Genomic DNA, 60,948 nt, shown 5'->3' on the forward strand with positions numbered 1-60,948 from the left:
CTGTGAAATAATACAAACTATCCCCTGCTGTTAAGACTCATTCATCTACTACGGATGTTTACTTCCCGATTATCATTGTTTACCATTACTTCCATATTATGGCTTGTGAAAATAGTGGCGTAATTGGAATTTTCTTAGAGGAACAAAAATTAGGAAGTATTTACCTCCACTCCAATGCGGATGAAGGTCGTGATGACTGATGAAGACATAATGCTTGCACAAACAAAATGAATGAAGTAAAGATATGGGAAAAAAGCGTTCTGAGAGTCAAAACTGCTGGTCTTCTCAAGATGTGTAACATTATGAAATTCCGACTTAATCTAAACTTCCCTTCCTGCTGTCATGCTACATTAGTGCATTTGGCTGTGGTAAGCTGCAAGCTGTTACTAATTGATCTTCTCTCACTCTGCCATTTATTTTCCAATCTATCCTGAAAGACATTTGTCACACTCATCTTTTTTTATATTCAGAAGTCTGTTTCCTCGGGGTTAGAGGTGGAACAACTGAGGAAATTACCAAGAAAACCTGATGCTGATGGGCTAATAACCAGGTCCTTACAGGTAATGACCGGGTCCTCTTGAGTTTCAAATCCCCCCACTGGCATTGTGTTGTGCTTAAGTGCAGTTTGGGGTAGTGAGGGGTGTGACAGTGCATCTTTTCTTTTTGTGTTTATGCAGGAGTGAAACCAAAACAGAGCATGAAGATACAGTCAGCTGAAACACATTCAGAGAGGATTCATTGTGTCCCTGGTCACTTGCTGAAACTGATCCAAGGCTTTGCCAGTAAAAAAAAACAAAAAAACATATGTGTGCTGAATGTCTACCCCCTTGTGGACAAAAGGCATATCGCTCAGCATTGTACAGTTTACCAATAACCAAAAGGAAATTTCAATCTGATGCAGGGCAATATATTTATCAGGACAATGAAAAAAATATAGAAATTGGCAAAGAGGCAGATGTGCAGTTGTTTTAACATGAATCTGATTGACAAAGTATGTATATCCTCTAATCCCTACTTCTGCCCTCACTGTTTTTATGAATACACCAGGTCAGGTTCATTTTCTTCAATTCAAGATAAACCTGTGGTTTGACAGTTCATGCCAAGCAACACTGTAAAGCTTTGAAGTCTGCCAAGTCCAAGCCCTACGGGCCATCTTGTAAGCAGAGCAGCAATGTGCAATGAACCTGCTAACCCTCCGCTGCAAAAAAACTAAAAATATCCCACTTATATCGCTGTCACCACAATGCTGCTATTCCAAGCATAGCAGAAGTGCCACCCCTCTCTCTTTTCACACAAGCACACATACACTTTTTTTAATTCACCTCTGACTCTTTCTTCCCATCAGTCTAACTGAAAGTGAGGTTGGCATATAAACTTCTCAAGGGAAAAGGAGATAGGAAACGAAATTTCTCCAGAACCAATCCTGACCTCTGATAGGTATTTCCAGACCGACAAAGATAAAGTCCTGTAGAAACAAGACTAGCGAGACGTATGCAGTTTAAAACATCATGAGGCTGTTTGTAGGAGCTCAAGTTTTTGGGTGCCTTTGGCAATGTGGTCAAACTCTGATACTGATCTAAGAGCTGTTGCTTACACAGTGACTTACCATGGCACAGTCTTGGCACGGATGTCCCAATAAACCAAAGCATTCTCTTGGCACATTTTTTGCTATGCCAGGATGCATTTGATTTGGGTGCTCATTCTTTAAAACAGATGGACGAATTTTTTCTTCAGTCAGCCAAGTTAAATCTACTATTGTTACTCACATTTCCAAACAGCGAATAATGCACATGCAGACCCAAATAAGTAAAAAGTGAATATTATAATAAGCTAAAGTAAAGAGAATGTGTTGCACACACAAGCTGCTACCATCCGTAAACAATTATTGTAGGGAGCATTTTAAGTGTGCAGTAGATAGAATATTAGAAAATAATATTAAAATAACATATTTTTGGTAATTTTAATCAGATCAGATCCATTACAATCCTCTTAGGACTGATATGAAAGTGGTTGAATTTATCATGCAGACAGGGCGAATAATACTATTTATATTAGTTCACATTCATAGAAAGCTGATGTCTAGTAGTAATTTCTCTGTCAGGAGGATAATAATCAAATTAATTACCGGCTTTGAAGTTTCTTAAGAGAAAAAAAATAGAAAGAATAAATAAAAAAAGAGCTCAAATAAAATCAAACATCCAGGCAGGTGTGACCAGGCATTGAGATCAAACATCATTCCAATGATAATTAATAGCAATCAAGACAAATAAAAATGTGGGTGTAGCTACAATGCAATGCAAAGTAGTAGTAAATCATAAGCGTAACATGTATTGATTGATTAACTTACATTTGTCTGAACCCTAGAGTCTATGTGTGAATGTCTATGTAGCTGTAACTGTGTAGTAATGGCAGTATTGATACCCGTGACAGTGCTGGGAACCCCATCACACCACTGTCCCAGGGGAATCAAGCCCCCGCCAGAGCTCATAGCAACTTTGAAAGCAAAACACATAAATAACAACAAGAATCATTACCCTCACCATTCCCCAGTTTGCAGCAACCACACCAAGCTCGGCAAGGGAGAAGTGGGATCTTGGGATCCTGGAGCAAATCAAAACCAACCCTCTCGTTCCTGGGAAGGTCCCAGGGCCTTTGTTATCTGCTTTCAAACCAGTATGATTCATCAGCAGTGTTATGGATGTTATTGTTGGCTCTGGGAAAGGTTCTTCTCATAGCCCAGAATAACACCTTTTATAATCACTATATCCCCAACCACCTGACATTTATGAGCAGGATTTGTGTTGATCAACTCATAACAGCTTGAGCAGGTGGAGCCCTCTCATTCTCCTTACTGAAGGCGCTATACGTCAGACATAAAGGGAAGAAACCATCCCCCACTACCAAACACACAGAAAGAATGCTACTAGCTGTCAATCATTTTAACTGACCCGACCTCTCATATACCACAAACACAATCATCAGTGATTGTAAGTCGGCAGGTCTATAAAGCCTGGTGTTTACCCTGTCTAGACAGACTGGGGGACTGGCAGCCATGGGCATATGAGTAGAATATTGCACCCAGTTTAACCACAGATGAGAGCTCCACTGTCATTTAACACCATAAATCAGCACCTCGCCCATAAACAGCCTGTTAGAGTCGAGGTGTTGAGAAACCAATTTGAAGAGTAATTTGAAAACAATGTTTGAAAGCATAAGAAGCTTGGCGAAGGAATTCCCTTTTGATCAAACACATTAGCGCACCTGATACCTGAGGCTAAACTGTGCAATAAATTATCGAGACGAAGCTAAAGCATAGTCTATGTTGGTCCCATTCAGTGTGTGTTAGCATGTTGGGCAAAACAGCTTCATGGATAAAGTGAGACGGGGAAGAATTATCTTGGAGCTGAAGGTCAACTGAACACAATCCTGCTCCATACCAGCAAACATTGCACTAGGGTGAGCAGAGCTAAATAAAAAACGGTTATTGGGGAAATAAGAATAGTTCTTGCTGCGGATGAAGCGCTCTCCTCTCCAAAAACAAATATTATTTCCCCCTTTTAACTGTCCAAGCACTGACAGAGGCATACTGTATTCGACATCTCCTCAGTGTTTCCAGCTGAAACCTCACTCAGACCTCAATTTAACATGGCACACAGTGATGCCTGGAAAAAATTATGCCACCACACATATTATCATATTAATTGCCACAGCGTATTTTTGCTCGCCAGGATGAGAAAGAATGTAAAACAAAAAAATCACAAAAATTAAAATGCTGTCTAGCCAGAGGAATTTGTTTACGCAGAAGTGATGAGACAGAGAAAAAAATTGAGAAACAGTCTTAAACAGCAAGAGAAGATTTTTTTAAACACCACATTTTACAAGATGGGCTTTAGAAAAAATAAAAGACAAATTGCAACATCAAGCTTGAACATCTGTTGGAAGATGGATTAACACACACTGAGCTACGTGGGTGCTTTTCAAGAACACCAGACTTCTCATACTAAATATACGGCTGTGACTGTATATTTGGGGTTGTCCAAATGTAGATAAAGGAACTGGCATGAGGAATGACCTTCTGCACAGCTGTGACAAGTCCACTAAACAGTGTGGCTGCTGCTGCTGTGATGTGAACAGATAGCGTCTATCCTGTCTGAAGCACTTCGACTGGAACCACTGCCATATCACTGGAAGGAAGTGGACCTGTTATTGTTATGACCGCAAAGGCTTTGGGTGGTCCTCATTCACACACACACAAATGTGAAGAGAGAGAGACAAGAGACAGCAGGCACACTCAAATGTTACTAACCAAAACACTGATAGAAGCTCTCTCTGAACATCTGCAATTTACTTTGACAGCACACGCGTCACTTCTTTCATCCTCACTTTTCATATACAAAATGAAGACCTGCAAGACCCTTTTCCATGTAAGCAATGCAAACTATTTACATTAAAAACATCTACACAGGCAACTTATGCAGTGATGACTCATATTGTCTAGAAACACACACCAATCCACAGAGAGAGAGATGCATTAGTCACAGGCTTATATAGTTTCCACAGTATTCTGTCAGTGGATGATGCGAGATGGCAGAGATTCATCATGGCCAGAGTATACAACACAGACCTGTCCAAACGACAACATGTTCAACCTCGCCCTATATAAGCAGGGCAGAGCTTATCTCCACACAAAAGACACAAAGCTGGGCACATCAGCACGACAAATCTAAGAAAACACCAAGGTGCTGCTCTTAGCAGGTCTTTGTTCAGTTATTTTTCTCTTTAGGATTTCAACTAATATCAGTAAAATTGGTAGCTTGGTTAAAGGTGTGTGGTGACATTTCAGTGATGCACTTAAAGTTGTCTTACAGTTCACATTGCTCTGTTTAAAATACAATCCATTAGCACCCAGCAGAGAGAAACATTACTGTATCCAGTTGCCAGGAAAGAAACTCTAGACCTGTGAGGACACAGGTCTCACACATGCAGACGTAAAAACACTCAGCCACCCTCAGACAGGCTGAAAGAGACATGCTCATATTCGCTTTAACAAACCAGCAGTCCCATGCCCACGCACACACACAAACACACATGCACATATAGACAAATAGTGGCAATCAGTGGGTGGATGTCGGCCCCCAGACAGATACTGCTCCCAGCATTGGTAACGCAGCTCATAAATCACTGGACACATTGGGGTAATGATCCATTGAGAAGGAGAGGAGCAACTCAGCTGTCAAAAACAGTGCTCCCTTTTAACACCACACCGCAGTATTCACAGCTCTGCTATCATTAAAAGGATTATCACTGTGTGCGGCTTTGACAAAACCTCAACAAACAGAAGCAAGGCACCAATATACCAGATTGGACAAAGGTTGTAATGCTCCTGGTGCTTCAGCGGCAGCTTTGTTGCCCTTTGCAGTACATTAGCTATTAGTTATTCAGAAGGTTAACATTTAACATTGGAACTTTTTGCACTGGTATATGTTATCAAAGTTTGTACTTATGGGTGTTAAAATAAACAAATCAAATCTAATAACAGTTCTTTTTACAACTAACACTTGAAATGAAAAGATAGTATAAATTGTAAACCATACTTTGGTGTTTTGTGGTGTGGTTATTAAAATATCTGGAGTAGTAGTCTGATCTCCTTTCTATCTGATTTTTAGCAGGAGGACAAATATTTGCAATGCAAATATGGTCTGAATGTATGAACCATATCCCCAAATAATGGAAAAGTATCACTGGTTCTCAAAACTTCATTCAATTCTGTTCATCTGCCATCCATTTAGCCTGATATAACACACCATTGAAGGTATTTTGAGTGCTTTTCCTTATTTTTAAAACATTTCTGCAACCACTAACAGACTTAAAGGATTCCAAATGCATCAAAATTCAATTCAGAGAAAATATTTTCTTGCATTATATTCAGCTGGGCCCTGTTGTTAATATTGTGCTCTGTAAACTGTGTGAGACAGACCTTGAGGCTTCAGAGGAAGTAGATCCCGAAACTGATCTGTTCATATTCTGCGGATTTCCTGCAAGTTAATTTCATCAATTATGTATTCAACTGCAAACTGTAGGCTATCTGTTTTTTGCAGCAGAAGAGGGGCACATCATACCTGGTAGCAATTTAGAGATTCAGATTGATTAGCATACAAACAGCACTTTGAGGGCTAATCATAAAATCGGATTCAAGGGTGAAGTTCAACAAGGGCTCAGTTACTCATGACAGCATATCGGTGACTGTTCCAAATACATGTTAACAGTGTTTTTAAAAACATGTATGGCAGCTAAAAACATATAATATTACCTATAAGTAGATCATCATCAGTCTATTTATCTAAACTATTTCACCACAGCACCACTACCATACCACTGCCCCCCAGTGGCTGGACCTGATCACAGACCACTAGTTGTGAGTATACTGGCCTGCTCTCAGGTGGCTCCTCAGCTCACCAGTATCCACTGAATAGAGCACTCAACAGAGCACAGGGGACAGGGGGGGAGCTGACAGTGTGTGAAGCTGCCTGCTGGTAAAATCCAACAAAAGCTTTGTAACAATCCCTGTGGCACATTCTGAGCGACATCAATTTTCTAGTGACTTGCACTGAGCCTTAGAGCAGAGTAAAAATGGAAAAAAAAGCTTGCTTTCCTTAACCAAAATGATTTGCATTCCAAAGTTAGAAGAGCAACATTCACAACCACTGTGCTTTGACAGTTTTCCTGTGTAATGGTCATGATAGGTAAGTTTAGATGGAAAGAAGTCTCTGCTTACTGTGAGATCTCACATTATGTTACTTATCACAGGCAGGAAATTCCAAAATTTCCAAAATGACTCACGTCAGCTTCTACCTAATTATTCTTATATTGCCTGCTCACTCTGACCACTCTCAAGATGTGTCCTCTCTCGTAAGCTCTTTACATAGGATCATTTGTGAATAAGCCATGGTGATCATATAGTGTTTCCCTTTTTACAAATACCGCCAAGCTGAAGGTACTATCACACAGTTTTACATGAAAAAAACAGGCATTTAAAAACATACTTTAATGAGGAAATACTCTCCAGTTGTGTTATAACTGATGTTGCAGCAGCTATGCTAACCACTTTATGATCAGCCATTGTTGTTTTTAACAAACAGTCTCCCCTCTGTGTCGTCTTGCACACAGCTAAACTATGCCTGTAGTTGATTCCGATTGGTCTGCGATTTGACTTACCAGACACAAATGCATTACTTGAAGCCTGAGAAGATGGATTTTCATGGGATATGTGATACAGCAAGATCTCAAGACATCGTGAGAATCCAGCTGCCGTACAAGGCCAATGGTAATAGGCTGTGGACATTAAAAGCATTGCTGCTGTTACAGTACATCAGCAGTGACAGAAACTCACGTCCTGGCTACTTATCTAAATTATCAACATTTTCCATGTTATTGTTGACTATGAGTGGCAGACTTTTGCAGATAGTTTTTGTGTTGTGTCCGGCAGTTGAAGTATCAAACCTCAGACAGCATAATTTCCTCCTCCAGCCTTGATTCATAAGTTCATTATGGTCCAGACACACGATTACTTTCCTGTCACGCTTTTCCCTCCTCATAAATCTCAAGCTTTTCTGGAAGTAGAATATTTAGCAATTTATGGTGAAACAATGATTGTTTGAAACAGACATGATCAACAGTGGAGGAGTGGATTATTAGGATCAGTGGACTCTGAGAAGTCTCTATGGACATATTAACATGTTTTGACATGGAATTAATTATGACTGATGTGAATCCAAAATGACTAGAGCTTCCATCCTTCACAAAGGAGCGAGCTATAAACTTCAGAGACACTTTTAATGCATACAGGGGGAGTATTTATACTAAAAAGATACATTTTTAATGTCCTTTTACCACATTATATGGTTGATAGCAGAAGTGTTTCTCAAGAACCCTTACTATCGCACTGAACCACAGGAGAGATAATGGTCTTCCTCTCCTGGTACCTGGCAATTTTAACTTGATATAATCTGCTGATACTTTCAGACACATATATAATACACAAACTTATGAGCTGGTAAACACAAGATTTGAATTGGTGTATTTGTGGGATTCTTTGTGGAGAAACTCAGTTTTACAGATCTGTTGATTAAATCATCTAATTGATGAGTAAACAAGATAGTATAAGTGTTAGTTGACTAAGAATTTCTTTAGTCGAAGAGAGCCCTAGACATTTGTTACTTGTATTGAGACTTCTTTTTTGGTGATGTATGCATGCAACATATGTGCACATACACCACTTAATAAGGATACATAATGTAAGTTATACATGCAATAATTAATCACTAATTAATACATGCTTAAATAATTATGCACTTACCGTTAGGGTTTCTGTCAGAATTGTATCTTTTTCTGCAGTTGCTCTCTGCTTCTTGGTCACACTCTTCTATAAGAGACAATAATAGAAAAAAACGTGTTTCTTACACACTCCAGAGAAAGGAAATACACACCACTGGCTAACTTTAGCACTCCATAACTCCGATATAAAACAAAAAGACAAGAGAAACAAGGGTACCCACATACATTTGGATAAAAGACAACAACATACAACTGGAGTCAACATTATTACTAATAAATAACCAATTAGAAAATCCCAACAAAGCAAATCCCATAAACCCAATGTCCCTTCCAACTCCATGAGAAAGCTAACCATGAAATGAAAGGATTGCTCCAGTTCAAGTGCTTCTTGGACACACTTCAATAGTGGAATGAAAACCCTGAATATATCTGGCAAGATAAACAATGCAGCAATGCAAATACAACACAAATCAATAAGGAAAATGACAACAGAACAGCCCGGCCCATTTATTGCAGCGGTAGGAAACAGTATGCTGAACACTGGGATCACTGTTAAGTCACAAAAAGGGCCTATGTGTGGACATGCTAAATCCATAGCAATAGCTAATGATCAACTTTAATATAAAAATGATTTCCATGTTCAATTAAATTAATTTAAAAGCAAAATATCAGAACGTTTTGTAATGATTTATGAAGCAATGGCAATCACGCTGAGTCAAAGCAAGATCAAGAGCTCCACAAAGTGTGAGGGTGCCAATAAAAACACAGTGGCTCTCACTGTTAACTCTAAATCTGTGCCGCTCTATCAACCTGGAGAGGGAAGTGTGTTAATAAAAAGGGCTTCAGTCATGGTTTTCATTTATTCATGGCTGTCATCAGGACAATAACATGTCCAGTGGAGAAAGGAACAATATGATAACAGATGCCAGTGTTTTAAAGCTCACTAAAACAGCAAAGTATTTGGTAGAATTCAGATTTACTAAATAGAAAACAGCAGGATTATGAAATTTGGAAACTAGTAAGGAGCGCATTGACACATCTGCTTGTGTGTCAGCTGCTTGCAAGGACTTTTGAATCAGCTTTGGTTGGAGGGACATAAAAAGTATCTCCCCCGATTTGACAAAGAGTTATATATTCGTGGAAATGCTGACGATGACTTCCAACGGGGCTCAGCCCAGCTGGGAAGTGACAATCTGGTTTTCTCTGGTTGAGTTTTAGAAAATGAAATCAAAACTTAAAAACTAATTTCCAATGTAAACCTGAATCCTAGTTGCTTGGCACAGTGATGTGGTCGGTGGAATTGTAATTGGTGCAGTTGTTTTTTAGGGCGGTCTTTATTAAAATGGATTCAATACTGGCTTAACATGAATGTTTTTGGTCATAAAACTAATTGAAGGTTAAAAAGTCAAGGGCAGTGCTTGTATGTCTTTACAGCTACATACCACCGACTAAGAACTGACAACATATCTGTCTTTCCTAAAGAATATCATCTGTTTGCACTTTTCTGAGTGTGATGAGCTTTCGATGAGACGGGTCCCCTTGACGGACAAAGTTGTTATATCTATGCAAAGCAAGGAGGACATTACGCAGTCAACAGGATGCTCATTTTCACGAGCTGACTCTTGAACATCCGATTCTCAAGCTCTCAGACCATCCTGAGGAGAAAGCTATGATGGTAACAACATCCACATATGGAAGACATTGTGGGCAATTACAGTACAGTAGTTGAGACAAGCTACGCAATATGTACACAGGAAAAGCCACAGCGTGCATCTAGGTCTAAAACAGGACAGGGGGTCCATGAATGCTGGTAAACAAGGGTTATGGTAAAACATGCCTCTCTGTGCCATTAGCCAGAACTGATTAGCCTGAGCGACAGTGAAACACACAAAGTAGATCACTAAAAGGCTGAAACTAGGACAAAATAATTAAGTTGTTTTTCAGCAGATTACTGAACTCACAGATTTGTTGCTGAGGACTATAGCTGATGAAGAGCTTTACTGATACCAATGGAACGTGTCAGAGGGGTGAATGGCAAATAACTTCTATTATGTAATGTCTGTGTCATATACAATCAGATTGTCTCCAACAGGTTTGTACATTGAAACAAAGAAACGCTTTTTGTTTACAACAATTGTGGTCTGCCAACTAAATATTCATAGAGGCAAATAAGTCCCCCTCCACAAAATGAGAGCTTTGGATTCAAACCCTCGGGCCACACTGATTGAATCTAAATTCATTATGACAAGACAACTGCACATGCCACATTACAGACACTATGCTTTATAGACTGTGTTCTGAAAGAGCATTATCCTGTTTCACGCACATGGTTTGAATCAAGGTTGAATTTGGCTGCTCAGTGTGTAGTTTTGGAAAGTTTTTATTTTGAAAGGCCCAAGGGGCTTTTTTTTCGGGGTCCATGTACTGCACAATGTTACTTTCCCCGTCCAAACAAAGGGATGTATCCCTGAAACAGACAGAATAGATTGGGTTCAGCACAAACTGGCTGCACATTAGGATGCAGCGCTGCTCTCTAGCGCCATGCCAATGCAAAATAGTGACACTCAAGCCAAAGAGCCACTGCCAAAGCCTGTGCTGCACTTGGTTCTTATCAAATCATTGTGAACATTATTCTTAGGTTACCATGAACCGTGGAAGCAGAAAGATATATCCCTCAAAACTTTTTTTTTCACACCCAAGAAACCAAATATCTTTAGCCTCTTTCAGTCAGCTTGGGCGACGGCGTTCACACGCCTGTCTCGGCTGGCCGGGTCAATGTTGAGCATTGTTATCTGAGAGTGGAGCTGCTCACTGAGCGGAACGTTCAGTGAACAGCTCAGGAATTTCTTCAGGACTGCAATCAAAAATACATGTGATATTCCCAGAGTTCACTATGTAACCTGACGAAATAGTTACAAGCAAAACAAATAAACTTTGCCAACAAATGTTCTTAATTATGGGGGGAAAAAGGATTACAACAAAAAAAGCACTGATTGTGGATTATGGCTTGGGTATGTAATGTTTTTTTGCACCTCTCTCACACGTTCCATCATCCCGTGTAGAATTGGGTTTGAATGATAAACAAAAACAAAATGTCTTACTGGCCCAGGGATCTGACTCAAAACTGTTTTGGAAAAAATAACACTCCCCCATCCAAAGAAAGGATGCCACAAATCAAAATATGGCAATTCAAATTTCTCTCTTTTATAGGAAACTTTTTCTCATTCTCCTCTAATGTTTAGGGACTCCTTCACCACTGCCTCCCTCTGGCTTCCCACCACCACCACCAGGTCAGCTAGCCTGGGAGACAAGCAAAGCAAATTGACAAACAGTTTGTCTTTCATACGATAACACTGCCAGCCATTTCCAGTGGAAAATAGTGGTGGGACAATCTTTGTGTGTTCAAAGACGCCCACAGCTGTTTTCCCCATTCCTCCTGTGCTTTTCCCAACATAGATCATTTGGGCAGATGTACACTCCACCTGGGGTAAAACGGACAACCAGAGCTCCCTTGTGTTTATTATGGATATACGAAACATATCCTGTCTGTAAGAACTATCAGGTGAAGGCTCAATCCACTTGAAAAACCTCATGCCATTAAACACACTCTAATCACTGAGTAATTCACCTTTCCCAGAAGCCAAACACAAATATATACAATGTTAACTGGAAACACACATACTAACAATACCTCTAGTGTGTACGTAGCAGATTTTTACATATATACATGTGTTGATCTAGCTGGAAGCATCTGTTCTGTTCATCCCCATGATCCAAATTTCTTTCATCAGTACCAAGCAAGCCTAAGGATGTGTCCGCCCAAATCCCCATCTTTCCTCAATCTTTACAGCGTGCCCCTCTTTCCTCCCCTAACATCCCTCATATTATCCCACCACCCACCAATCCACCTCTTCATCAGCAGGCTTCTGTGTCCCCTCTACTGATGCATCCTCTGGGACTCTGTGTCTCCTGTCTAAGCCCATTATAGGGGCTCCTGAACCCCCACGCACACCCACAGATACTGCAGCCACGTGTGGGCCTGTGGAGCCTGGGGCCTGGGACATGTGGAAGCAATCGCAGCAGAGAGAGATGAAATGATACATAGAACTAATAGAAAGATGGATCAGTAATGACCAAGATCTAATGTCTAATCAAAATACATTCACTCAGCACAAGCAGTGACTTCTTGGGTATAGGTGTATGTCTCAGAGCGGAGGCCCTGGTCAGTAATGACATGGATCAGGTGTTTTTTATAGCTGAACCATTCCCTGAGCTGCTTTCAGTTAAAGCACAATATGTGAACAGAACCAGCATGCCCACTCTCATGTCTGGCCTACTCTTCAGAATGACTCTTTGCTTGGAGTAGTGTTCAGTTGAGTCAAACGCTCAAATTACGGCTCATTACACTGAGGTTCACAGGGTTGGATTGTGATAGCTTGTTCCATTCTTGTTTTGTTTCCAGGTTTTCAAGTGTTAAGCTCTGCATCTGACAATTCTTTATCTTCGCATTCTTATTTATTAGCAATAAGAGCATTGCACCAAACATTCAGACAGTTCACATAAATACTGGAGCAAGTATGTAATCCATCTGTGAAAAAAACTTCAGGAATGTTTTACTTTGGCCTTCAAACTAAATGCTAGTTATATAAAACATGCTGTTTAAAGTTAAAGGAAATGTTGCATTCTGGGAAATGTGCTGGTTTGATTTCGTTCCAAGAGTTAAATGACAGGATTGTATTTGTAATATGAATAGGACACTGCAGTCACAGGGTGGTTGACTTAGCTTAGCATACAGACTAGAAACAGGAGGAGACAGTTAGCTGGCCTTGTCTTATGATAACTGTATCCATCTACCTCAGTGTACAAAGGACAAATGGAGGTTTCAGGTGAGGTTATGTGCTGGACTAGTTCTTGGCCAGGGGCAGTGCCTTCCTGCAGTCTTGCCATCCCTGTGAGGTTGCCAGCTAACCAAAATCTCCAGGAAGATACTGCACCCAGCTAAGAAATAGCCCACAAGCCCTGAAAGCACATTGACCCCTAAACTTTAATGATGTTTTTATGAATGCATTAAACAAAACACGACAATTAGTTGATTTATGAGCTTAGGTAGGTGGATTTTGTTATTTTTGGATTGGAGCCAAGGAACCCAAGCCTCTATAGTTTGAAAGTAATTTTTATCATAGAATACTTTGCCATTGCTATTTTACTACACTACTACTACAGCCCCATATCCTTTTTAACAATTTGGTATGCATTGGTGAAGACTAAAACTTCCTACTGCTGAAGGAAAAATTAACAGCATACTGTGTGTGTGTGTGTGTGTGTGTGTGTGTGTGTGTGTGTGTGTGTGTGTGTGTGTGTGTGTGTGTGTGTGTGTGTGTGTGTGTGTGTGTATCATGTGAAACCTCTACTAACTAATAAAAGTAAAAAAGAAACATGTTAGAAACAAACAAAAACAACTGTAGCTTTCCTTTCTTGTGTATCAGGTTTTAGTGAGCATAAAATGGTCTGTATTCAGAAAAAGCAGTAGTGCAAGGAAAATACAGAATACAGTTTGAACAGCAAGATATTTTTTCCAGGTTAGAAAGGTAAATTAAACAAGATTATCAATAGATATCATGGAATATTTAGAATGATGTAATCAATACACCATTTACTTAGTGCCCCAGAAATATTTTTTAAAAATGGCAAGACAACCAATGTACTCATAATATGGCCTATGGCCTATAAAGGGTCTTACTGAGCAAAAGTAGTTGGGAGAGCAGAGTACATCATTCTATGCCAATTACTTTCCCTAACTGAAAGTTTCAATTATTTATTTAGTTATTTTGTGTGTTTTTTTAAATAATCTCAACAGTATTTAATCTTTTCAATAGATAAAAATGGCAAAGACTGATGAAAAAGTACCTTGTAACATGATAAGAAAATATTTTGTTCTTCTGTTTTCAGATCAATAAATTATTTATGTTGAATCAGATTCACTACATGAATTGCATTTAGAGGTTTTTTTAGCCTTCATACCCAAACGTTGCCATCTTTGGCTAGAAGGTATCTGCACATAAGTGTGTCCTTAAATGTAAAGAAATGTTTTCACTAGACCAGTGCTCTATCTATAGTGGAAAATGTGGTTTACGTTAGCCAAATACAATGATTAGTCCTCATACTCAAGACCAGGTCTTTACTGCAATGCTAGAGCAGTGCTGGTCCTTGCATGGATTAGAATGATGCTAAGTTTTTGCCTGGGAGATGCAGCTTTTAGCACCTTATCATGTATGTAGCCATTATTAGCACACATAACACTACTTTACAGGGTTCTTGTGTTAGGAACAGTCAGCTGGAAACAGAGTTTACCACAACCAAACAACAAAGTTGTTAGCTACTTATCTTACCGTAGCTGACTGCAGGTGATAAAATCTGCATCTGTCATTTCAGCTGCCAAAATCAATGGCACGTGGCTATAAATGCAAAGCCTGGTTCTGTTTATTTCTGTCTGAAAACAAGGTACCATTGCTTACAAAAATACTAAGAGTTTTTTTTTAAAAAACGACAAACTTCAGGCACAGAAGCCATCATCGTATTCGTTTTCTGCAATATTTGTCAATATGGAAACAAATTATGTAAAATGGCAAAGACACTAATATAGACAATTTATACCTCCCATCAGACACACAAACAGGCAAACAGTACAGTGCACATACACACATTCTTAGGAGTCCAATGTCATGTTTCTGTCAATGTATCTTCAGGTAGCACTCCCTGCTTCGTAAACTAGGAATGTTTCTGAGCCTAAAGACAAAGAGAGCCAGCTCTGTAATCTTCACTCCTCATTCATCTCCCACACACATTTGCCATCATCTCTTCCACAGCAATTGATCCTTACACGCCATAAATAAAAGCTTTGTGACCCAATTTTTTTATAAATGTTTTCAATAATTACAACCTGAGCAAACAATTTCCCACACTCTGATTCCACTACTGGATATATATATCATAACTATATTATAATAGCAGTTTGTTAATCATTGACATTTTTGTGCATGTGTGTAGAGTACTGTTTGTGAGTAGAGAAAAAGACGACAGGATGAGTGATGAGAGATGATGCATGTGGTACAACAGTTAGAAATATTGGTTTGATATATGAGGTTCAATTGGGAGATTCTGTAATAAATTAAATATGATAAAGCCTCTCCAAAGTGACATGATAAATCAACATGATTCTAAATAAATCTCACCTATCCATGTTTGTGATTTAGTTCTGTGCATTCAACGGGTAACAACATCCTACAAATAAGTGAAAACAAGAATAGGTTGTGAGAAATTGATGAAGGGGATATTTTAGAGGTTTGTCAAGTCAAGTAGAAAGAAGAAAGTGCTTCAGTCAATATTTCTTGAAAAAATATCTAAGAAAATAACACACACACGATTACAGGAAATCTTAAACGTGACATTTAAGAATGTGTGTGTGTGTGTGTGTGTGTGTGTGTGTGTGTGTGTGTGTGTGTGTGTGTGTGTGTGTGTGTGTGTGTGTGTGTGTGTGTGTGTGTGTTTGTATTGTAACCAGACTCCTTTACCCACTGATCACGTGATCAAGAAGAGCTGAACCAGATGGTGAAAAGTATTGAGTCTCCCACACAACCACACACACACACAAACCAAAAACCTATGGTATCACTTAAGCCAGACTGCAAAGCTTTAACACATTACCACTCATTTTTGATATTTAATACTATATTCGCTTAATAGTTCACAAATATACAATCCAACTAGATGTCTTCTCTTCACAGATGCAGGTTTACAACAACAGTCTGTGGCCATTATGCACTGGTCCACTCTGTGATGCTACACTGCCTTTTGCCCTCACAACAAACTGGCTGACTCTGATGCTGTGTTAATGTCTGTGAGTTCACTCAGTGCAGGCTCTGGGCTTTTGTTAATCCTTCAAGTTTACATCAGATTTCTCCTCAGGCCTTCTAAGGGCCACTGCCAGCCACACTCACTTCATCATGTTTCTCAGCAGTGACAACACAGCCTTTGGGTGTTTCCTGATTTTGTCTATCACTCTCTAATTGCACTAAACTATTGTGGAGCCAAGACACAGCTGGGTACAACAATATTCACCTCATGTTCCTGGACTGAGTATGGTCAAGCTGAGTGGTGCAGGCAGGGCGGGTCCGTGAAATTAAAAGGTTCTTCAATGCTGATTGCAAAGATATTTGTCAGAGTTGGAAGACAATGGAGCCCCCTTTCTTTTCTTGACTTTCCTCCTCTGCTTCCCTGTCTTCACTTGCATCATAACTAAGGCACAAACCTGAGCCACGTTCCTCCTTATATTACTGCACTATGTTTGGACCTGAAAACCAATGGCTCAACCAGAAAACAGTCTGAGAAGTTTACATCACATCCTCTTCCCTGTGTTTCCTGTGTTTTTTAGCTAAAGCATTGCATGCGGTTTATTTTAGTGTGAAAGATTTAATGAGGATCTGCTTCTAGTTTTCTCTTCTCTTGGTTTTGCCTCAAACTTTCGGGAGGCCATTAAGGAAAATATAGAGTAAGACATAACCTAAAGGGCTGCAGAAAAGGCATGAAGGTGCTGAGAAATGGACAGTATGTGTCGGGCATAAGTCGAATAAACCTGACTGACTGGGAGTTGCATGTAATGATCCTAAACAATTTCATATGAATAAACCATAGCCATCACCTGGTTCAGGAAAGCTGCTATATCTGATGTTGAAACATTCAATGTCAAGAGGGCTACATTAGGTCTTTCCCAGCAGAAAATCGGTAGGGTGTGGAACACATTTTTTTTTTTTTTTAAATAGATAGAAGAAGAAGAACATAGTAATTAGCATGAGCAATGAGAACCACCACAGCTAGGCCGACCAAAACCTTCAACAGAAAATCCAAGGAAAAAGTTATTGCTGATGTTAACTGTGAAATTACCTTTGTAAATTACTAGCCAAAAAAAAAAACATCAGCTTGTGCTATTTATCAAAGATTTTGAAATATACAGGATTTCAAATAAACTTAAACAGATTATTCCTATGAAATCGATCCATAATCTCCACCCATCCAGAGATGCAATAGGAGCTAAAAAACCACCACAAAAAGTTAAAAAAAGTTCATTAAAATGACAGCTCCTATAAAATTATTCCATCATGGCAGTGCTCATGTATACTTAAGCTGTATCAGACAATAGCTCATTACTGCCATGTAGGTGTTCTGTATTTTGAACTCCTCTAAAGAAGTCTTGCCCAGTTGAGAACAAGGATTATGGGTTTGTAGCATTGAACTCAATTGTGGTGAAATGTTTTGAAAAATATATTGTGACTTTAATGAAAACTGAGGTAAACTCAGAGTTGGACCCTTGGCAGTTTGCTTATAGAAAACGAAGATGCACTTATGATGCAGTGAGTAGTATCACCAACTTAGACCTTAGACACTTGGAAGACAGTAGGACATATGCAGGTTTACTTTTCATTGATTTAATACGCTTCAGCCCTATTTATTACTGGATAAAATGAAACAGATGAATGTTAATTATTGTATTATCAAATGCAATATTTCTTTCATAACTAACAGAGTCCCACATGTAAAGATAAATAAAGCAATATCCGAGCCTAAATCTATTAGCACATGTGCCCCCAAAGGGTGTGTCAGCTCCACAGTTATCTTCATATTTAATACAAATAGGTGTGTAAGCAAAACTCCCCAAAATTACATTGGGAAATTTTCCGATGACATAGTCGTTCTTGGCTTACTACACAAAGATTAAGACACATCACTTTACCACTCTAAATTCAAACACTCTGTGGACTGTTGTGATGCTCACCACCTTATTGTGAGTGTGAAGGAAACTGAGGTAATGAGGTATAGGGTGACTGTGGCGTAGTGGAGAGCAGGGTAGTTCTCCAATAAGCTTTGGATAAAAGTGTCTGCTAAATGACTGTAATGTAATGATATTTGACCCAAAGTCATCGGAGACCATAGTCCAGTAAACATTCACAATAAATCAGGTGTCTTCATATAAATATCTTGGTATCTACATTGACATCTTGCTAGCATGTGTAGGTTAAAAACTTTTGTTCTAGGCTACAACAGAGGATGTATGTTTTGAAAAAGCTTACCATGGTGTCAATATAAAACTCATGATTCTGTTTCATCAAATTGATTTTAGAGAGTGTAATTTGATATGACAAATATGGTATGGTAACCTGTCAGTACAGTTAAAGTCTAAGCTCACACATCTTACTCAAACTGCCATGAACACCAAAGGGAAAAAAGAACATCACTATCTTCAGTCCTTATATAAAAAATCTGTGTTCAGGGAGGCACAGAACATTTTGAACAATACAACACATATTCTGAACCCAGATTTCCAAGTGTTACCTTCCGTCAGACGGTTCAGAATGCCAAACTGCAGGTTATATCTGTACAAAAAATAATGAATTCTATTCTTCATGAAAATATTAAATAGCAACAAGTAGTATTATGTGATATGATTTTATTGGACTAATATATTGTGACTTATTAGCTATGTCGATCACACCTAGTTTTATTATTCATAACTATTGTCATATTCAATCATGTTTATGCATGAGTGTATGCATGATCTGTGTTCTATGTGTGTATGTGGATTGTGATGCTGGCTAGTGTATTGTGTGATGTAGGGGCTTGGAGTCCAAGACAAATTTCTGCATGACATACTTTAGACCTTTTTCACAGCAGACATGTTGGCATGTCATAACAGGAAAAGCACAGTTGTAACTGGTGACATTAAAAACAGCTGCATTCCATTTAAGTGAACTAATTCCATGATATTGATATTGTGCATGCTGGCTAATTACCGTGTACGATTTACTGGGACACTCAAGCCTTCTCTAACAAAATTAATGTCACGTCAAAGTGTCTGATGTGAGAAAGGCCCATAGACCTTGGGCAGATATTTTTACTAATCATATAAGGAAAAGCAAAGGGGAAAATATCCAAATGAATAATGGCTGAATACCATTTGGCTGCTCTGATTTCAGGTTGTTTGTATTATGCATGCTTGCTCCCTGACACTTTCACTGCAACACTAGAATATAAAACAGAGCCATTGTTAGTATTATTAGTAACACCTGTTCTTATCCTACTAGGACAAGTCATGCTGTGAGAAAGGCCTATACAGTGCTGCAGGGACGACTTATTTTTCATCCCGGAGATTAGCATTGATATGGTTTCCTCGACAAAAGGCCAATGGGTTTTTCCATTTGATTTGGGATTATTGCAGAACATTTGCTCTGTGGCAAACAAACGTTTACAACCGCCTTTTGTAAGACAAGTGAGGCCTTCCAAATTCACAAAAGGGGCATTTACTAACATATTTTATGGCGTAGAACAAACAGTCTCAACAAAACATCTCTTAAGCTTGTGTTAACAACAGACCTGACCTCATTTCAGGAATCTAACCAAAAAAAACTTGACTTTGAGTGGAGGAAATCGGAAGTGTAAAAATGCTAACCATTTTAAATGTTTTCAACCTTTTTTTTTTTTTTTAAGATTTTCTTACTTCTGAATTAAGAAACATAAAAAGAAATGGCCTACTCATACATTCAGCTGTTTCTAGCACATAAACCTATTTTTGGGCACACCGTTTTCTAAAATCCAATTTCGTAGCTAACATTATTTTACTCAAGAGACTGTGCAACCTATTTCTGCAGTAAAGATGCTACCAGTCTTTAGCAATTATATTTCTCTGTGGCAGCAAAGTACATGAACTGGCAAAATAATTCCAGTAGATCAAACTGAATTTACTGGAGACTGAAAAACAGAATCTTGCTAGCCTAGCAACGCTGAAGGTACAAATAACCCATAATACAACACTCTTAAAGCAACCAGATCATCTGAGCTGGTATTCACACCATTAAGAGTGAGGTCAACTCCTTATAATACATAGAATGATCCCACTTTTTCAAACATAATTGAAATAGAAGGACACTCTATCAGGCCAATGCAATAAGTAACAAATATAACCAGACTTCCTTCTTATGAGCATACTGAAATTTATCATTTTTATCTGTTGCTCCCACTCTCCTGCCGTCTCCCCTCTCACTTTCCACTCTACACTATCACAAAAGATAAGAACAATTCATTTATATAAAATAAAAAAACATACTGAGCTGGCCCAAAGATATGAGTTTAGATGAAGAAAATGACCATATCAATTGAACATGTGATATGTTATCTTATGATAAACCAAAGTGAAGTGAAATTCCCCTCAATGAATGAATAAATTACTTTCCAGCTTGCATTTTAAATGTTAGTTAGCAGACAATGACTGTGGTTGCTTAAACTTGACAGATAACTGTAATGGTCAATTTGCCCTTATGAAAGTATTTATGTGCTAAACATCTGTCAACTGTTAAGCAAACACCTGCCATTAGTGGTAGTGGTATACACACAGGCTTTGTGATGGTTGCTGGGCCTAAGAAGACTCCTTAGCCCTACTGAAACTGGAAATCATGTTGCAATCTTAAACTGTCCTCCTCTTCTTCCCAATCTCCTTGTATAATTCTTTCAGCCCATTAAAAATTGTCTTAACCCATCTTTCCATCCAAACATTCTCTAGTACGCTCCCTAACACACTGCTATGTCAGAAAAAGGTCTGTATCACCTCCTAACACTTTACTTGAGTCATACATGCTGACTTCCAATCTTGCCGATCTGTCCATGTCTGGGCTTTCTGTGAATGTGAAAACTCATAATCCCTCTATTCTGCTGTCATTCAGCCTGTCTAGCCAGAGACACGTTTAAAAACCGAACAGGGCTTTTCTGTCTCTTGTCCTCTAGTGACTTCGGTGGCAGCCTGTCTCTTGCAGGCTGGTATCAGGTGAGCCAGCAAATGGCTTGGCTTGAGACTCTGCTCAAAGTACAGGGCAAATACCCCAGAATCAGAAAAGCAGACTTTCTGCTGGATGCTAATATACCAATAAGAGGCAAGGAGCCCATTTTAATGAGGCCTCATAAACACAATAAAACACAACTCTCTCCACTGCAAACACTCAAACAAACTCAAATAAATGTGAGCCAGTCAGCCCGTGCACAAACAGAGATGCTGTGGAATCCTGATGTATGACTATAATCAGAGATGGTGGAATGCAGTGTCAGACACCAGATCCAGAAACCTCTGAGTCCCTGTTTTCCTGGGGTAACCTCCTGGTACGTTCGTACTCGAGGAAAACATGCTCTGAGTTATCAACCATTTAAGGCTCTAGACAAAGCCGTGTACCGCATGCCACATCTGGCATAATTATATTTATAACCATAACAAAGATAAGAGGAGGTAAATCAAACACAGCCTCTCTCAGAGCACTTACACTTCAGCTCAATAAAAAGCAAATTGGAGTTTCCTTTCATCACGTGAGAGCTTTCTGGCGTTAACAAACAAGCAGTCGTTCTCCCATGGAATAAGGGTCGGCCTCGGTCCAAACTGGACGACTTCTCTCAGTCCCTAATGTCTCTGAAAACAAAGGGCCATTCTGGCAGGTTAAAGCTCACAAAGTGTGAACAAAAATACACCGCAAGATGCAGTCGTTTCCGTCTCTGACCTCTACTGTGAGAACAATACATGTCTTTCAAACTAAGTTAAGTTATCCTTACCCTGTTGCATATTTACACAGACGTTATCAATCTGGATTTCTTCGGTGAGTTGCCATCTGCTATTTGCCAAAAAGCGTTCCACCGTAAGGACATAACTGAGGCAAAAGGCACACAATGTAAGGTACTGTATTCCAACCTGCAAAAGGATGTTATTGTATGAATGTCTTCCCAGGAATCTTGTTATATGGAAAGAGGCAGTTGTGATCTTATTAAGTTTCATGCGGCTTACAGTAAACCGCAGGCCCTTAATAACTTATAATGTGATTTAATGCTAACTAAATGTGTTACAGTCACTTGTTCAAACAGACCCCATTGTACATTGTAAAAATGCCTCTGGTTCAGACACTTAATATCTGCAAGTAAGATTGATGTGTATGGTACTGTGGTTTAAAAAAAGGGGCTTGGCCTCCTATCTAAGACATGATCTCTTGCAACCAACCCACATTTACACAACACACACAACAGACAGTGATAATATCTCCTTCAAATAAATCATATCTTGTCTTGTTTGGAAGTTATTAAAAAAAATAAAAGAAGAAGAGTTAGGCAATACCTCATAAGCTTTTTTTCAGGTAGTGTTTCCCAAAGGAGGACCACATTCAATGAAATGGAAATCAGAGACTAATACGGTGATTTTTTTTTCCGCCTTTAACAAATTGCCTATTATAAAGGGTAGCGCGTCTATTCATATATCATCACATGGTAAGGTCCCCTCCTAGGCATGATGCACCTGCTTCATTGTTCGCATTAACACGTCTGGTGGGCTGTCAGCTGAGGCACATTGTGAACCGGAGAACCGTGAAAACATTAGCACTCAGTTGGATCAAATTCAAGCAAACGTCGTACAGAGAGAGGCAGAGATCAGGAAGCGCCTCGCCAGCCCGTCCGAAGCAGTTGCCCCCTTCACGTCATGACGTCCTAAGTGCACAGTTCACTTCATACGTAATGCGCATTTCAATTATCTATTATAGACGGCCAATAAAAAGTCAACTTACCTTCGACGCAAAATTAGAAGCTTTTTAAATCAAAAATGTCCAAGCTGTCAACTTAAACGGTTTTTTTTTTGGTTTTTTTTAATCAAACTCGTTGACCAGGAAGCATTTTGTAGCCGCTGTCTGGATGAGTTTGTACCCCTCCTCTCTCACATCTGGTCACTAAACTGAGGGAGTACCTCCCATCCAGCGCAGCTTCAGTGTACTCTGCGAACCCTGTCCTCACGTCTCCATACTTCTCATGAGCCAAGGAATTCCCTGCTGGATCCTTTTGAATCATCATTCAGGCCTCGGTTAAAAGACACTAAATGGATGGAAATTGATATAATTCTCTCCTCTGTTTTCCAGGTGACATTATCAACAACATACATATTCAGTATATACATGCATTACATTTACATTACATTACAGTCATTTAGCAGACGCTTTTATCCAAAGCGACTTACAATAAGTGTATTCAACATAGGTATTCAAGAGAACTACGAGTCACCAGAAGTCATAAGTGCATCTCCTTTCTTAAACAAGCATCTTAAAGCATAAGCCAGAGCAAAAGTATAGTGCAGAGGCAAGTTACTACGAAAATATGCATATACTGTATGTTTTAAAACCTCGTGCTAGTTGATGCAGGGTTCACGTCAAGGTTAATGAAAACGTTAACATCGATCTGCAATGTATATATATAAAAATATATACTTTACACATAGTTTAAGTTGTAAGTAGTGTACAATAAATGTTTAGTCAAATACTCAAAGGGAGTCTTATCTGTGGTGGGAGCTAAAAATAACAACATTCTTGGTTGCTGATTTATAGATTTGGAAGAAAAACATCTTCCAGTAAAAATATAAATTAAACCGTAATGCATTTGTGGAATAATAAATCCTGATTTACTGTATAATGGAAATTTCCATGTATACTGAATTATTGGAAGATCCCTGTAGCTTACAAATCAGTGGATTTATTTATTTTCATTCTTAGAGGACCTCCTGGTTCTCCCTTCTTTAGTATCTGATATATTATTTGTAGTGCTGATATTTAGATATTTACTGGAATATAAACTACTGTATCAGATGCAAAGCAAAACAAAATAAAACGAGAATTACTGCCTTGTGATTACATCTAAATCTATCCAGACTCATAACATATATATGTTGTAAAGACTATGAAGGCACCTAATAAAATGTGTGATTTTCATTATAAGTTGAAATGGAAGTTGATATGCATGATGCAGTGAATTATTTCCAGTGGAAAACATGCTGTTTTCCCTTGAGAATATTTTTTACACTGATGAGCTTTTGTCACAAGAGCAATGCCCTGAAACTCAGTAACAGCAAAGGCAATGAGCTTGTGGTGGACAACCAGAGGAACAGCAGGACCCCAGTTCTGGTTGTCATCCAGGGAGAGGAAATGAAGAGGTTGGAGTCATGCAAGTATCTTTGGGTCCAAATCAATACAATTTTTACTGGTATTACAACACCGAAGCCCTCTTCACGAAGGGACAGAGGACGTTTGTACCAAGTGTAATAAATTCCTTCTTTAGGCAATCCTGAGATATAGTGAAGTGACCTTGACCTTTGACCACCAAAATCTAAGCAGATCATCCTTGAGTCCAAGTGATCGAGTGTGCCAAATTTGAAGAAATTCCCTCAATGAATGCCCAAAGAAAGATCTTCTAAGCAGCTTGTCATCTTTTATTGAGTAACCAAGACAACAGTTAAATTATTGACCGTAGCAAAAACATTTCGGTGTTCAACATCCAGCGTTCTCTTTCCATTTTATGATGCATGTAACAACAGCCATCTAACCTAGGCTTCCCCTGACTTGCTGCCATCTGATTTAAGCATTGAGCCAAACATACATCCAGATTCCCGATGTTATGTCTATAAAGCTTTATACTGTGTGTTCACATGCAGTTGGAAACAACCAGACAACAGAGATTTGTCAAAAGTCAAAGTTTGCCTGCCTCTCTTGTATCCTTTGGGATTATTCAGTACACAAGAAAAAAAACCAAAGTGTACACTGTGAACCGCTGTTCTTGTGTAATCTGTCCGCCGGCGTTGGACAGATACATTCTGGCTGTGCGGAGCTTTGTTTCCCCAAGATTAACAATTGCTGATTTATGATCAAGAGAGGCATGTTTGGACATTTTTGCTCTAACAGATATGCTCACTCATCTTTACACATCCTGAGAAAACTCTGCCAGCCTTGTAAAAAGTTTGAGCTGGTGCAATTTTGCAGCAGAAGTAAAAGTAGGATCGGTAGCAGAGGTTAGGACTTGCATGTTGAAGCAGATGCCAGCTGAGCCGCCCGTCACTGAAGGAGAACACAGAGCTGCTTAGAGGAGGAAAGGAAAGATACACCGCCTGGTCTCTGTCCATCACTCCACTCCTTCTTCTCAAACATGCAGCCTGCTTCCAAACAATCTCATCACTCCATCTATCATTCATTCCTGTTTTCACCAGGTTATCTTAGAGGCAGCCAGAGAGGGGCCGTCGCCATGGCTACCGCTCTAGCTCCTGGATGGAGCCCAGGGTTGTAAAAGTGAAGAGCAGAGTCGGTTCCCTTCCAAGTCCACGATTTAATGGAGGGGTCACGGGAGACAGTTGTCCAAGCCAACGTTTTAACTCAGCTACATCAAGATTATTTTTAAAAGGATGGAACCACCACTCTATCCCACTAAATTTCAGCCCAGCTAAGTGCATCATTTTTAATGGGGATTTAAATGGACTTTACCACAACTTCCCAAGGAGAAAGAGGAAAAAACAAGTTGAGTGGGAGAAGAGGAGTACGTTAAGAGGGCCAGAGAAGGGAATGGACAAGATGGATGAAGAGGCAGTGTAAAGTCGGTCAGAGACAGCAACAGACTGAAGGGAAACAAGAGGAAGCAGCCAAGATCGTGGATGTTGTACTATCAAGTTCATTTTGTCGCCTGGTTCCTTCCCCCAACTCCAAAATACACCATTACATCACCGAGCATGGGAAACTTCCCACAACCAACACGGCCTCAGAGTGTCTAGCTTATCTCTTTTATTGCTGACTGCAGAGATATTCATCATTAGCGGAGCATTACAACACATGTGTTTTTACTGACAGAATAAACAAAAACCATGCAGTGGGCTTTATGAAGATTTTGAAGAAATGTAATTACAGCCCAAACACTTGTATAATGAGGATTGTCTTTTAACAAAAAACCCTTTTGAGACCATGTAAAAGCTTAGCTTACATGGTTGCTGACAATACAGTAGGCTAATCCTATGGTTATTGCCATTGACATGACACATATTTACTTAAAAAACAGTAAACACAGTAAATTAGCTCAACATGAAACAAGACCTCAGAACCAGACTATCATTTCACGCTCTCTTCAATTGTCTGTTTGTAGTCGATGAAAGCAAAGTCATGCCTTGGACATTTTTGAAGCGATTTTGATGACCAGGGTTAGAAATGACGAGAAAATACAGAGAGAAACTAAAATAAAAACACACTTTTATGGCAACCACAAACATTTTTTTATTCACATGAATGTATCTTTCACTGAGTCAAAACTGGGGTGAATAAACAACTTCAAGGTTTCCTTGGTTTTCTTGAAGTAACTTGTCCTGCATATCACTCTTCTATTTCATGGTCTTCTACCTCCAAAATTAAAGCTCTTCAAAAATGTCAGCATGTAACATTAGATAAATCAAACAAAGAAACAAAGCTGTGTGGCTAAAGCAATATGAAAACAAGAAGAGCAAAGTGAAGGAAGGCAAGGCTCGCAGCCGGGAGACATGGCATGGACTGAATCAAGGAGAATGACAGGAAACCAAATTAATCACAAACAAGAGAGGCTGTGCTCAGCTAAATCTACTTTCCACTGCAGTCCACCGTGACAAGACGTGACGAGAAAAGGAGCACAGTACTGGTTGTGTGAGCTGGGATTCAGGGGTTATGGGATTAGCCAAGTGGCTCAAATCCAAATAACTCCACTATGTTCCAAGTTGATGTAAACAAGCATGTGTGTTGATGAAGTGGCAGGGTGATGGTCTGCATAAGTAGCATCCTCCCTGGATAGACAACAATCCCGCTGTGTATCCTGCAGTGGGCCAAGAGCTTCTGGTGATGAAAACACCAGAAAGACCCCAGTTGATTTTTTTGTATCAGGGTCTTTCAAGTTTTCTGAAAGTTTTCCACACAAGTTTCCTCATTGAGACATCTGGTTGGCAATGAACTGAGGAGATTGGATAAAACAAACAAAAACAGAAAATGTTTCTTCCCTGTGTTTTATCATTAACCTTCAGTATTTATTAGAAATGCTTCCTGACTCAGTTGCTTGTCAGACTGTGTGCATTTGTCGACCTCTGAGACTTGTCGGGCCATGCTGTGGAGCAGAGTTCAGTGCCGCGTTGAACCAGAGGGGGCTCTCAGCTGGCCACAGATGTAACAATCTGGACCACTTCACCGTTCTCTCCCTGGATGGCCCCCTGGATGGCCTCTTTCACCTCCATGTCCGCCTGAAGGGCCGGGGCCAGCTCAGCAGCCTGCGACACATGAGAGAGAGGAGAGGGAAAAGGTGATAATTGGGAAGACTTTTGAGATCTGATGTTGCATCCCGCTGTAGCTAGTCAGAGTCATTATGAAAAGGCTGTTACACAAGTTTTGTTTCCTGTGAAAAAACAGATGCAGACGAACCATTATATTGCCCCTACCCTTGTGTCATTGGGGGAGACATCCACAGTGAACGGACAAAAGATAGAAGGAGCGGAGGAATGACAAGAGAGATTAGGGCAGAGATGTATCAGAGAGAAGAAAGAGGAAGACAGTTGGTGGAAGGACGGAGAAAAGAAGCAGAGCGACAGGTGAAGAGAGACTTGACAAGTGATGAGCTATTTGTATTTTAATGCTCTCTGGCTGTCTCTATGGGCGGTTTCAGACAGAGTGAGGTATTGTGTGGGTAAAAAAACCCTAGAAAAGAAGAGAGGTTCATGACTCAGTCCTGGATGATGACCATGAAGAGTGACTCATTCCTTCCTCAAATGTAAGCCAGAGGTTCCCTCAAACACACCTGCAGCATTTAATCCTCCCTCCCAGCATGCTGTCACCAGACAACAGCGTTGAATGGAGCACAGCTGCACCACAGCAGCACAGTGCAACAACACATGAGGCTGACACGCTGTGACCACTGGCGGTAAGGAGGCCAAGTGAATATACGGATCAATGTTTTTCATTGAGAACTTGAAACATTGGACATCTTGAACTGTCAAGTCTTGTTACCCATTTGGAAATACTCATAGATAATAGATCCATTGCTTTGTGGTCAAACTGGGCTAATGGTGCTCTGTAGCCCTAGCTTTGGACCTGAGCTGGAGATAAACAATGTTGCATCAAAAGTTTATCACTGACTCGCAGACATGCCCATTAGAATGCCAAAATATAACAGTGTGTTGCCCCCTACTTCATCGAGTTTGGGTAATGGAAACTATTAAATAAAGACAGGAAAAATGCAGAGATAAATAAACACAAAAGCCTAAGTAAGTTTTCAAGACCTTGTATAAATGCTACCATATGTCTGGAAACAGATCAGAGCAATTCATGTGATTCAACACTTTTCAGAAAAGGGAAAAGGAAAAGCACAGCGCTAACCTTCAACTGAACTTTGAACTGAAAGCCAGCAACGTTTACACTTAGGGACATTGAAGCCCAACTGTGATAATAACCCCCCAAGTACCATACGGTGGGTCTATGCTCCCACACAGGCTACTCAATGCTACGCTGTGTCTTCATTTTCACCCTTCTGTTTTATTTGTTTGCAAACATATTTTGTTAAGTGCTCGATTATTGGTGGGAGATTTAACGAAAAGTGTGCTTGAACATACTGGTGGCACCTATGCTGTCCACACCGTACATTATTTCTGGCACTAATGTCTACTGAAAATCTGCTTTTGAGGAGTTTCAAAATTGTTTGAACAATAAACACCACATTGTTAACAAGCAGTTTCATTCTGTCCAAGCGCATGTCTCTGCACATGTCCCTCAAACTCTATTAAACAGAACGCTGATGAGTGATCAGACTTCTGCCTGACTTTGTTGATTTCTGTCAAGATCTGTGTACAATCAAACATTAGGAGAAAAAAAAAAGAAATCCATTCAAACGAATCAGTTGCGTAAACAAACAGTCTGATTGCTCGCTGCGCTGAGAAACATGGAGCACAGACCTTGGAATGCAGTGTATGGGGCGGCAATCATTATGCATGCTTGTTAGAGTTTATCAGTTTGTGTATGATCCCCACCCAATACAATTCATCACTATAGGATGCGTTGATCACATCTATCCTCACAGAGGCAAGCAACCAATTACCTAGACAACTACAGACAACAAAAGGACAACAAGACAGTGTCTTACTGAGAAAGCAAAACTAGAAAATCCCAAAACTAAGTGCATCACTGGCTGCAGGGAGATCCATATCAGGATAAACGTAAGGCTGGTATTTTACACAGCCATAAATCATTTCATGTTTTTCTCTTTGTATGAGACCCACATCAGGACTAGAGGGTACCCATTTTAACATGGGACTTGAGGGAAAGAAGCAGAAAGAAGAAAATGTGATATTCAATATATTTTGGAAAAAACAAATAGCAGAGACTACAAAGGAAAAGTGTGGTTCCTTTATATTCCTCGCGTTTAAACTGACTTCAAAGACCACGATGCCGTGTGCCTGGGCACCATCCCGATTCCACATGTGGCACATTTCTCCAAAAACATAACCATCAAGGGATTTTAGGCAAATCTAACAATTACTACTCTTCTCTTTGTAACACTCCACTTCATTATGTTAAATTACAGTTTGTTCAAACGATCAGCGCAATAACTGAAAGCTGAATGTAATTTATTTGAGCACAATAATGACAACAGGGGAAAAAGCAGACCCATTATCCTTTCCATCATAACATTACAGTAATTATGAGGAAATATTACAGGATGTTTTCTGCCTCATTATGAAGCTTATCAAATCATTATAGCATGAAAGAAGGCAGGTGTCGGCCAAAACAACCCAAACCCTTGGATGCCTGTCAGCCCCTAACTTCTCGAAGAAAAAAATAGAAAATAAAGCGAAGAAGATATGTATGAATTCCTAAATGTGGAAAAATATATATATTTTATATTTTAGGTGAATGGAGCTTAATTATTCACCACTTTTTGGTAAATGCATTTTCAGCTTTAAGAGAATGTATCAGCAGGTCTATAGCATGATTGATGAAACTAACTTTTTTTGTTTTTTAATTGTTCACGGGTATTTTTACTGCAGCATTTGTCTTAAGCACATAAAGGTGTTTTGGGGCTTTGACACAAGCATAATGATCCACTGTTCCAATTGGATGGCAGTACAGTATTGTAAAAAGGGGCAACAGGCAATGTAAGATAACTCCTATACTTAAGCAAAATTGAAGTTATTTTTAAAAGTAAACTTTAAAATCCATATTTGCATATAAAAACCATACTCCTCTAACTTCTTGGCACCTTTTTTTGGCTGATTTTAAACATGGAGAGCAATTTTGTCTAGAATGAATACAAATAAAAAGAAATGTTCCTGATTTGGAACAAGAACACTGAATCTACATTTCAGTTCCTCTCTGTTACTTCTACAATGCAAAGTCTTATAAAACGTAACATCCTGGGACTTGAATGCCAAGCACCAAGCATACAGTATAGATTAATGGCATCAATGAAAGACTGATTCCTGATCTACAGTATGTATTTCAGACTGAAGGAAAGAAGCGAGGAACAGTCGTTTATTATGGATTGCACATGTAGTTGAACTGATTTAGATTAGTACCATGGTCTGTTGTAGCTCAGACAATAGATGCATACTTAAGCACTTGGAATGCTACCCAGTTACAAACAATCTGAGACTGTGTACACGTGTACAAGAGTCTGGAAGAGTTTGCATTTGTGTGTGTGTGTGTGTGTTGTGTGTGTGTGTGTGTGTGTGTGTGTGTGTGTGTGTGTGTGTGTGTGTGTGTGTGTGTGTGTGTGTGTGTGTGTGTGTGTGTGTAGTTTTACCTGTACGGCAGCTGTGTGATCTGCGACGGGGGCTAGTTGGACGTACTGCACTTGGATGTCAGGAGGGAGGGGGGAGCCCTCTACAGCTGTGGCCCCGCCATCAGCTGATGCCACCGCTATGAGCTGAGCCCCACGTAGCACCTAGAGCAGTTGAGAAGAGAGAGGACAAAAGAACAGTCAACCATAACTGATGTTTTCAGTCCATTTAATCTGCTCTCATTTCTACATAATAGTATAATATATCCAAATGAGACCCCCTCATTAGCTTCATCTAGCTAAGTTTAAAAGCAGCAATCAGGCTGGCTCTGCAATGATCTACAGCACACACCACTAGAAACAAGAAAATAAAAACAAATAGCAGAAAGTCTCATTTATGTCCTATCTGATGTGTTTATGTTCTTTTATTGATTACAGCCATCAGTGTTAACAAGCACAGTGTCTCATAAACACACCAAGGAACTTTGTGGCAAGGAAAGAGTCATGTGGCGGTATCATGGTGACGTATATAAACATTTCAGTCCTCCTGTTCCCTGCTTCTCGTCCCCACCTCTGTTTATGCATTGAGTTGGAGAGGAACTTTATGGTCCATTCAACTCAATTATATTTTTTACACGTTTTGTTTTGCTAGGCTCCATAACATGATATGCTAGCGAGGATTCATTTTTATTTGGGTTCATTTAATTTAAGTCATATTTAGAAAAAAAAAAAATGAAATTTGCAGAGAATGAAGAATGAGGCATCGCAGGGGGACCCTAATCTCCCAGTGTTGAAAGTCAGCCAGGCGACATTAGAGCTCTGTGGTTCTGACGCACTAATTACAGAGAAGGCAAGTGCAGCTGGAGTGTTGTCGGATATTCCTATAGTTTGTTGAGCCTAGTCCTATAGATAGACTGCAACCACATACAAAGGGCACCATGTGTGTGATCTCGTACAAGTGTATGCACACACACGTGCTCTGGGATTTGCAAGAACTGCTGTTAATTTGGAAAGCATCACTCCGATGTGACAACAGACATACAAATTAACGGACAACCCCCTGTCAACACAGACACAGAAAAAGATGAATGGAGGGAAACATGCACTCGGCTTTGTGCTGTTGCTTTGGGATGCACCGATTGTGAAATTCTGGGGCGATACAATTTGGCCGATGGCAGATGTTTTTGTTGGTGTAATTTATTTAGTTATTTATTCTCCTTCTTGTGACAGAGTAACAAAAAAACTAACTCTCTTCACTGTTTTAAAGTCATTCAGCATCTCATCACAAATTATGAAACAATCTTTAATATCCCCGTCTCTAAAATGAGATATATAAATCTATATATTTCTTTTTAAATAACTGCTTTAAACCTTTTTTTTAGCCCACCATACAACCATCTACTCAATTAGAAGATTTTTTAGTACTTGCCTAGCCCTCAAAAACATTCCTTTTGTGAAACATGAATAAAACGTAAAAAAGCTCCACAGTGCTTGAAAGTTCAAACAAATGTAGTGAAAGTGCTCTTTGGTAGGGACCACTAAATAATTAAAGGCACTCTTCATGCAAAAAGTGTAAGTGCCTTTAATCGGACGCCTTTTTCCAATATACCAAAAAAACCAACTAAAAACATAGACAGTGTTTGTACATTAACATTGCGGTGGTTTACGACCCAGAAGTAGCTGCAGAGACAGTCTGTTGTAACTCAACTCTGTCTAAACATGTACAAGGAGGGACCTTCCTTTTTTTTTTTGATAAATCAATAATTATTAAATGTAAACGTAAAAGCTATCAGAAAAATAAATAGGGCTACCTTTCATCTCTTGTGTTTTCCATACAGAATACAACTTCCTTGTCACTGATCTTTCTCCAAGACATTGTAATACTCCCTCACTGCAGACATTTCCTTTTACTTTTATTTGTCAACAAACCAAATGTGAGCACAGCAACCCAATGACCCTCTTATTTCATGCAAGATTCATGTCCATCCAGTGGCTTCTTCTCCGTATCAGCAGCTGCAATAGCAGTATATGCTAGCTGCTGTTGTCCGAGTCTTACAGCAAGGCCTCATTTATATTTTTCCCAGTTTCATGGCCTTGGACTGAACACAGACCTCTTTCAGTGTATCCTGTCTGGCAGGTTTCATATGCATGTTGTCTTTGTATGCTTTCATTGCAATGTTATGTGAGGTCTCCAGCTGCGCTTGGTACTGGGACTGGTTGGGGCATGCTAAACAGACATTAAAATTCAAGGGAGAATATGCAAGCCTGCAGAAAAACCCAAACCTCACAAACCTCAATTACAGATGATGTTTGTTGCCCCCTAACCCTTCCAATCCCAAAGTCCCACACTGCATCCCAACCCCCAGCCCAACCTTTGCTTTGAAGTTCTGAGTTACTGACGGGCCCCGAAGGTTCAGTTAACCCCCCCTCAACCCGCCGACTTGCCCCATCATCTAAGAGACTTTGCCAGTTTCACCACAAAATCTGCCGCCTCATCGCCAGAACGCGCCGGGCCCAGTCGGCCCGATGGAAGCTATTAGTGTTAGAAGTTTGCCTGACTTAACCGTTTAGAGAACCAGGACTCTTCAAGCAGAGACATGGACTGAGGCTGTGTGAGCTAGACTCTTAATAATGCAGATGACTGTTTGAGCCGGGTCAAATGAATCACTTTTTGAGGTCCCATAAAACATTCCTGATCAATTAGAGCATAAGCCTGGAGGGTTAGTGTAAACAGTAATAAGACGGTATTAAAAAGAACACTACAACATATTGGGAAAGAAGCTTATTTGCTTTCCTACAGAGAGTTAGAAGAGAAGATCGATACCACTCTCATGTCCGTGCACTAAATATGAAGCTGGAGCTAGCAGCCAGTTAGCTTAACTTAGCATAACGACTGGGAGCAGGCTGAAACAGCTAACTTGGCTCTGTCTAAGCTAAGCTGACAGTCTCCTGACATCAGTGAATAAATATATTTCCCAAAATGTCAAACAATACATACTTCAAGTAAGGATCATCCCAAAGATCCTAAATCCATAAAAAAAATGCTCAGTCAGTCACCTCATTGAGGAGAGTGAGAATCCACATTTATTGCCAGCTGTCAAGTGTTTCTTCACGGTAGACATCCAGAGGGATCCATCCTGATCCCCCCGCACTTTATCACCCTGTTCTCTTATAAGAAATTAAACGCAGCTTTTGCCAAGCGTGCATCTGTCTGCAGTCAATGTATGTAAACATATGTGTGTAGAAACTCAAGCATGAGTTGTTACGGTACTGTAACTGTGCACTTACCGCAGTTCAAGAGATTCTATGTTTCATACTTGAGATCATAAACACTCGTCTAACTCAATTAGATCCTAAACCTCCATTTGTGAGCAGTTTGCATTCTCAGCTGTGAGGAGCAGCACACGGAGGCTCAGAGAAGCATTTACAGAGTTGGAACGGTGTGTGAGATCTCTGCAGCGATTACACAGGAACTTCTCGGGTCCACATCCTGTCCCACGACTGGCTTTGTCAGAGAACTCCTCTTCGCTATTTTGTTGTATTACTGTCATGCTTGGTATTTAAGTTTGACTCAGTCGAAAACAATCAAATGCTAAATCGACGCTCAAGAAACGTACATCGCCTTCACAAATGATGCCAGGAATTTGTTTACTCAGGGATACATTGTTAGTCTTGTAGTATAATATATTTTCCCCTTTAGACATAAACCATTAATTTGTTGTCAATAATTGCCACAAGGTTGGAAGCTCATATAAAACCCTACTAAGCACCATTACATAATTGTGAGAGTACTGATGATAATAACTCTAATAACGCTTGTTTGGCAATGTTGCAAAAACAATAATAAGCTCAAAATTACCTCAAGGAAATGTTTTATGAGGTAGAAAGTTAGCTAACAATAAAGATTTTTAGTAGAAACTAATAAATTATACGATAAGGTGAGAAATGTTTGGGGGGGCTGGGTAAAACTTTACAATCTTGCCTAACTGCCTCCGTTTGTAAGGAAAAGCTGGTATGACTCAGTTAAAATCCAGACCAATATATTCGTTTTGACGTTGTGAGCTCAATTTATCAGAAACAGGGGCCATAAGCAGATGGATTAGTGGATTAGTTAATGTCGATCTGAAATTTTAGGGACTGGGACCCAAATATAATCAGCGCCGGCTGGCTGGCCACCCCAAGCAAGACTAAAGGGCTATGATACTGCAGCACAGTACTGGAGAGAAGAGAGCTGAATAATCAAGAGCATCTTAAATTCTCTGCAGGCTTCACTATCTACCATGGCCTTGAGAAAATAGGGAAAGAAAAAAAAAATATCTTTTGATGATGCTGTAATGCTTTCAGTAATGGATCCAGGGCACCAAGGAAACACAGCAATATGAGAGCAAAGACACAAACATGAACAACAACAGCCGCTTAATGCAAAAAACATGAATGATTCCAAGACTGTAAGACAATAACCAACTGGATAAACAAGGCTCTGCTGCCCATCCCTTGTCTGTGCGCAATGCACCAATCAGAAAATGTGTTTTATAACACAAGATCCTCCTTTTAAAAGAATCAAAAATCCATACACAAAAGACATTTTTCTGTGCTCAACAAAAAGAGAGCCACACAAATATGGTTCCTATCATCCCCGGAGGAATAGCTCCTCTTCTTTCAGATCTGAAAAAAAAAACAAAAAAAAAAAAAAAAAAAAAAACAGGGAACAACCAAAACAGGGAAATGAAAAAAGAAACATTTGGACCTTTGGGTGGCTGGAACTTCCTCTCAGCTCCACAGCCGGCAACAACATCTGCAACTGCCAACCGTGGACAGATGTCCAAGTAGAAACATTAGCTCTGGGTGGGTAGGTGGGGTAGAGGGAGAGGAGGGAGGGGTGCTAAGCCCTGGCTGCGACTTGGCTGTAAAGATGCCCATTGACACAGCGGGGTGCTGAGTGAGTGTTTAGTGTAGACTGGGAAAATGATCCCACTGGCCTAAATATGTCTCACTGCAAGCTTGAACTCTTTTTATTTTAGTCTGAGGACGATTCTGGTTTCAGCTGGGCCTCAGCTTGTAATGATTGAAGAGACAACAGAGGGCTTCTCATACAAATCAAAAGATGTCAAAAGCTGTAATAAAAGCCAAAAAGTATCACGCTTTTTTTCCTCTTATGATTCGTGAATTCTGTCACATATTTGCAGTTATAGGTCAGGTTTTTGACTAGTGATATTACCATAGATTACTGTGGAAATACTGTCCACACATCCGTATTATAAATCGGTATGTCTTGCAAGACCCCTGGACTTGTAACATTTCCCACTGCTTCCCATCTCCACCCACTCCCTGACACAGTTTCTACACCAGAGCTCAACACCTGCATCCAATCAAACCCTCCCTCGCATCCTTTGCTCTTCAACTCCCACCAGAACACTGGAAGTCAGATTCAGACAGGACTCCGAGAGGTTTTATGACAAAACCAGCTAGAATTGAATTCTGATCCAGAACCGGCAAATCAAAAAGGGGACTGATGACAAAAATAACAGGCCTTATGAAGAGTCATTCCATTGAAGGGTTTCTCTGTTCTCTAGCACAAATGCAAACTTGGCCTGCTTAATTAACAAAGGCATTTTTACAATGTCTGTAAATTTCATGATTTAAGATGATGACTTTATCGTGTTTCCAATTATCCTGTTTAATTCAATGGAGCCAGAGGAAATGATATACACAGGTTGTAGAACTCAACTAACAAAATATCACACTGCACAAAATACTCATCTGAACAAGTCATTTAATCTAGTATTGAGACAGAAACTATACAAGCACAATGACGAGGGCCAAGACATTTCTTCAATCGAATGCCATTTATCTGACACAACTGAAGTGAAACATCCAAAACTGTTTATGGTTCTGGCACGTCCTTTTAAAACACAATAACATAAATATCCCAAACAAGTGAAGATGCTATACAAATTAGATTCCAAGACTAAACATGTCCAGGTGACCCAAGACTGAACTTTTAAGCAGTACACCCAAACGGCCAAGAAATCTCTCTTGTAGAGGACTCAAGAGAGAAGAGGACTCAGAGGGTCCTGAAATCAACAGGCAAGAATCCAACAGCTTTACATCAAGTCTCAGATCTGCCTTGAAAGACATCTGTCATCTTACATCAGCACACAGCACACTGGAGTCTGACTGAGACATCACATCAGATAAAATCACTTTTACTGCTGCCTGTACACTTGCCAGCACTGGTAAAAGAGAAAACAAAACAAACCATTCAGAGGACTCTCCATCAAGAAACATCCATCTCATCCATCTGGCTTGTGCTTTCTCTGGCATATACATTTAATAGTCATGTTAATGTTTAGAAGAATGTGTAGTCTGGATTTTACAAAACACCTTTGGTTGCAGTGTATGTAGGCTGTTTCTTTTTTTTTATTTCTTTAATTTGCATGAAAAACAAGTTTTATTGTTCCCCCAAGGCAAGTCATGCTGCGTTTTTTATTCCAAACACACTTCTTTGCATTCATTAGACTCCATTTTTGTGGTGCATTTGCACACAAAAATAAGACGGAAATCAGAAATTTCCCATGCCATGATTCTTGTAAAGACTGATGAGTAATCTAGTTACGTTAATCAAATACTGCTTTTTCAGATTATTTGTCAAATATTCAGATTATGTTGTTTACATGGCAGATGTATTACCTTATCCAGGTCTAATTAACCTAGAGCCCATTCAAATGCACAAACTACTGCTTTAATATTTCCTGTTGAAGTTGAAACTGATTCCGGTCCATGCTGATGGTGTTTCATGCTGAAATGCATCTACAACATCTGTTCCCTCTTACTCACACTCCAGCGAGTCTTGGCTCTGCCCACAAAGAATAAGATGACACCACTGGGGGTATCCTCCTCTGACCTGTTCTAAAATGCTGAGATACAACCACACACCTACACACACACACACACAAACAGAACGACGGTTTCCCCGATCTGTGGCCCTTTATCTACCGGCAGTGATGCCATAAGGACACAAAGCAGACCCCTACTCCTTTGAAACAGGATACACCACAAGACCTCTAAATGCTTGACTGCTTACGTACGTCGCACTTACTCTAAACATTGGTCATAAAACATGTTGTTTGTATCTTTTCATCTCATTTTTGCCCTCCTCTTGAATGACAGGAATCCCAACAACCCCTTACATATTAGAAAACAACATTCTTGGGCAGAGAGAGAAAAAGGACAACTGAGGATCTCAGGCTACAGGCCAGCAGTTTGATTCCAGCACATATCACACCCTGATACTCTGAGGTTAACCTTACAGATTGTTCAAGCATCTGCTTTTTGTGTACACATGACAAATCAAGAGATACTGTCCTAGAACCCCAGACTTTTATGATGCTAACTAACAACAGACATTGAAGAATAGATGTCTGTAATTAATCTATTTCCCCTTCATCTTTTCTTTATTACCTCACATAATTCTCTCACTATTCCTTGTTTGGCTCTCTTTTTCTCATCCTCTGCTTCATCCACCCATTGACACGTCCTTCTCGTGCTGTGCACCGTCACTCTTAAACGATACGCTGCCTGTATTTATCCTAGTTCTGGACTGGTTCTGTGTTTACAGGTCCTGACAGGACTGACAGAGGGACCAGTGCCGAGAGAGTGACCATGAAAGATGCCCCTTGGGAGTGTCCAACAGATGCACCACAACATGTGCTGATGGGAAGAGGTTCAATTAAGGGAAGGAAGTGAGGTGGAGGGGGAGACTTTCTTCAGACTCTTGACAATCACATCTAAGGCCCCCAGATGGGCGGCATTCAGTCCATCATTGATAAATGAGGCAGTTGGATGACACGATCTGTAAGTTTGGCAAGGCTTTATAGCAGTCTCTAGAGATTACAGTTATCTGACAGGGTGAGTCCTGTGAAAACTGTGAGCTCACTAAACAGTGGATTTGCTGATCCTTTGTATGTCGTATTTTTTAATCATTTTTGTTTTGTTTTTCACATATTTGCAAAGAAGAGTGACAGCAAAGAAGGTTAAGGGAAAAAGGGGGGCATCCGAGGCCAAATTGGGCACATTGCATTTGCCTTAGCCATTTGAGCTAATGAAGGGTACCGCCACCTTCAATTATTTTATGTGGCACGTGGTACCATCACAGCTCAACAAGTCTCAGTTTTCAATCACGAAAGGGACAAAACATCTCTTCTAGACGGTGTCCCTTTTTGGCTTTCCTCTCCCCATCATTTTTTCAATCTTGTCTCATCAGTCACTCCTTTCATCTTCCAATCCTCCATTTGGTCTGCTTCATTGTATGGTTGGATCCCAACACAGAGAGAAGGGCACTAGATAAGAGGCTATGACAGACAGGGAGTTCAGTAAAAGACTAGTTATTTTATGGTTTCCTGGGTCGGCCTTTTATTCTGTCTGCATGAGAGTGCTTTTATAGGCTTGCAGAGAGCTTTGGATCCAATTTTGTACAGATTTTCAGCCGGCACAGCTGCGCTCAATTTAGTGCTTAGGTGACAAAGGCTGACGTAGAAGCGAATACAGAAACATCTGCAAAAAACACAGATCTGATATGTGCATATGCAGTTAGACAAACAAACAATAAATAAATGCAATAAATCTCTGGTGACAATATAGAGCATGATGGGTGGACATAGGGCACACAGAAGGGTAAGTCAATCGTTCAAGTAACAAAGTCTCACTACATGGGCTCAAGTTAATTCTTAATGCTAAGAAAACCAAATTCATGACTTTGTCTAGGGCTCATTCACAATCGCCAGGTGACACAAATCACTATACTCTAAATGGGGACTTAATTGAAGAAGTAACATCATACAAGTATTGAAAAATTGTTGTTGATGGTTGTACTTTTTGGGCCGTTGTGTATATTTCTATGTTAACTTCAAATGGTATGCTGTCTTAGCCAGTTCTCCCTCGGAAAATAAATATCTATCAAGGGTTAAAGGAGCTGTATTTAACATTCAGAGCCCTAATATAGCAGCAAACAACTGGAGTAATGTCTAACTAAGCAGAGACTGAAGTCACTCTCCTTCTACTCTCCTTCTGTGTGTGTTGTTATCCAAGCTTCTCCTGCCTGTGTTTACCTAGCAGGCCCGGCCGCCTGTGCCTTCACTGCATGATAGTGCATGTGCGCATGCCCCACTGGTTGGCTCACGGCCCGTCACTTTGCATTTCTGTCGTTCTGCGGTTACAGATGGCAATGCCGTCCCAACTTTTGTTCCCCCTCAGGTTAACAAGGTTAGCTCTCTCAACACTTTTGCAATTGTTTGCGCTGTTAGCTGTAAGCTGCCAGGTAGCTGTCGCTATGTAATATAATAATAATAATAATAGTTCATTCTAGAGCATTATGCTACAGTAAGCAGAGCTTGATTAGAACCAGTTAACTTACTGGAAAGCATTATTTACTCACACACAACTGATGACCTGTGAGCATCCAAAGTCATCCTTGTTGAGGTAAACTAGCACATGTATAAGGGACAGTCTGCATAGTTCGTTGAACATTTTTATGTCGCTTTTTTTTGTTAAAAGGCATGTACACAAGTAATCAAACAATTCATTACCCGTACCCATCCCTAGTGGAGAGGTAAATAAATCAGTGAAGGGAATTACTAAACTGCTTCTATAATGAAGCTTCTAGATTTAGACTCATCATCTCATTGACAAATGACACAATTTGAGCTTTTGTCCAGGTAATGAATGATGCTTCTTGAATTCAGCTTGTAGCCAGATGCAACTCAAATGTCATCATGTGGCCTTTAAAAGACAGGTGTATCCTCAGCTATGTAGCACAGGGAAGAGGAAAGAAGAGACAGTGAGATAGGGAGGAGTGGAAAACTGCCCCAGAGAAAGAAAAATAAAAGAGAGTGATGAATTGTGCATACTAGATAACAAGAGCACAATTCTGCCAGACTACAAAATAAGTGACAACATACATAGCTTATTTAGCAATCAGACGTTTAAGAAAACACATCAGATTAAAGTCTGAACTGTTATGTCTTTGTCCAAGGTTCCTAACAAATGCTGGTCCAAGATACACTACACCAATCATGTAATATGTAATTTATGTGCGACCATAACTGGTCAAAGTGATTCACTGATATACTTGTTTGGGCTTTGTTTCCCTCAAGTGTCCGTACGTGAATTCTGGGGTTCATCAGATTTAAGAGCTGACTTAAGAGGCAGCCGCCCTCTGTTCCATGAGAATATGAAAATATGAAAGTGAGGAGACGCTGCCTACTGTAGTGTACCACTGTATGTGTGTGAAAAGCTCGACCTGCAACATGAAGTTCAAAGAATAAGTCACTGTGTTTGTTTTGGCAACGCACTCAACATATCATTTTACAGACCCAATCAAAGCATGAGCAAAAAAGAAAAGGAAAATAAAATAGCTTTTTATTGGACTAAGCTCCCAGACACTGCCGAGGGAATAGAGGCCTTTGAGCTGCTTTTTGTTTTTGCATCCTTTGGTGTCTATCTGCAAGAAACTAATGCCTATACAAATTCCACACTGCAGTTTCAAATAGCCTATCCTAAAACATACAGAACAGCTAGAAGTGATAAAACTGATGAGAATCTGCAAAGATTTCATCAACTCTCATGTACTCTGAACTGTGCAAGAGCTAAACCCAACTCTGGGTTAAATCCTAGAGAGACATAGAGCAATGCTGCTTTCAGAATGAGCGAGCGGGTCATTCGAGGACAGAAGCAGGCCTGTGTGTTTGTGTGTGACAGAGAAAAACAGCGTTGGGATGTGTGGTGACTACCTAAATGAATTGAAGGCACACACAGCTAAACAGCCAATAAAACAATACCAACAACAAAAAAACTAATATAAAGCAGATGCATTCACACATCACAAACGTGCAGGCACACATATAGCCTACGGCGTTTTGAACCAATGAGCAATAGGCTGATTGAAATCTGAATCAGACTATAAAATATACTGCTAAGCAGTGGAAAACACGTTTCCAGACGGTGAGTTGCTTATAACTCCTTCTTCATCCCAAATGTAGACATATTACAGAGAAGCTGGATGATTCTCTTTTCATGTGCAGGGTTGGAGGTCCAGTAATTCCTTATAAAATAATGTTTTTGTAATCACATTACTCTCTATATTCAAACAAAGTAAGGCATTACTTCATGAGTATTGTTGCTTGGTAAACCAAAACTAGAAAGGTATCACAATAACCTTAATAAGAGCCGTAGATGTGCAACAGCAGTGTGTGTATGCTGCCCTCTGTTTGCAATAACGGCATTGGTATTGGGATCCTGTGGGAGCTCCACAATTAAAACAAGGTTGGAGTAGAGACGTCAGAGCAGTTTGACATCTCTCATAGCGCTTGTGTGCAGCCTTTAAAAGAAAAAAACTTGAGACTTAATAAACCATGTGTAATCTGGTTTGATTAACAGGTTTGAAAAATTGCCTTCTTCTAACTCTGCCATCAATTCATAAGCCAGAAGTTTTTGAATTATGAGTAGAGTGTATGACTGAGCCAACGGAGTAGCAAATATAGCTCAGAAAGTCTGAATTTAAGGCTGTAGAATGTAGATTTTTGACCATTTTTACTGCAAACGTTGGAAGAAAGAAGTAATGCGGACTTACTGGGTTGTCAGACTGAAGGGGCTGCGTTGCTGGAGGTCGGATGTTTAAGGTACCGGTGAGGCAATGAAATACATCTGGTTTGATTAAGTGTTTCGAAGCTCATGAGATGCCAAAACACTGTATAGTGGTTTCTATTACTATGAGGAGGATTTTTACAGCTTTGGGAAAAAGATCGCGGCAACAATCATTCTATTCACTGTTGGTGCTGTTCAAGTGACTAAGTACAATACTTGGAATGTAAGCTTGCAAGTATTTGATTGGCCAATGACATGCGCCGCAAGATCCACAATTGTTTAAGGGCACATTGCAGAAGTATCATAATAAATATTGTAAGTCATTTACTTAAGGGTTCATGTCAAATTAATTGAGTTAAAAAGAAAAAAGAGAGTAATTTATCATGTGTATTTTTTTCATAATGATGCCAACAGTGAATATGTGTCACATCCAATCACATTTAAGGAAGTGAAAGAAGCCTTTACTGGCTGTTACATAAAAACACCTGTCCTAACACAATAACACAAAACAGCTTAACCACCAGATGGGCAGCGTGAGGAATAGCTTCCTTCCCTAAAGTCTTGCTTCTTGACAAACATGATGAATTCATGAATGTGAAATTATGTTTTGGTCTGCAGGCGTCCATATGTGTCCGGCAATGGTCAAACACAGACCGGCTCTGCTTTGATCGAGACTCGCTTGGATATCGGCGGAAAGAACAGAGAAACAGGAAGGGCCCTTGTCTAAAACATCCAAGACATAGATGAAGGAGGGGAGAGGGATGGACAAAGACAGAGACACTGGGAGGACACAAAAACATCTGAGTGTAGGCTGTGAGGATGTATGCTTCTTATTAGTGAAGCGTTATAACATCAAACTGCATAGTAGTTTGTGATGGTTTTGAATGTTATAAAAAAAAGAACTACTATGGATATAAATACTGCACATGTTAAAGCCTGGGCAAAACAACCAAAAGGCAAGATCAAAAAGATTATTCACATTTAACTAGATTTCCTGAAGTGCTAAAAGATTGTGTTTTAAATTTGCTCAACTATTACAGCATGAGTATTTTAAAGCTTTTGTGTTTTGAATAAAGATGAAGACTGGATGAAAACAGCTTTAACTGATGACACCATCATGAGCAAAACTAGGATGCTTGGTGACTCCCAATTTCAGACGGAGTACATTATCAGTGTACTTTGTACCGCTCGTAGCAGTATGGGGATATTTTTCTAAGAGTGAGTCGGTGTTTTGTTTATCGCCTCAGGTAAAACATGCACACACTGACAGCGCAGTACACGTTCATGCCAATGGTTTCACGCTATTCCACTGATCTACAGGTGGCGGTAACACGCCAAGAAATGTGACAAAGCATCAAGAAGGCAGGGAAGAAGAAAACTGCTAGCTAGTAAAGAAAAAAACTCAAGACCCCTTCAAATACGTAATTCTGAATGAGGCTGTCTTGAATGTTGCATTGGTCAAACATGGCCAGCGAACTAACACATCAGGGTCGCCACACTTAGAGCGAGGATATGAATTAGGGATGCACCGATACTGATACTAATATCGGGACACTCAAATAGCTGGTTGAGGTATCGGTGACAATGGGGCCGATCTATTCAATTTAGTTTTTTATTTATATACTATAAACATTATATAAAGGAATTTTCATTCCTGTTTAAGTTTTGACCAGTTTGTTGCTGCATTAAAAATGATTAATTTACCAAGTTGCTAGTGAACAATTAATTATTTTAATAATAAATAACAATTAAATAAATGTATTTATTTGTTATATTAAGTTTTTAAGTTTAAATTTAAGTTAAGCCTGAATCACTTCCACACAGTAAAGCGTTCAGCCTATTAATTAAACACTGGTATTACATCTGTACTCTGTTTCGGCTTAACACGGCTCAAATGATAAGGAAATATTTCAAAACAACAGACATCCACCATTGCTGCCATCTCGCCTTTGTTTTTAAAGGATTTGAGGTACTTTATGCACAAAAGTAACAAGGGATGCAAATATGTGGCTTATCCTCTACAGCATGGATTAATTAGTTATTGTGAACGTGGTCTTACCTGTCCATCCTGACCAACATGTACCTGGTGGATCTGGAGATTTCCCTGAAATAGAGGATAGATATTTCACGTCAAAGGCCTGATGCCACATTATACACACATAATCATTTGGCTATTTCAACCACCAAACATTGAGTCATGAAAATGATTCATCTTGCCCATTTCGTTGCCCTCCTATTTGCTCTAACCTGTATGGACGACAGATTACTTAAACCTTCATTGTTCCAAGGTGATTCAAGCCTTAAAAGGTGGTTAACTGAACTCTGTAAATCAACGTGGAAAGTGAAGTGTGACAGTGTCAAAATCTGAGAAGAATCAGAACTGTTTTTACATGTCTGAGCATTCAGGGTTTGGCAGAGGAGTTTTTATACCTGATGACATAAGAGTAAGAGGTAGAGGCAATGTCCTTGTATTAACGTCAATGATTGTGTAATTTCTGACTATGTGGAGGCTTTAGTAAACAACAATAGAAATCCATTCACAAAGGCACAAGCCTATCGCTGCATAATCAAGATGCAACGACCATCGTAAAGTATTTGAACACCCACAGTGATGTTTACAAGACCACAAAAGAGAGGACATCGTATAAGCCATATTTATCCGACCCAAACTTTTAGTTGTTTTCTCTTGTTAATTGTATTTCAAATATATATATATATATATAAAATATATCTTCCTGTAAGTCGCTTTGGATAAAAGCGTCTGCTAAATGACTGTAATGTAATGTAATGTAATATATATATATATATCAAATGCTGTCAGAGCTGCCATATGGCCAGAGAGCAGTGTAATCTCTCAAATAGCTCATTTCCTTTTCAAGCACGCTAAAACCAATGACTTTGATGAAAGGGGCCCGTTCCTAATGAAAACATATTGTATGAGTGGCAGTTGGGAGAAGCTGGACTTTGTTGCTAAGCTTTGAACTCCAAAAAACAAACAATATCATGGAATAGGAAGGAGAGAGGGGAGAAAAAAATCTGGGCTCAGCCACAAAGAGCAGGAAAGGCTTTAGAGCTTTTCTGCCTCCAATTCACTCCGTCTCTCTCACTCAACCATGTATTTCTCCCTCCGAGTGTCCTTAAGCACCACTGAACAGGAAATGAGAAAACACTTGGGCAAGGTGTCAATTGCTTTCGCATAAATTTCAAGCTGTCATGCATGTGTAGCACATATCATACAGTATGTGATTAAATGTGTATGTGTGTACATATATATCTCTTCTACATCCATTGAAATATAACTAACAATGGTCCTGATGTCGAAATTCCTCTTTGGAAATTCCTCTTTGGAATTAGATTTCTTTATTTTTCACTGGCAGGCCAATGCTGTGTGTGCATGTAGTGTGCATGTCTGGTGGGGGACATGAGACATCTGGGCATTATGTGGAAACAAAAGTCATAACCCCATGCAAAAGCAAGCGAATATATAAACATTACGGTACATCTGCTTTTGTTTAAATTCACTAAATGTTGTCAGGTATTACTCGGGTGGACTATTTGCTTATTCAAACAGAAACATTCAGGGTTGAAAAGAAACAAATGTTTTAATGACTCTTACCAAACCATTTTGACGAATGAAAAATATAAGTTTGATATATTAGAAGGCGATTCCTCCTCTTTCTTTTAGAAGAAATCTGGCTTTAATTCTCCGAAATGTAAGAAATCTGGCTTTAATTCTCCGAAATGTGAGTTTTGCAATAAGAAATATGATCGACCATTGGTAGCTAAAAATTTAAATATTTATTCTTCCACAGAGCTGAAGGATCAACCCTAATTTTCTGAAGAAACACTTAGTAATCCTTTAACATGGCAGAGAGCCTCATCAAAAGAAAACTGCAACTTTGTCGAATGTGTTAGGGAGCAGTTTTTCGTTAGTGAACCAAATAATGTATGAGAAGCTTAACTCTATTTCTTCACACTTGTAGTGTATCCATGCAAAAATGATCTTTAAGCATCCCTGGGTTCGTAATTATTGATTACTGTTCTCAACAAAAAGCTTGATTTAGCCAATTTGCATTAATTGCTAGCTAAATAAAAACAAAAGTCTTTGTGTCTGTATGTTAAGTAGAAATTGCACAGGGCAAACCAGGTTGCATTTGCTTAATCTACATGCTCACACAGAGATAATAGTTTGTTTCTAATGGCCAGTCAAATGATGCAAGTCATCAGCTGGCCTGAAGTAGACCAAATTACAAACCAGACTTCGAACAGAACATACTGACATTCAAAGTAGACAACATAATTGTTCTGCTCAGTAAACCACTTCCTTCTCAAGCATGAGTTTACTGTAACAGATTTATTCCGACGCGTTTGCTCAGAAATGTATTATACCAGGAAGAATGACTCAAGAAATGGAGTGGCTGATTGTTTCTCTCTTTTGTCTCTTGTTCTCACATTAACACACACAGACACTTGCCTCACTGTCCTGTGTGATCTGCACCTCCTCTCCTTGTGGCACCTGGGCGATATGCAGCTGACCCTGAGGAATCTGAGAGACACGGATGAAGGATCAAAGAGCTGAAGCTGGAAAGATTACACAAATAGGATCAAGAAATTTGCCAAGGCGTGTTTTCCTATGATCCTTCATATGATTTTCAACTGCAAAGAACATACATACTGGCCATTAAGAAATCAATATTTAAAATGTTCTAATATAAGGGGTGAAGATAAAAAATACACAGTTGTTGGTTTGTGCAAAAATGTATTTAGTAGTCTTTAGTTTAGTCTAATTAAACAAATCAAGTGGATCCAGATCACAGGAAAGGAGGTATAACATCAGAACATCTCAACATTGTGAATTATTAGGTAGCTTTGTATCACTGTCATTACAGTGGCTGTGCCAATGATTAGAGGTGGAGCCTCACAGAGGAATGTTCATGTTGTATCAGAAGAACGTGTGTAATAATTATAATCACATTTTTTAGTTAGAAACACTGACATTGCAACTCACACATATGCACTTAATTTACTGTCAAAAAACCCTCCTGACAAACATCGTCTCACAGCTTGTGTGTATCTGTCACGGGTTGTTTAATTATACAACATTAAACAAGACTAGTCCAAGATGCTCTCAAGTCAACAAATAACTTTCAACTCAATGACAAACCTTGGACGAATACATGGCACTTTACCAATTTGATTAATTGCAAATACAGTGTAACTTCAAAACTCAGATGTATTTAAGACTTTAAACAGGCCATCGAGTTTAATGAAGTGGTTCATCACTTGTTGAAGTTGTGTATTTTTGGTGATTTCAGGACACAGGGAGGACAAGATATGAATGGTCAAGTCTCTTCCTTCCTGTCAGCCCACATAAGCTGCTCTGTATTTCTGCAGAATGCTCCATGTGTCACTCTGGTGGGTGGAATGATCTTTCCCCCTGCTCTATAAACCCTGCTCTATGGGACCCTTGTATGACAGCAGTAAGACTCTTGCTGTTAGAAAATACGTTTTAGTGTGCTTGTCTATAAATTAAAATGGATTCAAAAAATTGAAGGGTGAAATCTCTGACACTCACCACCTGAACTTGTCCATCCTCCCCGATACGGTGGAACTGGACTTGTTGATTGGCCAGTGTGTAGTGCAAGGTCTGCTGGGTGGCCGTCTCAATGTGGCCCGTTTCTTCTGCCATGCCTCCCTCTGGTTAGGAAGACAAACAGCATGGTCAATTGTGCACTCATGTGGACAGTGGAAGTGGGTTAGGATTACATTGCAAATGTTTTTAGCACACATAAGAAATAAGGATGAGGTCTCTTAGACACAGACACACTAACCCACACCGCCCTCACGTGAACCAATGGATCTTAGCAACATATGGTAAAAAAAAAAAAAACTGGCCAGTTCCTAGGCCATCTGCTGGATGATGCCTTGTTTATACTTTATCAAAGGCCTAAATACACAACAAGGGCTCTCCAGATAGCCATCCAAACACATTCATGGTCTAGCAGCCAAACACAAACTCCAGGCCTCATTCTAAACACCCGCTATCACACCGGCAAGTTTGAAACCCCCGTATGGACCTGTCGCATCACCCAAGGCAGCTCTAAAACGACCAAAAGACCTCAAGACATCTTTCAGCAATAAAACACAGCAAAGTGCTCAGTGACAGTAGAGTCTGCATCAAATGCCAGAAACTAAACAAAACCAACACAATCGCAACTTCTCTGTACATGTAAAAATGTTCAGCAACAAAAGGATCATTTGGGAGAAGTGAGGATCGAAATGATTTTAGGTCATTTCTAGGAAACAGATCTTGCAACAATGAACGGTGCTGAAAAAGGCAGTCAGACTACTTTCTTGAGCAACAAAAAAGGAAGGTAGCTTTCAACGATGCAAATATACGACACATATAGCATACACTTCTAAAATTCTGTTTTGTGTTATGCTGCTTTGAAAAGAAAGGCTGCCTTTGGTTATTACTGCTATGTACTGTATTATGTAAATAATCCTCAGGACTTTTTGTTTGCCAGTCGAGGAAGCAAGAGCCAGATGATTGTGAAACCTCCAGTTTTGGTCTGAGTTCTCCTCGCTGGTTCTCTGACAAATAATGGTTTTAAAAGCAGAAGAATTGACTCTTTCTTGTCCATTAACAAGTAATCAGATTGAGTAAGGAATGATTGTTTGGTGTTTGTCTTTGCATGTTTGTGCATACACCATCTAACCTAGTATTTGTGTTGTACACTTTGGGGTGTGTGTGGCCTTAAAAGGAAGGGCCTGACAACTCACCCCTAGTGAGCACTCAAAGGATATTTGGGTTTCCCCTGCAGTCTGAATTTTCCCTGGTGCGAGGTGAGAGGTGATGGCTCACAGGGAGGGAAGGACAGCAGGCATTGTGTGCAGATCACAACCATCTGCAGCAAAACACACTGCATCTGCATTTGGCTTTAGGTCTTAAAATAGTTGTTATATAGCTGATGGCTGATGAAATAAGTCCTGTAGGAGTTTATAGTGTATGTGACTTTTTGTTGACTATTAACATACATTTTCCTGCATTAAGAGTTTTAAAACAGGCACTGAGAGAACAAAGGGACTTTGAATGAATCGTGTTATGGTGCAAAACAGCCAACAAGTGAGAAAAGGGTCCATGTCAAATATGAACCTTGGTCGTTTCACTGGTCATGCCAAAATTGATAGCAACAAATCTGTTGGGACTAGTTTAATGCTAATGGGCCATTGGTGCCGATCCATAGTAAATTTTGGCCAAAACTATTACAAAGCCTTCACTATCAAGATGACAAAGATAAAGAGGCTGACTAAACTTAGAACCTATTTCAAGTATTTCCCTCCATTACTTTTAAATTGGTTGAGCGCCAGTTCAAATTCACAGGTCAAAATTGAAAAACATTCTTCCATAACTACAAACAAACTAATGTAACAAGCCACTCCACGAAAACCAGTCCATTCTAAAAACCAGTGATGGCGTCACTGGTCCGTAAGCAATGAAAACAGCAGCAGATGTCTCTTTTTGGTCTGTAGTTGATTCTCACAACTGTGCACCTTGTTTGATTAGAAAACAGACCGAAAAACTTAGCAACGTTATCACCAGATAAAGACTTGTCGAGAGTGGAGCCAGGTAGATATTGGTTTTCTCAGAACATAGAGATAAATGTTGATGTGCTCACTCCCAAAGCATTTCACAAGAAAGGTGGCAGAAGGTTCTCAAGACTTCTTTTTTAAATAAAAACAATCCTTACGCTTTTAAATGTTGACTTGAATAGGATTTTTGAATGTTTAGTGTTTAACTTGTTTCAATCCATCCCAGTCATATCCATGATGATTCTCTGTCATATAATTTTACTTAAAAAGGTACCGCACACTAAAACATGTTTTTTAAGCTGTAAACTAAATGATTTGACAGTACTGTGATCAGCACATCAATGCTAGTGTTTATCTTGATATTTCTGACCAAATTTATACAGATCTTCATGTTATCAACTCATCGACTGTTTAAAATCAGCACTAGTCTTGTAAGGCATATTCTGAGATATAGTTGACAGTTTTGGATTAATCTATGTCATGAAAATAAAAGAATGTTAACAACCTCTAATAAGACCCCCCACCTGGACTCCTAGCTTATTTTTGTGTCATTTCAGTTCTGAGGAACAGTAAATTCCCCCCAGCCACATAAATATTTCCCATGCTGCTGTAGCTGTCATATTTCTCCATGCTGCGTTGGGGCTTTCATCATAAAGAGGTGGCCGTGGTTTCAACTCTCAGGCCCTTGCCCATATTTTTGTATTTTTCAAAATGATGCAGTGGGTGGCTAAGATCTGGTGATGAAGTTACACTTCAATATTTGGTATGTTGTGATTTGCCAAACTTCCTAACTTATGCTGATCTGTTCTCTGTCAAGTTTTTTTGTTTTAGACATGTTTGGATAAAGAGTGATACACAGTAAATAACCTACTCTAAATGTTTTGGAAACTACCACCAAAAAAGGACGGTGGTCTTTGATTAGAGAACTACACATCATTTTCTTAATGGATTCAATGCTCTTTTTCTTTGTCTCTCTTTCTAATTGGCTGTCACATAACATATAGGCAGTATTTATACAATGTCTGAATCAAAAAGCATATTCAGTAGTTTAAAAGAAAATCAATTGTCCTTAGTATGCATATTAGTGCCTCAAAGTGGACAAATAAGTAACAGTCCACACTGTTATGGGGTACGTGTGGTGTGAATATGAAGTTGATATTATATCTGTTTCTTGAGATATTGTGTCTACATAGAAACAACCACACACACGAGACAACATCCTATATAGTATGATCCATGGTCACGATGCACAGAAAGTTTTACAAACACATGCTTTACAGCCCCCAGACGATCATCTGTACTTTACCGGATGAACTGCGAGGTGTGCGTTTGGAGAAGCTCTTGACAGCCAGACTCTGGCCACGCTGCTTGCGTCTCCAGGCAGTGCGACACTTTGAGTCAATGCTCTGCTTGATGCGGTACCAGTCTGACTCAGTGATGCCAAATTTGTGGAATAGGTGGCCTGTGGGGACACAGAGAGGAAAAATGTCATCACATGCTATATGAATAAGAAATTATTGTTGGCTTGGTTGTGCATGGGTGTTTCATATATCACAATTAGTCTGTGTCTTGGCTATGTTCTTTTCTGTGTTTTTATATTTCCTTTTGTCTCCCTCCATTAAATGTTCCCTCTATTAAATTGCCTCCTCCTTTCTGTTTCAGTAGAACAGGAAATAATCTCATTTGCACTTTAGTGGAGTACCTCACATTTGTTACAACAACTCCACTGTATTAATTCACAGCACAGGAGCTCCTCCTAATCATCAAACTGTTCCATAATTTTTAGTCATTAGTTTGATGCATATTGTTACAGCTGGGCTGCTTATTAGGCACGTCAACCACAGCGCTCCTACATGCAAGGCACTTATCTTGTCGGTTAATGAGGGTCAGCTATCGATCAAAAGAAACCTATTTTTTTTTATAATTAAATCTGTATTTTTGATCTTGGGATAAATACGTGTATGTTGTAGGCTTGTTGGAACATTTAATCCTAAACATCTCAACAATGTCAGCATACAGCCGTATAACCTACATGCAATCTTTGCAAAAAATACCTGAGGGATTTAAAGATTTGAGGAAATTCAATGCCAGCTCTCACAGCAAAAGACAGCGACAGACTGCTGCAATATAATTCATATAGGCTCTTGTGATTAAGCTGTCTGATTGGCAACAGGTCAAGGTGTTTGTGAGAGGGCCACTTTATCTGAAAACAATGCACACATGAAAGAAAACTGAGGGAAACACCTGTATGAACTCTGTACTTCTGCTCCAGTTACCCTTTGACAAGTAGTGTAAACCCAGGCCTGTGGCTGTCCCTCAGCGGAGATATGAGGAGGAGAGACTGGATGCAGCTGTATTTAGTGAATGTCTTCCCTTTGTGTTATGAAGCGTTTAAAGGGTGTGAGCCGCTTGACAGCTCATTTCTACACAAATTAACAACGACGCTACAGCCTGAGGATGGAAAATGAGACAAAGGGGGAGCTGAGGGGTATCTGTGGATTGTGAGATGGCAGTGTATGGAAGCCCTTACACACCCCTATGGTTCCTGCACAGGCAGGCAGGGCACTTCATTCCTGTTCCTTTTTTAATGCAGGCAGAATGAGTCACCCAAAAGTCACTTGGCCCTGTTCCAGCCTCTGCATACCTCATGTGTGCCATAAGGGATATTTTCTAAACCTCCTGCAGGTGGCAGACTCTGCAACCTAAAGGAAAGGCTTAAGATAACCTGGCCTCTCTTCACACAGCAATATGAACCATATAAATATAGTATATAGCTATATGACTTTCATACATTTTTCTTTCTGTCTACCATCATAGCCCTGACTCTGCTTCATCAGGAATCAAAGAGTTCCCCGAATTGAGGGTGACTCCATTATGATCTTTCTACCAGACATGTGCTTGTCGTTTAAAGTCGGGTATGTTATAAAAATGTGTTGCGCATTAATGCTAGTGTGCAATGATGAATGCATGTTGTTGTAACCCGCATTGGGAATTGAGACTGCAGTCTATTTCTGTGTTCAATTCAGGGCCGCTTTGTAATGGAACAAAGATGAAATGTGGGAAGGTCTCAGAGAGTTCACTTTTTGCTGTAAGTGAGGATTCAAACCCTGGCTGAGTGAGATGTATTAGCATTTATGAAACTATGCCAAACTTATGTATGTCATTAGATAAACAGTGGGTACTAGACACCACCTTGGAGGTTACTAGTGGGTAATTTGGCCAATTAAATAATTGTACATAAAAAGACACTTCTTTTTGTAAACCGGGTTGTCATGGAATAATGTTCACCACCAGTTTTCCCTTGACTTTGTCAAAAATCACAAAGCGAAGCAGGTGGCATTGAATTGATACACTGTCAATACTAGATGGTTATGATGTCAACCCAAGAGGACTCACAGCGAATGCCATAGATCATGAGCGGGTCCAGCTGCTTCTTGCCATGTTTGCCCTGGCCAGAGAGGTTTGACATGGCCTGGACCTCTCGATGGAACAGGTAGTCTAACAGTGTCAGTGCCATTTTCTCCGCTGTGCGGCAGTTTGTGGTGATATGGAGCATGTCAGCTGGAGAAACTGGGCAACGAACTCGCATTTCTGGGTTGGTCTCGTCCCCCAACCAGGTGCCCACTGGGTAATCATCTAGAGGAAACGGGAGAAGGAAAAGTTATTCAAACACTGCTACACAGCTCTCTTTCAGCAAACCTGTGGCGGTAAGTAAATTCCACCTGGTTTTCCTTCACAGGCTGACAAATACTACACTGGCACGGAGCCACATATATACTTCATGTAATACAATAGCGCACCCATGTGGCGGAAAATGAGAAGTAGGTGAATTGCAAAACTGTGTTGTTATCAAAGATAGAATATGTGGCTTGGCTGTTTGCTTACAGCGTATGTTAGCTGTTAAATCCACCACACAAAAAAACAAAGCATGAGGCACTGTTCTGGACACCACATGGTTACCATCTAGCTAATGATGACTAACAGTTTTATCATGGTTACCCACAGTTGCAAATAAAGGATTAATAGTTTGCGTTTGAAGATAACCAAACACTTCCCAAATCCACTACATAATAACCAAACAACAATCACAGTAAATAGCAACATAGTTACAACAATGTGGACTTAATTTAGATTTGAACATTTAGAAACTAACTATTCTCTCTCTGGCTCAGCAAGAACCAGAGCAAAGCTACTAAAAAACATCAATAAGAGCATTTATCAATGCAGTCTGAGGCAGAAACACGGGGCATTTTACATGACAAATCAGTTTCCTTCCAAATGGACACCATCTGAAAGAGTCACGTTAAGTCTGATCTGAACAAAACAAACAAAACAATTATTTACTGTTAATGCAGCAAAAGTCACATTTTGAAACCATTAGAAGTGTTGTTTTGCTGCGGCTCAACCTATTATGGAATAATTCAAAATGTGCCACTGTTAAATCAGCGAGGTAATCCTTAAAAAACAATCTTGTCTTTAACTTTGGCAATACAGGCGAGGAAAGGCAAGTTTATTTCTATAGCACATTTAAGACACAAAGGCCATTTAAAGTGCTTTACATAAGCATACACTTATACGGTAGATTTAAAAGGTGCAGAAGTATAAGAATGTTTATACATCATTAAATGACCTCAGGAAACAGAAAGGTTTTAGGCCTTGATTTAAATAAACTAGGATTTTACAGAAAACACTTTTAAAAGTAAAAGTACCTACATTTGGATACTTGCCCATACCAAATACCAAAAGAGTACTTAATAATACCATGCAAATGCTAAAAATGACTTTAAAAACATGCGTCGGGCAAATGTTACACTAAGCAACACAATAGATCCCCGTCAGGACTTGGGGCTAGGATTTCAGTGTCTTGTTCAAGGACACTTTACTAACAGGGGTAGCCTGGAATCGACCTGGGAACACCAACCTTGTGATTAGAGGTCAACCCGCTTTATCTCATGAACCACAGCCGCCCCACCTGTGTGTGTTTTTATGTCTAAAAGAGCCGCGTTAAGTCCTACCTTCTGAATTGAGTGTGATGAGTGTGACATTTTGGCCATTTTGTGCATTGCTGGAATGGCCACCATTAGAAACGGTGTCACTGGCCTCTGAGCCGCTGTCTTGTTCTTCCTGACTCTCTTCAGGGCCCGGCACCTTTACCAAGATTGTGTTCTGACGCTTCCTGGTAACCGTGCTGAAAAGAAACACAAATTTGTAATCAGAAGTTCTAACATCAAGACGGATCATGGCAGCAGCCACCTTGTATGAGGAATTCAGATTATTTCTACTGATTCATTTCCTGGACTGGAGAAGGTATTAGGCTTGGGTGATATTACCGTAGTGCTATATAGAGGGTATTTAGAAATCCAGAAGGTATCATTTTCAATACCGTCATAAATTCAGACACTATGCTTTCTATGATGCTTAATTGATTTGATGTAATGTAGTGCACAGCAAACGCCACAAGAGGTCAGTCTCTACTGGTGGAACAGGAAACTGAGCTGAGTAATATGGCAACTTCAAGTGGTGGGGATAACATTACAGGGCATATTAGGAGTACTCTGTGTTTAGTCTTTTCCAACTAGCTGGTAAAAACGAGTGTTTTTTGCCCTTTACAGCTATTGCAACTGCTGTTTTATAAATTAAATGATAGAGCTTACATATGATATTTATACATTTATTTCACAAACACAAGAACTAAAAGAAAACTGTCACAAGATAGTTTCAATTCAGCTTCTGTCGTGTTCAGTGAGATTTTAATTTGCCCTTGTGACAAGCGGTGTAAATAAGCTACTATGAAAAGCAAACTGTTTCACTACATGATAAGGTCCATTTTTGATAAATGTCAAAACCAAGCAGTAGTCTCATGTTCCAAAACAAACCCAAAAGCAAATTGTTTAATTACGTTGTGCAGGATGTTTTAGGAATTCCACATAGGAACACAAGGTATCCTATTCAAAACACAAGAAAAACTGTTAGTGCTCGAAACAGACAGATTATACTGGGGGACTCTTCTCTTTGTCTTTGTGCTGACAGCCGTAAGAAAATAATAACATGTAACTCTAGGATTACATATTTTAATGTCAAAGGCTGTCTCTTGTGTTAGAATGTTTCTACATATAACTCTAAGGCTGAGTGAGTGTTTATCTTAACTCACTGGCTGCCGTTGCTTTGATTAAGTTTTAACAATAAACTGTATGTCTTTATGAAGAAAGACATGGATATTTCAAGTAAAATATAGTGTGGAATGAATAATCTGAATGTGAGCCACTCACTTGCTTAGTAGATTCTCCAGAGGGGTGTCTTCTTGGTTAGTGCCCTTCGGGTGTTCACTGCTCACTATCACATTTGTTTGTGGAACAACACTAAACGAGAAGTTCAAAACACATTGGTTAACTTGCACACGTATGCATGCCAAATACAATTTTTGGGGTTATGTGGTTCCGCTGGCTCCTGTAATCACAATCAGCTTTGTAAAATGACTAAAGGGAACATTTGCTGTATTATAAAAGAATAACCTACTTTGGCCTTAGAATTCTAATTTAACTGCATTTGACTCCAAGTTCGATGAAGACTATCTGCTTCATCGAGCAAATGCACTAGTGGGCAACACTTGTATCTTACCATCTCACTTTGTTCCAAGTTTGAGTGGCCCCCTGAGGAGACCCTGCAACCATAGGAACCTGGATAGGACTCTTTGCACATGGCACCATGCTGTCTAGTTTGCGTCCAAGGGCTTTGCATGTAGCTTCGAGAGAATATAACTTTGATTCAATTCCCTCCAGTCGCTGGGTGATTGATGCGGTAAATGACACCAAAAGATTCTGGAAACAAGAAAAAGATTTTGAATGTGTTATTTAAGCAACAACTCATATCCTCATATTTAAATATATGCAAATATATGAGCTTTTGACAGAGTTTATTATACTGAGCTGTTACCTTAATAAAAGATATGTCTTGGTTGTTGTTGTTGTTATTCTCCTGGCTGCTGCTTAATTTCCTTTTTTTCTTCTGAGGCCTTTCCTCATCATCTTCATGATTGTCCAGCATGTCTGGCATTAATCAAATATAAAGACATCCTCAAAACAACACAACAGCTTTCTTGTTAGATTTCACTATGGGACGCCCAGATTGAAGCTGTGCTCCTGCTCCAATCTAAGCCATAGTATTGAGTATCTGATGATACCGAATCCCCACCCCATATACAGTGTTTATCAAGCAAATTCTAAATAATACAGTTGAACAGAACACACTTATTATTGAATGTCCATGTTGCCTAATATGGACCTGACAATATCTCGTCAAAAAGGCAGAGAATGTAACAATTCACTATAAAAAAAAATCACTATACACTGATAGGAATATATATAAAATAATACGTTTTGATATTGTTTCACAATCTTACCTGTCCGGTCTTCCGGGTTAAAGTCCTCCACTGTTATTTGCACAATTTCATCCAACTCTTGTTCAGACATTGTTCACAACTGAAATAAGATGAAAGGAAAACTTGGAGAATTTAAAAAAATATTTATTAACTGACATTCAACAATAAGGCAGTATATATTTATTTCTGTGCGTGTTGCTGCTTCTGCATTAACGGGAAATATGCACTTCAAATTTGACTAGTTATGATATTTCGTTCACATATCTATCAATTATTTCCCTATGCTGACCATTTCCTTTTTTATACGGACCATCTATTTCTGCCTTGTTTATACATGTAATGCCAAATAGTGTTAAGCAATTCAAAAGTCTACATACTTCAGCCTAATGTGATTTGTTTGAGCTTTCATCTGGGTACAATTGCATCCTATGAAATTAAAGCAGGAGTATGAGTGAATTGGTAGGCCATTACAAAAACTAAACACTCATGATTGACTTAAAGAAAAAGACTACTAATGCACCTTATTGAATAATGCACTGACAAAACCCTTAACCTAAAAAGTTTATGAAGCACATGTAAAGGTGAATTTGAACTTTATCAATCACTCAAACCCTTACTCAAAGAGGAATTCATTGATTGTATATTTGTACACCTTGCACATGGCTTGTGTGCCACGGTATGATTGAGAAAACCAGACCCACAGGAGTGACAGTAACGGTGTGTGAGGGAAAGGAGGGGGTGCTAGCAGCTATCCTGAGACATGATATGCCCGCCTTCTTCTGGGTTGATTACTGTTTACATTTCTGAGCGTATTTCAATCTTATATGAATACATGGAAGATCATGACATTGTGAATGAGAACAACTGGCTTCATACAGCAAACCCCCCCCTAGTATTTGATTAACTGACAGCCAATATGAGCCTCTTGAGATGGCTCTAGTAGTTGAGGGGATCGGGGTAGAATGAGGGTAAAAGTTACAGCTGTTCAGGCAAAATCAAGCATCTCCAAAAAGCTTACAGATCAGGCTCAGCAGAGTCTTTCTAGCCCTGCTGAGGTAACTACGTTTACACTGCTAAAGCCACATTTCACCGCATTTCGCGTTAGCTGATAAACCTAGCTAACTGGGCGGGGGTCTATTGGCGGTGTCAATTAAGTTAGCCATGGGTAACGTTAGCATTCAGATAAAACAAACCGATGAGTTAGCTGGCTAGGCATCTATATAATGTCATTAAATGCACCCTTGCAAGCGTTTTTACTTCTGCATTTCGGCACAAAAAAAAAAAATCCATCCCATTTTGCACGTTAGCTACGTAGCATGAGCTAACTCATGCTAGCTACTGTTAGCTAAGTTAGCACAATTCCAAAGTCGGATTTGCTAGCCTGCGTGCTAACGTTAAAGCTGAAGCGGTGGTTAGCATGCTAGTGGGGCCTAAAGGCCGCCCAAATGTAAAGCATGATGCGTAAACTGCTCTGGGAAATAACAATTAAATATGATCTTGAATCAGCTTCTTTCCCCTGCTGCTGGGCACACAACACATGTACCGTGCAAGATTGGGTTATATTACCGTGTGAATGATGAATTCTCGTGTTGTTTGTAGAGATTCCGATAACGGCGTCGTTCCTCGCGAGAGATGAGCCCTTCCCTTCGTTGGTTCCTCACACGGACGGCTCCTCACTCATTCAGAGAGCAGCCTGTCACTGGACACAGCCACAGCACAACCAGCAAGAAACAGCCAGAAACGTTAAATATATCAACAACTAGTTTACTTATCCGTTCATTGGCATTTAGTTCAATTCAGTGGCATTGGGATGGTTTAAGATGTTAAGCTTGTGCTGAATTTAATTTCTGAAAAGAGGTAGTTTTATTATTTAGTTTGACTTTAGTCATTCTGGATATAAGAAACAGCAAGCAACCTGTTTAGGACCATCCAGTCTATGTTTAGTACAGATATTAGTTTTTGGGGGATGGTTTAAGCTGTTAAGCTTGTGCTGAATTTAATTTCTGAAAAGAGGTAGTTTTATTATTTTGTTTGACTTTAGTCATTCTGAATAAAATAAAGACCAAGCAACCTGTTTAGGACCATCCAGTCTATGTTTAGTACAGATATTACTTTTTTTCACAGCGATTCCTATGCCTTTAAAAAGGGGGAAGGGGAAAAAAATGACGATACACATCTTGAGTATTGAACAGCAAGAAATACTTCATATAAAAGAAAACAGTGTATTACAAATAATTGTTTGTCCCAATGGTTTGGCTTTGAGGGGGGAAATCAGGTTTTCACAGCATTGGTCAGGCATATTCAGCCACTCCACCTAAATGTCTGCACCAGAAACACACCAAACTGGATTTCAAAGCTACCTTGCAGGTGTTTTTTTGTTTGACATATCTCTAGAGTGCTGAATTAGAGCTTTTTTGGCCTTGTCCAGCACTCCCTCTGTGGACATGGTTTGCATCCAAGGCGTTCCTTTGTTGCTATCATTCACCTTTGTTCCATTAATTGTGTCTGTAAGGTAAAGACTTCCTTCAGCCTGTCTCCTGAAACGAGGTTACTTCTCGATTAAAAAAAAGAAAATATAAAGAAAAGAGAGAGACAAATGTAAATAACACAGCTTTGAGAGAATAAATGGACAAAAAATTTGGTAACACATTAATTAAAACAGCTGTGTATATTATACTACTTTCAGTTTTATTTAGTCATGATCACCTTGTAAAATTGAATAATATTATGCCCTGTCTGTGTATATTTTTCCAACGGGCTCAAAATGTTGAATAACGTCACCGAATTACTATAACTGGGAAGTAAAGCATTGTAAGGCAGTGATACGTGCTATGACAAGTATATAATAACTCAGAAACATAGCTTATGTCCCACCTGGGACCAGTGGTGGAAGAAGTATAAGTATCTTGTACTTGATTCAAAATACACCACAACAATCAGAATCTCACTTAAGTAGAAAAACGAAAGTATTAGCAGCAAAATGTATTTAAAGTATCAAAAGTAAAAGTACTCATTAGGCAGCAGAATGACCCATGTCAGTCCGACATCATATTATTGGATTATTATTACATGTGCATTACTTGTGTGCATTATTGTAAATGTAAGGTTACTAACATTACTATGGATGGCAGAAAATTACACTTATATGGCCAAATACAAAAGCAGATTGTACACTAACATAGCGAGTAACTTAGAGTCCAGCAATAGGTGAATAAAACAGTGCAAGAATAAAACAGTGCAAGAATAAAGATTACTGTGGAAAATATAAAATACAAATAGTAGATAAATATATACACAAATACAAATGCATACTGTAGAAAAGCTTATATGGCCAGTTACTGTCTGACAGTCCAGCAGCC

The 60,948-nt window shown here is 39.5% G+C and overlaps 1 protein-coding gene across 1 annotated transcript; it reads right to left on the reverse strand.

Annotated features, from left to right (window-relative positions):
* Positions 1 to 25,740: 25,740 nt before the first annotated feature.
* banp (BTG3 associated nuclear protein) lies at positions 25,741 to 59,293 on the reverse strand. The gene is made up of 13 exons (XM_054619737.1): positions 59,156 to 59,293; positions 57,611 to 57,689; positions 57,145 to 57,257; positions 56,830 to 57,029; positions 56,481 to 56,570; positions 55,227 to 55,399; positions 53,608 to 53,847; positions 51,518 to 51,673; positions 48,194 to 48,315; positions 47,093 to 47,164; positions 44,678 to 44,722; positions 31,003 to 31,143; positions 25,741 to 27,481 (listed from the first exon to the last, which is right to left on the reverse strand). Exons 2-13 carry the CDS (start codon positions 57,678 to 57,680, stop codon positions 27,365 to 27,367), a joined length of 1,539 nt encoding a protein of 512 aa, XP_054475712.1. The 5' UTR covers positions 57,681 to 57,689; positions 59,156 to 59,293; the 3' UTR covers positions 25,741 to 27,364.
* Positions 59,294 to 60,948: the final 1,655 nt, after the last annotated feature.

This window comes from Anoplopoma fimbria, chromosome 19 (assembly GCF_027596085.1).
Source record: "Anoplopoma fimbria isolate UVic2021 breed Golden Eagle Sablefish chromosome 19, Afim_UVic_2022, whole genome shotgun sequence".
Classification (NCBI taxonomy): domain Eukaryota; kingdom Metazoa; phylum Chordata; class Actinopteri; order Perciformes; family Anoplopomatidae; genus Anoplopoma; species Anoplopoma fimbria.

What these genes read in the sequence shown, in the direction of transcription:
- banp (XM_054619737.1), bottom strand. Translation starts at nt 57,680, where the DNA reads ATGTCTGAACAAGAGTTGGATGAAATTGTGCAAATAACAGTGGAGGAC. An exon ending in CACACCTCGCAGTTCATCCG is followed by an intron (nt 48,316 to 51,517) that starts GTAAAGTACAGA and finishes CTTCCTAACCAG; the next exon opens with AGGGAGGCATGGCAGAAGAA. An exon ending in ATGTTGGTCAGGATGGACAG is followed by an intron (nt 31,144 to 44,677) that starts GTAAGACCACGT and finishes CAACTGCTCTAG; the next exon opens with GTGCTACGTGGGGCTCAGCT.